A 72,089-nucleotide genomic window follows, 5' to 3' on the forward strand; every position below is an offset into this window, starting at 1 on the left:
AGCAAAACGGAGCAAAATAGAGCAAAAATAGAACAAGCAGCACTTTCTGATAGCACATGCTAGCAGGACTTGCTGCAGCATGTTGTGCATGCAGCACCTGCGAGTAGCACTTGCTGCAGCATGTTGTGCCTGCGAGTAGCACTTGCTGCAGCATGTGCTGCACGCAGGGCATTTTTGTCCACAATTTGTTCCCGTTTTGGAATGTTATAAATACTCTTTTAGGGTTTGTAAAACATTATCTTTGGCCATTTTCATACAAGCTTGGAGGCTAGGGTTTCATCTACACCATTGGAGGAGAAGATTGGAGCACTTTAATGAGATATTTCTTAAACCTTTCTTCAATTCCTTGTTTTGTATTGAATATTTAAGTGTGTAGTATTTTCTTCTTTCACTTCAATCTTGTTTATGATATTATTCATTATCAAGTGTTGGATTAAATCTCTTGTTATGCTTAGGTATTGAATGATTTTTATTTCTAATGAAGTGGGTCTTTGTTTCTTTAATTAATCTCATTTTGAATGATTCTTAAGGGATGTCACGACCCGGCTAGGGGCCATGACGGGTACCCGGGGCTAACCACCGAGCACCACTCATTCTATTACTTATCTTGCTCATTAAGCGTACATTCATTAATATGATGCTCAAATCATAGGAAAAACCATTTTTCATTTGGAAACATAATTACTTTTATATACATAAGTCTCTCGGCTATCAAAATAATAATATAGATACAATAGTAACATCGTGAGACCATACTACCCACACATACGTATCTACGAGCCTCTACTAGAGTACTAGACATATGGACGGGACAAGACCCCATCGTGCCCAAAATACATATACATATATATACACAAAAGGACAAACCAAATAGCACCTCCGGAATAATGGAGTGCTCCTGTAAATCTGCTGGTAGCTCCTATAGGTCTGCACTGTCTCCCTGTCTACCTGTGGGCATGAACACAGCATCCAAAGAAACGGACGTCAGTACGAACATTGTACTGAGTATGTAAGACATGAATGAAATGAACATGATAGAGAAATCATAAGTCATAAGGTGAAGGCAAAACCTGCGTGATTTTTAAGGATAGATACATTTCATACATATATCATATATACATAATCATCATAGCGCATGCATCATTGTGTCATATAATTCATCATCGTAGTACCGTATCTGCTCATACACATAAAGCATTATCCGTATTCGGCCACGTAGTGGCTCGACAATATCCATATTCGGCCACGTAGTGGCTCGACAATTTCACATACATGTCTTCCGTACCCGGCCATAACAAGGCTCGGTATATCTCATCATCACCATTGCCATCACATACATCTCATAAGCTTATGTAACCTTTCATTAAAGCATGCATTTGAATTTAAAGACAATCTATGAAAATCATATCATATTCGTAGCATGAACTTCGTAAAAATATCGTATGATAGACTTTATAATCTCTAGACTTAGGCTCATCATTACCATCCTCGCATCTATGGCATATCTCTTACCTTTTGTCTCATATGAAATCCTCTATGAAGATAGACTCGTAATTTTTCGGAACATTGGTCATAAGACATGCAGTAGAGCTTATAGACAATCATATAACAATATTGGGGTGACATAAGGTCGAGAACCCCCGATTACATTATGGAGCATTCATAAGCATTCTGCCCCACCTTAAAGGAATTAGCAAACAAGGTGAGTGTATACAACAAACAACATCAATAGATCATAGTTAACATCGTTAGCTTTGTAGAAACATTATACCATGAACTCTAGAATCTTTAGACTTAAGCTCATCATCTTCATTATCGTGCTCATAATGTGTCTCTTATCTTTATCTCATGTGGCTATTTATGAACATAGACTCTTAGTTCCGGAATATAAGAAAGTCATGGAGAGGTAGGGAAAATAATATCATAGAAATTACATAAGGATCATTAGCTTCATAAGAATGTCATATCCTGAGCTTTAGGACTTTTAGACTTATATTCATCATTGGTATCGTCATGCTCGTAACGTATCTCTTTTCTTTATCTCGTATGAAGCTCTTTATACTCGTAGATTCATAATTCTCGATATGTAGGAAGACCATGAAAAGATGGGAGGATTCATACCATAAGAGTCATGCCTTAAAGAAAAGACTAGCCTTACATACCTTTTCCTTTAGCTCTTTTACCGCTTAATCGTTCTCCTTCAATGCTCACGTCCTTACCTTCAAGGGAGTTCGTATTAACATTAGTTAGACGATTATAAGAACGTGCTTTCTAAAGCTAGAGAAAATTGGGCGGCATTTCCTTTGTTTCTACTACTTTCTCCATATCTTATATCAATTCTCAAACATCCATAACAACATTCACAATATTATAGGCAACAATCATCATTCATCTACATTATCCACATTTCATAATTTCACTTCAATTCCTCCATAATCATGGTCATGGTTCACTATTGCGTTTTCTCACATGTAATACTTATCCCATGTTATAAATGTCACTTATAGCATACTTATAATCACAACATATCAATATTCATAATTCACCCCAAACTACCACTCAACAATGACACTATTCCTACATTCATGACCCATTTTCTATATCCTTCTATAATCCAAGTGTTTTAACTTTTCGCACCTTAAACAATATGGAATGATCATAAAACTCACCTTAGATAATGGAAGAATAGGCCTTGAGTGGAAATTCTCTTCTTGCACCAAAACCCTAGCTCACTTCCCTTGGGATTTCTTAGCTTAGATGAACTTTGTTATGTTTCATACACTTGATTTTTGTGGGTTTGATGAAGTTGATCATGAATCTTTCTTGAGTTATTGTGGATGAAAAGTAGAGAGGGTTTTCTAGAGTGTTCTTAAAGTGAGAGGTGAAATTGAAATGAAATAAATGAACTTGGGTCCTCTTATATAAATCATACAATCAGTCCCGACACGAACATACGGACCAACATACGGTCCGTACATTTTATACGGGCCGTATGTCTGGCCGTATGTTTAGTCCAGTGAAGGTTGTCCATCTGGGCTAAATATACGGCCTAACATACGGCTAGTATAATTTATACGGCCAGTATGTTGGGCCGTATAATGCCCAGCTATTCCGATTTCGTTCTCGTCGACTCGTTTGATCTCCAATCCTTATGAAACCTTCTTGACACTTGTTTAACACCTCAATACCAATCTAAGGGACGTTATCACTCTTCTCCAAGACATCATTACGCCATCCTTAACTTGTCACTCGTAATTCTTACCCGACACACAACTTACCCCTTGCTTTCCTTGACAACCGTCTTCCCTCACCTCAAATGTCTTTAAAATTTCGATTAGGATCACCAAACGCTATTTTTTACTTATCAAAACATTGTATACGTCGTACCCTTCGTTAGTCTATTCACTGTACATTAACGGAAAATTTCCAAAGTGTAACAATAGCTAACCCTAAGACTAGCTCATTTACTTTGATTGAGCTCGGAAGAGAAAATCTAGGTTGGGAAAGATTAATTAACAAGAATTTGGGTCATTAAACCCATCTAATAACTTGAGCTAGGAATAGGAAGTTACTTGAGATTCAATTGGTTGTGCTTAATATCACACTCTAAAGCATGGAAAAGCTTAGAGTGAAATTCATTGATTTGGTTGGAAGACTTTCAATGAGATTTTAGAAACCATTATCTATTAACATAAACCCACTCTTAGTTGTAATATCATAAAATATATTGGATCGTTACTTGATAGTTCCTTGTATCCAAGCTTGTAGCCATTAATCATTTTACCCGCTTTCTAGTTAGTTTTATCTTTGTTAGTTTCAAAATCAAAAAACTAAATATTGAAAAAGTGTTTGGCTTAGCTTAGTTGGTGATAATTCCTTACTTGTTTAAATCGCCTAGTATATTGTTCCCTGTGGGATCGACTCCGACTCATAGTTGGGTAAATTATATTGCGACGACCATGTACACTTTCTCTTTGAGGAGTGGATTTGGACGTTATCAAACTCCAATCAAATAATTGTTCAAACGAAGAAGGGCCAAATATACCCCTGTACTATCGGAAAAGGGCCAAATATACCCCTCGTTATACCTTGGGTCAAAATTTACCCCAGCTGTTATACTTTGGGTTCAAATATACCCATGTTGTTATACTTTAGCACAAATATACCCCTCATTTTAACGGAATGACACGTGTCATCATCTTAGTGGTATATTTAAATTATCCCTAATTAATTAAAAATCCAACTCATAACCTGATATCTAATTAAAGGACCCATACACATACCCGATATCCATATCCATACCCATACTCATACCCATGCCCATACCCATACTTTGGCACAGATATAATTAAATACATACTTGAATTTCATTTACAAGTACAGACAAAAGTAGATGTTCATTTTTGTTGTTCAATTTTGACTATTTTCTCTCTTTTAATTTGCTCTTTTGAAATTTTCCTTTCGGTAATCTTGCAAGTTTAATACTACTTCGTCAACTAGTCATCTTTACACTACTATGTTAATGAACAGAATATAGTTTTCTATTTAAATTTGTTCTTTTCAACTCTTTACTGGGAATCAAAACTTGTATGTTAGATAAAATTGGTTATCAAAACTGAATTTTGCTTGCTATTTAGTGGGTCATAATGCAATATTATTGGGTTTTATGTTGTTCTCAGCAAATGAGGCACTGGAGAAGTTATGGGGTATTACCAAACATGACATAGTCTGATGAAAGACTACAGATTGGTTGGATTTTGATTAATTTGATATCCGGTTATAGGTTGGATTTTAATTAATTAGGAGATGGTTTAAAATAGACCAACATAATGATGACACGTGTCCTTCTGTTAAAATGAGGGGTATATTTGTTCCAAAGTATAACGACAGGGGTATATTTGAACCTAAAGTACAATAGCAGGGATATATTTGGACCCAAAATATAATGAGGGGTATATTTGACCCTTTTCCATTGTTCAAATGCCTAAAGATTTTTACCATACGTAGATTGCTCAACTATACACGGGTTGTTCAACCATACACGGATTGTTATTCCGTAATCAGTGGCAGCCTATAGGGTTACATTTCCTTTTAACCTTATAATCAATAATCAGTATGATTATGTAATTGTCTCCCTTCCACAAATCAAGTTACAGTTGATTCTAACCTTAAAAAATGACCTTCATCCTGTATATAAATGTCAAAATATGTATAATGTCATCTGTTATATTGCAATTAAATAATAGTTACATAACTATTGTGTCACAACAAACAAAGGCAAAAGAGTAGCTAGTCACAACGAGATGATTTCGAACAAAACCGTTGTATTGTTCATCGCCTTTGTAGTTGTATTTGCAACTTCAAACATTACAGTATTAGGAGATGTTGAATTTCAGACATGTTACAATAATGCTCTCAAAATTGGTCGTAAACATGAAATGGCTATAAGGGCATGTCACCATTTGGGCCAAGATGATCCAGAACAAATACAAATAACACCCCGTTATGGACCACCACCTAAACCATAATGTCATTTGGTTAATTTTGCATTTTTGCTAGATGCTAGCTAGCAAGAAAAAGATTTTGCATCATCAATTATATGTTTAGTTCGAGAACTAAAAGAGGTTTATTTCTTGTCCGGGAATTAAAGCAATTAAATATACCACTTTTGATTTGAGTGATGGTTTCTTTTTTTAGCTGTGTTTGGTCCTTATGATTTTATTATGAATTCAAGTTTTTCATTAGAGCTAATAATTTTACGTGTGCAAAATTTTGAATAATCATTAGCACATATGCTTACCGTATGACATATTGATGTCTATGATCCCAACTTTTCTTCTTTTGTAATCAATTATCTCTAAAAGAAGGTAGTTAGATGTGTTATCTGATACGTAACAACATTTCAACAGAATATATCTCCATATCAGTAATTTATATTTTTCCAAATTTAGCTCAATAGTATATAATGTCAATCTCGATCTCAATCTCCATTTGTGTAATAATATCTTTAATTTCGATTATCATGTAAACTTGTAATTTATTTATTTGGATGTTTATAATTTAGGGAATTTTACACTGTATATCAATTATGGAAAAATATTTACCCGTTTTAGCCCATCTTTTTTTAATTACCCGCCATAGCTTTTTTTTTTTTCCTCTTCAGTTTTTTACTAGTCTTATACATTATTATACACTTTTATACAAGGTTTATACATTGTCTACAGTAGATGTAGAAAGTTATCTATTGTTGTATAATATTGTCTACTAATCTTTTACATTATTATAAACTTTTATACAAGGTGTATATATTGTCTACAGTAGGTGTATAAAGTTGTATGTTGTTGTATAAATGTGAATATTCAAGTTGGGTCATGAAATGTTGGGTTGTAAGTTTATAATTTAAAATATGGACTATGAATATGAAATTTTGACCCATAAATTGTTTATAAGTAAAATTTTCCCTATAATTTATTTATCGACCCCTTCGTTTATTTATCGGTCCATGCAACTTGGATGTTTATAATTATTTTTCTTTTGTAAGATGAAGAATCCAAAAAAAAAAAAAAAAACTGCTCAATTTATAGGGCTTAAAATGAGAATTCAAAATAACCAAATCAGATTAATTTGAAGCTAAACTCTAAAAACTGAACCAAACCGAGCTTATTTGGTTTGAATTCAAAATTTAATTTCTTAAATTCAAAAATCAAAAATTCAGATCGAAGTTTTCATAATTCAAACCGAACTTTTGGACGCTCGCTCCTATTTATCAATCCCTTCATTTATTTACCGGTCCATGCAACTTGGATGTTTATAATTACTTTTCTTTTCTAAGATGAAAAATCAAAAAAAGAAGCTCAATTTATAGGGCTTAAAATGAAAATTCAAAATAACCAAATCAATTAATTCGAAACTAAACTCTAAAAACTGAATCAAACCGAGTTTATTTGGTTTGAAATTGAATTGTAATTTCTCGAATTCAAAAATCAAAAATTCAAATCGAAGTTTTCATAATTCAAACCGAACTCTTGGACGTTCACTCGTATTTATGAGAGAATGGGTCAGGGCTGTCTCAACGTCCAGGGTGGCCTAAAGCCAAATCTAGATAAGAGGCCTAACTTTTCTTTTAAAAGAACTTCTTATATTATGAAGTGTATTTTTTCTAACCGGTGCAATCAACACTGGTAACAAATATATTAGTTTTTCTTCCCCTTTCTAGTTAAAATCATACATAAATACCACTCCCTCCATCCCAATTTATGTGATACTTTTCACTTTTCGAGAGTCAACTTGACTAAACTTTGAAGCTAAATTTGATTAGATTAACTCAGTATTTTAAGATTAAAATTTATATATTTGAAAACTACGTGAAAAGTAATATAAGTTACAACTTTTTTCATATCAATTTGGTGAAAGATACATCTTAAAATGTTGGTAAAAGTTCCTGCAATTTGGATTTCGGGAGGAACAAGTATCACATACATTCGGACAAAGGGAGTAATTTTTTATTTTTTATTTTTTAAATAATTCATAAACCTATTACTAGTGAAAATAGGGAAAGTCATTGCTTTGGCTGCCTTGCCCTTCAGCCGGCACTGGTATGGGCCGGTAAATAAAAAACATTTTTTTGTGTGGAATTCCCTTCAAAGGCACTGGTCTTTAACTTTTGTCCCTCAAATTGGTGGTCTTTAATTTTTGCCCTTCGCTAAAAATCCCTTGGTTCTGGATTCAATCCCCGCTTAGTCACAAATTAAAAAAAAAAAATCGCAAGTTAGAATTTGGATTCATAAGGCGGAGTTTTGCTACCTTCAGGCAGATCTAGTTTGAGGCAAACTCTGCCTTAAGGTAGAGTTTTGCCTTCAGGCATGACAAAACTCTGCTCCTGAAGGCAAAACTCTACCTTAAGGTAGGGGTTTGCAATAAGGTAACTTTTTTTATTATTATTCAGATGAAGTTTTGCAAAACTCTACCTTGCGAAATCTTTTTTTTTTTTTTGATTGAGCCGAGGTTTGAAACCAGGACCTTGGGGTATTAGGCGAAGGTCAAAAATTAAAGACCACCAATTTGAGGGCCAAAAATTAAATACCAGTGCCTTTGAAGGACAATCGTGGAAATGACCCAATAAAAGAAGGGCTCGTTTGTTGTGTATGATCTAATGATAATTAGGATTTACAAAATATAATTGTTAGCTCTTGCTTGTTTTCATAATCCAATCAGGAGGGTCATGGTAAAGAAAGAATTTTTTTGAAAAGAGGAAGTGTAACCGAAAAATTCAAGTTTTCATTATTCTTGATTTACAATTTTTTTTTTCTTGTCAAACAACATATATAAAATGTAATGACAGAAGCATCGCCAAAATATTAGAAAGTGAAAAATATATGACTTCCTTATAGTTGTAGGTCATGATCCTTGACGATGTTTCTACATTCTCTTTTCACACTTTCTTCTGTCGCACCAAGTCTCATGCCATTATCGTAGCACTCCTTATACGCAATTTCTTCACCATCATCTGCCACAACAACGTTTGAAGCAGAAAACATTGTCACCATGACGATGAACATCACAGCAATGACCTTGCTGGATGCCATTTTTCTTACTATTTTTTGAATTTTTTTGTGCGACAGAATTAAGTGAAGATATTATTGTTTGAATGCAGTATAATGTATTAACGTAGATGACATTCGGATTTATAGATTTTTGTCACGGTTAGCTTTTGAGGCTTGAATTAGTTTTAGGTGGATTTGAGGAGAGGAGACAATTATGCTTTTGAGAAAGGGAAAATTCATAGGTTGTCCTTGATTACCATTTACCGGTATTGTCAAGACATTGTGTATTAACAAATGTATTTAGACCCTTCATGTTTTCTTTTTGGTAAAAGTTAAACCAAATTAATTTGTTGAAATAAATTCACATCATTTGTAGTACTGGGTTCGCATAGAATTAATCTCATGAAAGTAGTTAAAATACCAGGGTAATTTTAGATTATGAGAACTAAGATCACTATATTACTTTACTATATATAATAAGGGACAATGTAAACATTTTGTAGTCCTTAGATCTCAACCACTTAGGGTGTGTTCGGTAGGGAGGAAAACATTTTCCGAAAAATGTTTTTCAATTTTCTCATGTTCATTTGGTCAAAATTTTGAAAAACATTTTCTTTAGAAATATAAGTTCCTCAAAAATGGGGGAAATGACTTCCCTAATAAAAGAAGGGGAAAACAAGTTTACAAGTGCATTCCACCAACTACCCAACTCACCCCGAACCACCAAACCCCAACCACTCCCACCACCCCCACCTCACCCCACCCCCACTCCCTGCCCCCCACCCCTCCCTCAAAAAAAAATTGTTTTGACAAAAAAGTTTTGAGTTTTTTTTTTTTTTTTGGTTTTTTGCACGAGTCCGAAACCAAAATGCCCCCAAAAAAATCATGTGGAACCAAAATACCCCAATAAAACAAAGTGACAAAAGTACGTTTAGCGCAGTAATTTACTGCGCTAAAGCAGTTCACGGAGACAGAGTCGTTAACTGCTTTAGGGCAGTATTTTACTGCGTTATAGAAGCAGTTAAAAAAAAAAATCTATAACGCAGTAAAATACTGCGTTATAGAAACAGTACCAAAAAAAAAAAAAAAATGGCCAACTTTATTTTTTGCAACACTTAGTGTTTTTTTCCATACTTTGACCAATGATTAGTCGTGTGTCAAGACTCCGAAACGTCAATATTTTATATAGAACATGATATTTTTTTCTGCTTACAATAATGTAGGCTCAATACATCAAGGATACGCAAACGTTCGGATCGTTATTTTAGGGGTTGAAAAGGTGCCCGAAGTAAGTTTTTAGAGCTCGCTATTTTACTGCGCTATACAAAAAAAAAATCTTGCAGTTAAAAACCTTTTGGCAACGGCTTTATTTTCAATAAATCTAAACCCTAAAAATAAAAAACCTTAAGCTAATGACAACAAGTCTTCAAACAAAAATGGACGTCTATGTATATAGAACACTTAAACCTAAAGTTTACAAACAAAACTTACTTCGGACACCTTTTTCAACCCCTAAAATGACGATCTGAACGTTTACGTATCCTTGATGTATTGAGCCTACATTATTGTACGCAGAAAAAAATATCAGGTTCTATATAAAATATTGACGTTTCGGAGTCTTGACACATGACTAATCATTGGGCAAAGTATGGAAAAAAAACACTAAGTGTTGCAAAAAATAAAGTTGGCCAATTTTTGTTTTTGGTACTGTTTCTATAACGCAGTATTTTACTGCGTTATAGAAAAAAAGTTTTTTTTTTAACTGCTTCTATAACACAGTAAAATACTGCGCTAAAGCAGTTAACGGCTCCGTCTTCGTGAACTGCTTTAGCGCAGTAAATTACTGCGCTAAAGGTACTTTTGTCACTTTTTTTTTGTTGGGGTATTTTGGTTCCGGACTCTTTTTGCACCACCCACCCCCCACCTACCAAACCCCAACCACTTCCGCAACCATGCACCACCCCACCCCCCAACCACTCCCGCAACCCATGCACTACTCCCCCACGTGCACACCCTACCCTCACACTCACCCTCACCCCCTCCGTCCCACCCCCAAACCACCCCCTCCCCCCGCCACCTTCTAATTTTTATTTTTATTTTTAATTTTTCTTTTGGGTTTCTACACCACCACATCGCTCCCCCTCCCCCCCACCTAACCCACTCCCCCCACCCCCACTCCACCCCTAATATTTTTTTTCTTTTTTCTTAAAAAAAGTTTTAAAAGTTTCCTTTTTGTTTTTTACACCCACTCACCCCCCCCCCCCTTCTCCCCCCTCCAAAAAATTTATTTTTTAAAAAAGTTTTCTTTTTTTATTCTCTACACCTACCCCCGCACGCACCCCCTACCCCCTCCTGAATTTTCTACTTCTTATTTAATTTTACCTTTATTAAAAAATATAAAAATTGAAAGTTTGCGTGGTTATTGGAGGGGGTAGTGGGGTCGTGGGGGTGGGTGGTGTAAAAATCCGAAAAAAGTAACTTTTAAAACTTTTTTTAAAAATTGTTTTTTTTTTGGGGGGGGGGGGGGGGGGGGGTTCTGGTGGTATAGAAAACCAAGAAAAGAAAATTTAAAACTTCAAAAAAAAAAATTGAGGGGTGGGGGGTTGGGGATGTGCTGGTTTAGAAAATTCAAAAAAACAATTAAAAACTTCAAAAAAACAAAAATGGGGGTGGGGGTGAGGGGTTGGTGTGGTGGGGTTGGGGTGGAGTTGTGGGGCTTGAGTAGGTATTTTCCTGAAAATGTTTTCTACCAAACAAACGAACATGAGAAAATAACTAAGAAATTCACTTATTTTTCGCTACCCAAATGAACATGAGAAAATAAGTAGAAATTTACTTATTTTCCAAGAACACATTTTCCTCCATACCGAACACACCCTTAGTTGTGTGATTGCTAACTAAAAGGATTTTCTCTTCCAAATCTGTCGTTGTACTTGTTATTTATTGCATGACATACCAAAATATGTGTAACACCCCGTAAACTTGAACTAGGTGTGAATATGTAAAAATCTAGTGTTAAGATGATATTTTATCTATATGCATCCATTCTTGATGAATTCGGGTGGAGGATGGTTGTTTTGAAGTCAAACCAACTAGTGAAGTTCTTAAGGGCCCTTCAATTCGCCTAAGTTTTGGTAGGTCTGTCTCCTGGACGATTTTCGTGGAAATGTATTGAGAATTTGGAAAAACTTCCTCAATGGAAGTTGTAGATCTTTGAAATAGCTTTCCAACGGTAGGTCTCCCAGCCCGAGAAACGTTTTGTACAAAGAGTTATGACCGTTTTACTGAAGCCTGTCTTCGCTGGAAATTTGGTGACTTCGACGGATCAGATCGACGCTCCGTCGTTCTGATCGACGCTCCGTCCTTTGAACCGTCGATTGTGAGGAAAAGAAAGATTTCTCACTGGAAATTTGATGAATTCGACGGAGCAGATCGACGCTTCGTCCTTTGAACCGTCGATTGTGCCTGCCGGGCTGAAAATTTATAAGTTGCAAAATTTTAGTTTTTCTTCCATTCTTTTCATTCTCAAAAACCCTAAGGACGAAAATGTCTCTCTAGGGCTCCAACACTAAGGTAAGAACATCTTAATCATTGATTATCAATCCTAACAATAAACCCATGATTCTTAACGTGATTCTTGTGACAAAAACCTAGGGTTGCAACATAATTCTTTCCAAAGGGATTCAAGCTAGGGTTTGGGTGTTCTTCATTAGAAAAGTGAATTGTTAAAACTTGTTTAACAAATTAAGGTATGTCTCTCTTTTAAAAACTTATTTTTGGTTGAAAATAACTTTTTGAAGCTATTGTTGGAAGTATGAATTTTCTTCAAGATTCTTTAATGAATGGGAGAAAAAGTAATCTTTTCATGTTTCTTGAACCCTAATTCATGTCTAAATGGTGGTTAATGTGTGTGAGGGGACAAACCCACATTAAATCTATATTGTAACAAACCCTATATATATGTATGAGATATTATGAATGTTTTCTTCTACGAGAGATGCTTATGAATGCTAGTTAATAGTTGGTAACGACATTCTCATTGATAAATTGGGACATGAAAATCTTTGTAAAGAAGTTGTACGTTTTCAAAACATTGATTGGAATGGATTATTCTTTTGAAATGGCATAATGAACCTTAATGAAAATTGATGATGTGACAACATTACAAATGAATTATGAATTGGCTTCTATGCTATGAGAATTGGTTGTTGTGTTTTGCCTTGCTATTCGGGAGGAAGAGTGGTCACTATGGATCCTAGTGTATTAATTGCCTTGCCATTCGGGAGGAAGAGTGGCCACTTCCGGGTTCGATACCTGGGGTGTATTAATTGTCTTGCTATTCGGGAGGAAGAGTAGCCACCGTGAATCCATATTCCGGTGAATTGCGCAGTGTGCCTTGCTATTCGGGGGGAAGAGTAGTCACCGTGAATCCATATTCCGGTGTATTACGCAATGTTGTTGATATTGAGTTGGGCCCATATGGGCGATTGTGATATCCATCTTTATTATGGGACTGATATTTATGCCTGATCGATTTAAAGCATAATTGAAACCGGGATTTTTGGAGTGACTATATAAACTGTTCAACAAACGATATTAAGAATCATAAAGTGGAATGACAGTTGTTTTTATACTATCTTTTCAGAACTGATTTCTTTATGTATTATTATATTTTATTTTTATATTACTTATTTCCCCGAGGCACTCACTGAGTACGAAGTACTCAGGCATACCATTGTTGTTTTTGATGGTATGTTAGGTAACGGAGGAGAGCAGGTTCTTGATACTTCAGGCGCTTAGAAAGGACTTGTTGTTGCTGCTGATTTGGTGAGCCCACATGTTCATTCGTGAGACACCCTTTTATTTTGTTCATTTATTATTGGTTTTTGGGCTGCGTCCCGATGAGTCAAACTATTACCTCTTTATCCTAGAAGCTCCATAGTATACATTCATGTGGGTAGTTGTCGAGTTTTGTTAACTCTTGGGCGTTTGTCACGTTTTGATTAACTTTTATGATATTAAAGACTTCCGCTGATTTAATTCACGTATTCATGATTTGTTACATTTAATTTATAAATTGTTGGAGGCGAATGTTGAACCTGGCGGGTTCAAGTATTATTATTGTGTTGTTTAGGTTCTTTCGATGTTGTTCATGACGTCAGATGCCGGTCACGTCTAGGGTGGGTTTTGGGGCGTGACAAGCTTGGTATCAGAGCCTAGGTTTAAATACGTCCTAGGATTATTGTCGGTGTCTGTGGAGCTGTGTCTAGTGGAGTTTTCCTTGTGCAGCCTGATCACCTGCATGATCGAGAAACTCCCAGGACAGTTATAGGTGTTTCCTATTCTTCTTGATTCTAGATTGTGTTGTAGAGCTTAAAGTCCTTTTTAGGATCGTTCTAATTCGCTCGTTAATTCGTGCCTTGCATAAATGACTCTGACGCGATCCAAAAATGGTAAACGAGGACGTCCCGCGAAAGTTAACCGAAATCTTGGGGGCGCGAATGCTGGTAATGAAAATGATGCTGGAAATCAAGCACCACCCCCAGCACCGCATGCTCCTGCTGCTCCTATTGCGGGTGTGCCTGAGATTGGTACTATGCAAATGGCTATTCAAATGTTGACTGCTTTGGTTGCGGCTCAACATCAGCGTAGAGGTGTGGGACCTCATGGTGGAGGCAGATTTAAACAGTTCCTAGACTTAAAGCCACTAGAGTTCTTTGGGTCACGAGAGGTGGACGACCCCCAACACTTCTTAGATGAGACCTTTAAGGCATTGAGGGCAATGGATTCAGAAGCTGTGAGGCTTGCTTCGTATCAGTTAAAGGATGTTGCTCACGTATGGTTTGAGATGTGGGAATCTGAGAGAGGTGACGCTACTTTAGCTTCAACGTGGGATGAATTTGAGGAGGCGTTCATGGAAAGGTTCTTGTCTGATGAGGAAAGAATTGCTATGGCTACGAAGTTTGAAAAGCTGGAGCAGGGTAACAAGTCAGTTCGTGAGTATATTTTGGAGTTCACTCGTCTGTCAAAGTATGCTTTATACATGATTCCGACTAAAAAGCATAAGTTGACTCGTTTTGTGAAAGGCTTGGTACCACGTATCAAGTCTGCATGTGCAGCTGTTGCTATGTCTCCTACTTGCACTTTCTCATCTCTGGTTTGGGTTTGCTGAACAATAAGAAAGTTGGAAAAATAAAGAGAGGGTGGATCGAGATCAGCACAAGAAGGCCCGATCAGCGGGTGGTTTCAGTGATAGTAATTATAGGGGAGGGCAGAGTAAAGGGTATTCTGCACCTGCTCAGTCTGGCGCTTATTCCCATGCTAATGTGTCTTATGGTAGGCAAGGCCATAATAATAATAATAATAATAATAAGAAGAAGAAGAAGAAGAAGAAGAAGAAGAAGAAGAAGAAGAAGAAGAAGAAGAAGAAGAAGAAGAAGAAGAAGAAGAAGAAGAAGAAGAAGAAGAAGAAGAAGAAGAAGAATAAGAATAATAAGAATAAGAATAAGAATAAGAATAAGAATAAGAATAATAAGAATAATAATAATAATAATAATAATAATAATAATAATAATAATAATAATAATAATAATATAATGGTAAGTTTTCGCAGGGAAGTAGTCGTCCGCCAGCGTGGGAGGATCGTATCTGTCATCACTGTGGTATGAGGGGGCATCTTAAGAGGGACTGCAGAAAGTGGCTACGTGAGATGGCTGCTATGAATAACCAAAAGAATGATTTGCCTGCTTCTGCATCTGCTAAAAATCCGCCTGCTGGTAATGCTATCAATAATTATCAGAATGCTCGTAATAATGGCAAAGGAAAGGAAGTTGCTAATACTTCTGGTGGAGGGACAGCTCGACTTTATGGGTTGACTCGTAGGGAGGCAGCTAAGGCTTCTAACGCTGTGGTTACAGGTATCCTTACCATCTGTTCTCATGATGCTTACTCATTGATTGATCCGGGTTCAAATTTATCCTATGTGACTCCTTATTTTGCTCTTGATATGGGTATGAAACCCGAACCTTTGTTGGAACCCTTTGTTGTTGATACACCTTCGGGTGTTCCTGTTATTGCTTCTAGAGTGTATAGAAATTGTGTTGTTGTGATTAAAGGTTGTGAGACCGTGGCTGATTTGTATGAACTTGAGATGGTGGATTTTGATGTAATTATGGGGATGGACTGGTTGTCTGCGTGTTATGCTAATGTGGATTGTCGCCACAAGTTAGTTCGTTTCGCCTTTCCCGATGAGCCTGTTATTGTGTGGGAGGGTGAGATTGCTAAGCCAAAGGGTAGATTTATTTCCTATCTTAAGGCTCATAAGATGATTACTAAGGGGTGTATTTACCATTTGGTTTCTGTTAATGATACAAAAGCCGTAGTACCCGAATTTGCATCTGTTCTCATAGTCAGTGATTATCCCAAAGTATTTCCTGAAGATCTTCCTGGTACTCCTCCTGATAGAGTTATTGATTTTGGGATTGATGTTATCCCCGACACCCAACCTATTTCTATTCCACCTTATCGTATGGCTCTAGCGGAGCTAAGGGAATTGAAGGATCAATTGAAGGACTTGTTGGATAAGGGTTTCATCCGACCAAGTTCCTCACCTTGGGGTGCTCCAGTCTTGTTTGTTAGGAAGAAAGATGGTTCCCTGAGAATGTGTGTTGACTACCGTCAGCTTAATAAAGTGACCATTAAGAATAAGTATCCCTTGCCTAGAATAGATGATTTGTTTGATCAACTTCAGGGTGCTAAGTTCTTTTCAAAGATTGACCTGAGGTCTGGGTATCATTAGTTGAAGATAAAGGAGGAGGATATCCCGAAAACTGCTTTCCGTACGCGTTATGGGCACTTTGAGTTTCTAGTCATGTCCTTTGGGTTGACTAATGCGCCTGCTGCATTCATGGATTTAATGAACCATGAGTTTAAGCCGTATCTAGACCGCTTCATTATTGTGCTTATTGATGACATTTTGGTGTACTCTAAGAATCGTAAGGATCATGCTAATCATTTGAGGATAACTTTGACAACACTTGAGGAGAACGAGTTGTATGCAAAATTCTCTAAGTGTGAATTCTGGCGTGATTCTGTGGCTTTCTTGGGCCATGTGGTGACCGGGGACGACATTAAAGTAGACCCTCAGAAAATTGTAGCAGTGAAGGATTGGCCTAGACCCACTAGTGCGACTGAAATTCGTAGTTTCTTGGGTTTGGCAAATTATTACCGAAAGTTTGTGGAAGGTTTTTCGTCAATAGCCTCTCCACTGACTAAATTGACACAGAAGACTGCTAAGTTTCAGTGGTCTGAAGCTTGTGAAAGGAGTTTCCAAGAGCTTAAGGCAAGGTTGACTTCGGCTCCTATTTTGACGTTACCTTCGGGGTCTGGTGGATATGTGGTGTATTGTGATGCTTCTAGAATTGGTTTGGGTTGTGTGTTGATGCAGAACGGTAAGGTGATTGCTTATGCTTCGCGTCAGTTGAAGAAGCATGAGAAGAACTATCCGACTCATGACTTGGAGTTGGCTGCTGTGGTATTTGCTTTGAAAATTTGGCGTCATTACCTGTATGGTGAGCATTGTGATGTTTTTACTGATCACAAGAGTCTACAATATATCTTCAAGCAGCGAGAGTTGAACCTCAGGCAGAGGAGGTGGTTGGAGTTGTTAAAAGACTACGGCTTGAATCCTGGTAAGGCTAATGTGGTTGCTGATGCTTTGAGTAGAAAGTCTATAGGCACGTTGGCTTATTTGCGTGCTCATGACATGCCCATGGGTAGAGGTGTTCATGGTCCGGTTTGACTCGGTTTTTGGCTAAAATCAAACCAAACCAATCAAGGCGGTTTTTTTTAATATTCAGACCAAACCAAACCATTATAGTATAAATTCTATCGGTTTCGGTTTTATCGGTTTTGTCAGTTTTATCGGTTTGGTTTGGTTTTTCCGGGTTGTAATAATATATTTTATAATGCAAAAAAATTGACAAACTTATTTACAAACTTGCACTTTTGAGTAGTTGTAGTTTCCATCTGAAAAAAAGTATCCAAAAATCTAAATAAATAGAGAAATTCAAAATCATTAGATAAAAACTAAATCAACAGAAAAAATCTAAATCAGTGGAGAAAATCTAAAATAACAGAGAAATAAAATAAAAAACACATACAAGATGAAAGACTAGAGAAGCAATTCATTCAAGTAAAACTTCAAAGACACAAAAATAATTACACAAACAAAGAGTAGGGAACATACAAAAAGTAACCAAAAAATAAAAGGGAAGAAAAAGTTACAGACTTACAACAATGTCAAGAAATGGTTGAGTGAAATAGACCGATATGCAAGTGATAATGTGAACAAACTTCTTGTTGGAAATAAGTGTGATCTCACAGCACAGAAGGTAGTTTCCACAGAGACAGCTCAGGCTTTTGCTGATGAAATTGGCATACCTTTCATGGAAACAAGTGCAAAAAGTGTCACTAATGTAGAACAGGCTTTCATGGCTATGGCTGCTTCAATCAAGAACAGAATGGCAAGCCAACCGGCAAGAGCGGTTGTTGTTCATCTTGAAAGGACGAAGCTCTGTTGCCTTGATGATGATTCTGATGTGGAGCTGTGGTGAAGCTGGCACGCAACAACACAAAGTACCACTTAACAAGCCTAGCCACAACAGACAAGAATGAACATCATGAAAAAGAGAAAAAAGGAACAAAAGATAGTGCATGGTGCACTCACAAAACATAACTTCTTTTTAGAATATTTAGCATGTGTTTGTATTAAAAAAAAAAAAGATTACCAAAAAGTAGAATAAGAAAATTCAGCAGAGAAACCTCTTAACAGACAAATGTAATCATGGAGAGTTTATTTATGTTAACTATTCAGTAAGAGATTTTTATTTTACTTTAACTGTAAATGGGCTTGGGGAACATGGGCTAGACTTTTCTCTTGGAATGGTCCTAAATTATGAAGAAGTTAAAAAATAGATAAAGTTTAATTAACATATATAAATATTAACATATATAAATATATATAATATTTTAAATATGTACATATTTATCGGTTCGGTTCGGTTTAGTTCGGTTTTTTTTATGAGTAACACCAAACCAAACCAAATGTTATCGGTTTTTAAAAATCTAAAACCAAACCAAACCAAACCGAGCCGGTTTTCGGTTTATTAAATCGGTTTGACTTGGTTTATCGGTTCGGATCGGTTTTTCGGTCTCGTTTGAACACCCCTACCCATGGGGAAAGAGATTCGAAGGCCAGTCTTGGGGTTAGGCTTGATGAAACTGAAGATGGAGAGTTAGTGGGAATCACTCCATCACGATCTGATATTGTAGAAAGGATTAAATTCAAGCAATATGATAATGAACTTTTGGCAAAACTGAGAGATGGAGTGGAAAGGGGTGAGTACACTTCATTTACTGTTGGGACTGACGATAGTGTTCTGCGATTGCAAGGACGATTGCGTGTTCCCGATGTTGATGGTCTTCGACAAGAACTAATGATGAAAGCTCATAGTTCCAAGTATTCGGTTCATCCGGGATCCACCAAGATGTATAAGGATTTGAAACAACACTATTGGTGGAAGAGCATGAAGGTTGATATTTCTAACTTTGTGGCTAAGTGTTTGAACTGTCAACAGGTGAAAGCTGAACATCAAAGGCCTGGTGGCTTGGCTCAAAACATTGAAATTCCTCAATAGAAGTGGGAGATGATAAATATGGACTTTGTTGCAGGTTTACCTCGCACAAGGGCCAAGTATGATTCAATTTGGGTGATCGTGGATAGACTCACGAAGTCTGCCCACTTTCTTCCTGTAAAGACGTCATATGCCGCTGCAGAGTACGCCAAGTTATATTTGAAGGAGATTGTTAGGTTGCATGGTGTTCCGACATCTATCATATCTGACAGAGGTACGCAATTTACTGCTCATTTCTGGCAGACGTTTCAAGAAGGTTTGGGGACTAGAGTGAAACTGAGCACTGCCTTTCATCCTCAAACTGACGGGCAAGCAGAGAGGACTATTCAAACTTTGGAGGATATGTTGCGTGCTTGTGCAATCGATTTTGGAGGAAGTTGGGATGAACACCTACCTTTGGTGGAATTCGCTTACAATAATAGCTATCAAGCTAGCATTCAGATGGCTCCTTATGAGGCTCTTTATAGAAGGTGTTGTCGGTCTCCAATTGGTTGGTTTGAACCAACGGAAGTAGAGTTGTTGGGTCCTGATTCAATTCATGAGGCGATCGAAAAGGTAAATCTTATTGTTCAACGACTAAAGACCGCTCAGAGTAGACAAAAGTCTTATACGGACACGAGGCGTAGGGAATTGGAATTTGCTGTTGGTGACAAGGTTTTCTTGAAGGTGTCACCTATGAAGGGGGTAATGCGTTTTGGCAGAAAGGGCAAGCTTAGTCCTCGCTACATTGGTCCTTATGAGATTATTAGAAGAGTTGGGAAGGTAGCTTATGAGTTGAGGTTACCGGCTGAGATGTCCATGGTTCATCCTGTGTTTCACATTTCGATGTTGAGGTTGTATAAACCTGACCCTTCTCATGTGTTGAACTATGAAGAGGTTGAGATTGATGAATCCTTGTCTTATGAAGAAGAACCAGTTCAGATTTTGGATCGCCAAGTTAGAAGGTTGAGAACAAAGGACATTGCATCGGTTAAAGTGTTGTGGCGAAATCATAATTCTGAGGAAGCTACTTGGGAAGCGGAAGAGGACATGAAGAAGAGATATCCTCACTTGTTCCCTATTTCAGGTATGAGTTAAGTTTTGAGCTATTATTGCACAAGGTTATTGTGTGGTTAAATTCGTGTTAGTTAATTACCTTCCTAGAATACTATCCTCATTCGAGGACGAATGATCTTAAGGGGGGGATAATGTAACACCCCGTAAACTTGAACTAGGTGTGAATATATAAAAATCTAGTGTTAAGATGATATTTTATCTATATGCATCCATTCTTGATGAATTCGGGTGGAGGATGGTTGTTTTGAAGTCAAACCAACTAGTGAAGTTCTTAAGGGCCCTTAAATTCGCCTAAGTTTTGGTAGGTCTGTCTCCTGGACGATTTTCGTGGAAATGTGTTGAGAATTTGGAAAAACTTCCTCAATGGAAGTTGTAGATCTTTGAAATAGATTTCCAACGGTAGGTCTCCCAGCCCGAGCAACGTTTTGTACAAAGAGTTATGACCATTTTACTGAAGCCTGTCTTCGCTGGAAATTTGGTGACTTCGACGGATCAGATCGACGCTCCGTCGTTCTGATCGATGCTCCGTCCTTTGAACCGTCGATTGTGAGGAAAAGAAAGATTGCTCACTGGAAATTTGATGAATTCGACGGAGCAGATCGACGCTCCGTCGATCTGATCGACGCTTCGTCCTTTGAACCGTCGATTGTGCCTGCCGGGCTGAAAATTTATAAGTTGCAAAATTTTAGTTTTTCTTCCATTCTTTTCATTCTCAAAAACCCTAAGGACGAAAATATCTCTCTAGGGCTCCAACACTAAGGTAAGAACATCTTAATCATTGATTATCAATCCTAACAATAAACCCATGATTCTTAACGTGATTCTTGTGACAAAAACCTAGGGTTGCAACATAATTCTTTCCAAAGGGATTCAAGCTAGGGTTTTGGTGTTCTTCATTAGAAAAGTGAATTGTTAAACCTTGTTTAACAAATTAAGGTATGTCTCTCTTTTAAAAACTTATTTTTGGTTGAAAATAACTTTTTGAAGCTATTGGTGGAAGTATGAATTTTCTTCAAGATTCTTTAATGAATGGGAGAAAAAGTAATCTTTTCATGTTTCTTGAACCCTAATTCATGTCTAAATGGTGGTTAATGTGTGTGAGGGGACAAACCCACATTAAATCTATATTGTAACAAACCCTATATATATGTATGAGATATTATGAATGTTTTCTTCTACGAGAGATGCTTATGAATGCTAGTTAATAGTTGGTAACGACATTCTCATTGATAAATTGGGACATGAAAATCTTTGTAAAGAAGTTGTACGTTTTCAAAACATTGATTGGAATGGATTATTCTTTTGAAATGGCATAATGAACCTTAATGAAAATTGATGATGTGACAACATTACAAATGAATTATGAATTGGCTTCTATGCTATGAGAATTGGTTGTTGTGTTTTGCCTTGCTATTTGGGAGGAAGAGTGGTCACTATGGATCCTAGTGTATTAATTGCCTTGCCATTCGGGAGGAAGAGTGGCCACTTCCGGGTTCGCTACCTGGGGTGTATTAATTGCCTTGCTATTCGGGAGGAAGAATAGCCACTGTGAATCCATATTCCGGTGAATTGCGCAGTGTGCCTTGCTATTCGGGGGGAAGAGTAGCCACCGTGAATCCATATTCCGATGTATTACGCAATGTTGTTGATATTGAGTTGGGCCCATATGGGAGATTGTGATATCCATCTTTATTATGGGACTGATATTTATGCCTGATCGATTTAAAGCATAATTGAAACCGGGATTTTTGGAGTGACTTTATAAACTGTTCAACAAACGATATTAAGAGTCATAAAGTGGAATGACAGTTGTTTTTATACTATCTTTTCAGAACTGATTTCTTTATGTATTATTATATTTTATTTTTATATTACTTATTGTCCCCGAGGCACTCACTGAGTACGAAGTACTCAGGCATACCATTGTTGTTTTTGATGGTATGTTAGGTAACGGAGGAGAGCAGGTTCTTGATACTTCAGGCGCTTAGAAAGGACTTGTTGTTGCTGCTGATTTGGTGAGCCCACACGTTCATTCGTGAGACACCCTTTTATTTTGTTAATTTATTATTGGTTTTTGGGCTGCGTCCCGATGAGTCAAACTATTACCTCTTTATCCTAGAAGCTCCATAGTATACATTCATGTGGGTAGTTGTCGAGTTTTGTTAACTCTTGGGCGTTTGTCACGTTTTGATTAACTTTTATGATATTAAAGACTTCCGCTGATTTAATTCACGTATTCATGATTTGTTACATTTAATTTATAAATTGTTGGAGGCGAATGTTGAACCTGGCGGGTTCAAGTATTATTATTGTGTTGTTTAGGTTCTTTCGATGTTGTTCATGACGTCAGATGCCGGTCACGTCTAGGGTGGGTTTTGGGGCGTGACAATATGTTCCAAATAAATCAAGACACTTTCAAACCTTTTTTGGTAATATTGTACATGGCTCCTTAGTTCAATTTTTTGTAAGTGAAATATGTACTGCAATTTTTTTGTCATATATTTAGCCCTACTTTATTCCTTAATTACTTAGGGTTGCCACATTCAATTTGATAAATATAGTAAAGTTTGAGACCTTTTAAAATGCTTAAAAAGTTGTGAATAGTAATGATATCATCTAAGAAACAACTATCCAAAAAGATAAATAAATAATAGTACTCGCTCTGTCCCAATTTATGTGGTACCGTTTGACTAGACACGGAATTTAACACATTTGTGAGCACGGAGTTTGAGACTTTTGAAATTTGTGGTCCAAAACAAGTTTTAGATATTAGTGTGGTTGTAAATAATTTCATTAAATCAAATTGTTTTTAAATTTAAAAAGGTGACATTCTTTTTGGACAGACTAAAAAAGAAAGTCTGTCATATTGGACAGAGGGAATAGTAATTTTGAAGAGCTCATGATTTGGTATTGAGAAAGAACTCTATAACTGATATTTTCACTTTGTAAATTTTAGGATTATAGTTAGATTTATCCTGATCTTATCTCCTAATAATCTTTTTATTTTGAAAATATAAATTGGGTATGATCTTTTAACATAACTTTGAATAGTAAAAAAAATCAAAATCGATCCTTCGGAAAAATAATGCCAGAAAAAACAAAATTGTTAGGTACGTCGTAGTATTGACACATGATTTACTTATTAAAATTTAAATCCTTCTAGTAACCTTTTTTTTTTTTTTTTGGGATCTTGCATTGAATCTTATTTTGGGTGCAATAGCTTTTAGTATATTATGGTATCAAAACTTTTCAAGAATTAATATATTAGGATCTTTGAAAATAAAAGATTTTTTTTTACAGTTTATTCAATTTTCTTAATTAAGTTTGTTTTGATTGTTCCTAAAAATATTTTATGGTCTAGACATCGTAGAGAATTGAGAATTCAAAGTTTTTTTTTAATTCAGGTTGGAGGAGAGTAAAAAGGAAGGGGATGTAATTGTGCCTACTAAGTGATCGGCTCCTTAATCCCACCTTTATATTTATTTTTAATAACTTTTAACCTTTTTAATAATTTTGTAACTTTTGAAGTTTAATTTTGTTATTTATCCTTTCTAACTCTTAAACCATTTTAGTTTAGCTAAACATAGGCTTTTACGAATATCAACGTGTTGTATTTTTAAGAAAATGATGTAAGAATCTGTGATGAAGAAATAAAAGGATCCTTTTACTTATCTAAATCTTAGCTGAAAAATAATTCTAGATTTCTTTGAATCACTATGAAGAAGAAGCAAAACACAATGGTCGGCTACTCTTTTAATCAATTTGAAATAATTTTAAATACTTCCAACAATGATAGTTTACAATATATCAAATTATCTCTTTTCTAGTTATAATTAAACTATTATAAAATTTTCTACATTGATCTTGGGCTCGGACTCAGCACGAGCTTCACAAGACTAGTTTCTACTAATAGTTTCTGATGTATTTGTAATTGGTTTTCCAATATTTTGGATAAGTATTGCAACAACAAAGATGAGTTATTGTGGCCTCTACACATTGGCATTGTTAAACATTTTATTCTTCCTTACCAATTGTGGATCGAACAATCTCAATAAATACACATCGGACTATACAACAATAGGTTATTCAACAAATCACCCCTTGCCAATCAGCCCACCTGATAAATCATAAACGATCACTCAAGGCGTTAGTATTTGGCATAAACAAACTAATCTTTATTACGAGATCTTGGTTGACCCCTTAGTTTTAATTATTATAATTGGCGTCAACCAGACGACGAACACGAAGAAGTTAACCTCTGAGTAATTGAAAGACGGGATTTTCTCATTGATTAATTTCACTAAGTTCTTGGCTCAATTTAGAATACTCAAATGCTAATGCAGAAGGTCCGAAAACATGTTGATTTTAATTTTAATAGTGCTAAATTCAAAAATCAAAGGAAAAAAAATGCTTGTACACACATTAAAATTTGCTAACTCTATTGATTCTAGTGTGTCTAGATTAGGGCTCGCATTCAGAAAAAGCATGTTAGTTTGTGTCAATTCTGATTCACATGAGATTTCACGTGCCATGTGCTACTGGGGTCAGAGCCTAAGCTAGGATGCTTTTGGATGCTAGACTTTTACCATCTACGGTGCAACATTCAAGCGAACAAAATGCCACAAATATCTAGCAGATTCTAGGTACTTTCTTGCTTTCCCATTGCCAAAGTCTCAAGTCATCAATCATCAAACACTAGAAAACGCACTAAGTTTAGGTGGGTCTATGAGGACCACAAAACTGAACTTTATCTTAACCAAAGATAAAGTAGGAAAAATGTATATACATAATTAAAAAAATAAAAATAAAGCACACTAGAGTAAAAAATTTCAAAGACTCAGAAATGGTGATAACTTGCACTTCCTCTGTTACTAGTTCTACTACTTCCACTACTATTTTTGACATTGGAAATTATAAGACTAAGCTGGTGAAAATTGAGTCACAAACGTGTACTACCAAAAATCAATATTCTCCTCCAAAGGCTCTCTTAATTGGCAGCCCATCAGAAGCAGGAAGCTACCCAGTAGTGATATTTCTTCATGGCTATCTTCTTTACAATTCTTTCTATTCTCAGCTTATCCAACATGTTTCTTCTCATGGCTTCATTGTTGTTGCTCCTCAGGTTTCTTCCTTTTCCTTTTCACTTTTCTAGGTATAATGTTCATAGTGTGTGCTCCAAGAAATTGATTGTCCAATTGTTTTTTTAACAATCCTACAATTAAGTGTAGAATTTTGCTTTCTTATTTTTGATGTCCTCTTAAATAGCTGGAAATGTGGAAAAGGAAATATTGACAATATGAGGCTCCTGGCAAGCAGAATGTAATTAGTACTTACTAAGCAGCTTTTGGATTAGGAAATTAGTTGGTTCAAAGAACGAGGATATTGATTTATAAATCACCAACCATTACAGCATAGTATGTATACTGTTCTGCTAGTAAACAGTTAGTTTGTTTTCTCTGAGTTTAAGTTGTATGCATTGACAATATAAAAAATATTTACACAATCAAGTCACTTATAAGTTAATAACTGGTAAATCTCTATGATAAGCATTACTAATTGGTAACCTAGTTAAAATGGTAACTAACCTACTATCACAGGTTTGTTTTTCTTTTTTCAGATCAGATGGTAATGCATGTATTTGAATTCATCATTAAACTCTACATATAGGTGGACAATGCTATCGCAGGTTAAACTGTACTAATGGTGTAAACAACAATCTTTATATAGTCGTTGTACATAACTTGAATCCATTTTCATTTGTGGTTCTCATATGACATTTCATCTGGCTTGTACTAGTTATATTTAGTGGAAGGAGCAGATGCAACTGAGGATATCAAATCCACATCTGAAATCACAAACTGGTTGGCTGAAGGATTGCAGCATTACCTTCCACCTGAAGTTGAGCCAAACTTGAAGAAACTTGGACTAGCAGGCCACAGCCGTGGAGGAAAAGTAGCATTCGCGCTAGCTCTTGGAAAACTTGCAAATATCTCTACTAACCTGAAATTTTCAGCGTTGATTGGTGTTGATCCTGTTGATGGCATGGGCAAGGGAAAACAAACTCCACCATCAGTTCTCACCTACATTCCCCATTCCTTCAATAATCTTGATATGCCAGTGATGGTAATTGGCTCGGGTTTGGGAGAAGTTAAAAAGAATCCTCTCTTCCCAGCTTGTGCTCCAAAAGGGGTAAATCATCGCGATTTCTACAACGAATGTTGCAAGCCATCTTGTTACTTTGTGGCAAAAGATTATGGACACAATGATATGTTAGATGATGAAACGAAAGGGTTTCGAGGCAAGGCCACTTCCTGTTTATGCAAGAATGGGAAATCTAGAGAACCCATGAGGAGATTTGTTGGAGGGATTTTGGTTGCATTTTTGGAAGCTTATTTGGAAGGGAATTTGAGTGACTTGATAGCTATCAGAGATGGGCATGTCACGCTACCCGTAGAGCTCCAAGATACTGATTTTCTTGTCTAAGTTGTGGGATATGATTTAGAACTTTGGTTGTGGTTACAATTGGTAAGTTAGGTTATAGCTTGAAGGAAATTTTTAAGTGAATGTAAAAACACCACATATTAAGATGTCTCATGAAGAACTTACCTTTATGGAGTGACAGAATCTACAGAAAAACAACACATGATGCGAGCAAATACACTGTAGCCAAGTCTTTGCCAAATTTCAACTAGACTAATTGCTTTTTGATAACTACAATCTTGTTGGATTTCTAGTCTTTTTTTTTTTCCTTTAGGAAGAGTTTTCTGCATAAATCTTGTAAATAAACTTAGCAAACCCTCGTCTAATCACATCCACTCAACATCGTCATCCCATTGTTCGAGGACGATAGAAGCAAGTGCAAGTCTATATGCTGTGGACCTTAAATTTCTAACCAGGACATAGATCTCCTTCCTTCTCTTCCTAACACCTACATCCTTCCACTGTTCCTCCCTCAGGCGAGCAAGACAGACAGCCTCGCAAAGAGCCACCGCAACAGGCTTCTTACTGCAGGATAAATTCAGATAAACTCAGTACCAAAATCAAAGAACGAGCCATAACTGAAGTAAATACAATTTTTTCTTCTAATTTAATAAAATTTATCTGGACGACTATGCTGCAAGTTATTTCCAGAATTGCTATTTAATTTACCAACCTTCCCCGAACAAATCCTGTTGTAATAAAGCCAATGGGTAATCTATAAGATTCTTTGGCAGCAGGATCTTCAGGTACTTGAAATTCCCATTTACCAGTTGCTTGCTGAGAGAAGCACGATCTCACAAAGGACTCAGGTACTTGAAGTTCTCCTTTGGAAATCTCTGATCTGCATAATTCAAAACAGATGCATTTGAAAATAAGGAGCTATTTATAATAAGTTTCGGCAAACATCAATAAATTAGTCCAGTTAAACATCAAATTACAAACCTATTACTTGCATTCTGTCCATATAAAATTGCTAACTATAATGGTTACAGACGAGAACATGTTAAAAACCTTGAACAGAATTTTCAAGATGGCTTTTTTCCCTTTCCAGACTTTTTGGTTGAAGGGCAAAGCACAGGCCAAAATAACAGGAAGAGATCGTATGCAATCTACTTAGTATGCTTAACTACTACATTTATATATACACTCACTAGTAGCTAGCAAAGGTGATATAACTTTTTCCTTCCCTAGGTAAATGATTCCTCATGAACCTCTTATTCTGGAAAAAACAAAATGAAGAAAAATGACTTCCTCACAGGAGTAATCTACCAAAGATACTTGTTAACAAAGCATCATCATTTAGCAGTAGCTTAGTCATGCATATTGTAATGAAGAGGCAATTGTGTTGCAGATAAATTCTTAAAATGCTGGATAAGAGCTCCATTAGTAACAAACTAATATGTAAATGGATAGGGCAAGCAAATAACTGAATACAAAATGGATAATAATACTCACCTGGTTGTGAACAACATTACATCATCAATTTGAGGTGCACAAACAACTGCTCCTTCTTCGAAGGAACCTTCTTTGTATGCATGCAGAAGAACTCTGACTAAACACAGTTTTTGGTCCCGATTTATCTGGTAAATGACCCTATCGGTATCCACCTTGAGTATCCTTTCATCCTTCATAAATTTGGATATGCACTTCTTCCTGTGAAGCACTTTGGGAAATAAAAGTAGATGACTACCATTGATCTCATCCAAGAACTGAGTCAGAACACAAGACGTCCTAGCAACAAATCCCTCGAATGGAGCACTGCAACTACTCTCTGTGTCTGTTTTGCATCTTCCCGGGTATGGAGTATTCATTTTTAAATTTTTTATCATATCGTTTGGAGGAAGTTGTTCATGTTGTATCTGACCATGACCTGCCCCACTGAGTCCTTCTAGAGCAAGGCGGACACTGTCCCATGGAGATGACACTGGAACTTTCCAAGTCCTTGTTGGAGGAGAACGGAGCTCAGACTTTTGATCATAAGCTGCTTCCTCTAAGGCCATAAAACACGAGTATGCGTTGCAATCAGGGAATTCCCTTGGAAAGCATGGCAACCCAAGCTGTAAAGAGGATAAACATATATTTATTAGGATTTAAAACTGATGTCAAACACAAATTCAGAACGAAAAGTCGAAAGCAGAACATGCATACTAACATCACAAGCAATCCAGTGCTTCTCCCTCAAACCAATCGCTTGAGCACCATTGGTCACGAGAGAGATCCAGAAGACCTTGATCCAACATAGTGGAAGAATAATAGACCATCTGAAGAGAGATTTAAAAGAACTATGAGGTATTCTCTATATAAGAACACGATATCCATATCAAACCATGATGTGCAATTTTCTCATTTTCTTATGTAATTGGATTAAGGAAGAATCAAAGGTGAGTGCTATGAAGGCCAATTCTCCCAAGTAGTTAGACCAGCAAAAGAGATGTGACAAGATTGTTGCAGACGACCAATAAATAGGTATTCAAGAAATAAAAAGTAAACTTTACAGAAGTGTACTTTCGAAATAAAATTAAGGAAAATTATGAACATATATACTTACTGGTGAAATCTAATTTTTATGCAATTGTTATTGAAAAGTTTGAGAGAAAAATGGGTAACATGTTACCCAAATATAAAGTAACAGCACAGTGATAATTCATGTTATAACTAATATACAGCTTCTGAATTACTTACCATCAAGTCAATTAACTCACATACATAATCACTCAATTAATTGTTGTAACTTACAGTATATGATTGACTTTAGAGTCATACAACTGAGGTTGCTAGCAGCCCTATGACTGTAACAGTTATCTGTAGCCTCATTTTGTTTGTCTACCGTAAAAGGATTAACAATTCTCCAGTAATTGCAAATATACCATCTTCCAAAAGTTTAATTTATTATTTCATATTTGAAGTGATTTATACCCTTCTCAAATCTTATAATTATTGTTTTCACATAGTTTTTAACTCTATCATAACAAATATTTATTTTTCTTCTCATATGAAAAATCAACCAAGACAAACAACTGGGATAGAGGGACACACACACATACAGAGACATACGCATTCAGTTTATATATGTTTACACTTATTTTCTTATTCTTTATAAAATTACTATCACTTATTTCCTTATTGTTAAAATTAACAAAGATGTAAAATACACTTTTGAAATGTTTCTTTGGCTAGTAACCTTATGTGATACACCTGCAGAAACTAGCACAAACCAATAGGACAATTACCTATGCTATCAACTATAGAAGTGCAATTACCATCTTTTCTTTTGTAATTAGAGGGAGGAATCCTAAAGGTGGATGCATATAAATATGTATACTGCTCAAAGTTTAAGCTACAAACTGAACCAGAAAAAGATGTTAACAGCAGAGCAATACGTGATATGAGAATAATGACATCCACGTAGCCAAAAAGTTGAAAGGTTGGAGACATCAAAACTCGAGAACAGGTGTTTATGGCATGAGATTTCCAGCTTCAGCACATGCAATGTATATTCTAGTCATGTGAGTATATTGAACAAAGGTTGGAGACATCAAAACTCGAGAACAGGTGTTCATGGCATGAGATTTCCAGCTTCAGCACATGCAATGTGTATTCTAGTCATGTGAGTATATTGAACAACCACGTGTAAATATAAATCAGGCTTATTTTCATTTCCATAGCCTATGCAGGGAAACTCACCTTATAATTGAATTTTTCTGGTTATCACTTTTCATAAGAAATATAGGGCAGAATTTAGAAAACCGTCTCTCATTAGAAGGCTGTTGTCTGCCTGAATTCATATCACCAATGCGAAACAGCTCCATACGCTGATGGTGTTTCTCCATGCAAAGGATGCTTTCTTCTATTGGAGGATCAATGCCATTTTTAGCATCCCACAGATCGATACACTCAGATAAGCCATGACTTCCTTCACTTTCTAATGACGAGCAGGAGAGTAACTTCATATCCCTTTTTGGAGTTCCATTTCCTCTACTCTCATCTTTCTTATAAGAGAGTATATCTTGAGCCTTTGCTTTCAAAGCATTAGCATCTTCATTCAGAAATCGAGGATCATTGACAGAGAGAGAAAAGATTGCTGAAGACAGGATTTGGTCGTCATTCTCAATGTAGGACGCATACTTCACTAGGGAAGAATTTACTGAAGAACTGCATAGAAAACAACGGCGTTCAGTTATCATGTTCAAAAATCAGTTAAAATAGAAAGGTTGTACCTTCTAAGAATCACCTGGTTGCAGGATGTAAAATCTTTTTAAGAAGCTCAGATGCCCTTGATCCAATCACTTCCAACTTCCCGAGTTGATCCTCAAGGGAAACGCAAGTAACTCTGGAGCCAGCAGCATCTACCTGAAAACCAAGAAGCAATACTTCTGATTTACACTATAGCAACATGAACAGGCAAGTAAATTACATCTTCTGTGAACTGTAGTAACAATGAAAATAGTATATGAGCATTAGAAATAGACATCATATGATTCTTTACTCAACCTGCCTCTCACAAGCAATTTGCAAAGCATTATATCCTTCACCAAAAGCAGCAGCATGTATCCAAACCCATAGCCGTCTTAAAGAAACACAACCATCAACTTTCTGTCGTTCACCACATATATCTGCATTATCGACCTTTGTATCAGCACTCCTACACTGCTGTGGTTGCCACATATAGGTTACAGGAGCAATTGTCTGAGAAAAGGTGGCTCCTACATGATGGAGCTGCCAAACGAAACACAAGTATCAAACAAGCAAATTTTGGAGGACATTCCACTTTAAATGAAATACGAAGATGGACCACCCACCTCAGCACTACCATAGATAGAACCAGAGAGTATGTCATTGCGAGCATCTTCACAATGTGAACATGGAGAAGGCACAAGCACGGTTTCTAGGATTGATAGCAACAAATCCTGAAAGAATATGTGAATGACCATGTTATATAAGTTCAATCTCTAGCTAGCAGAAGTCCGTTTTTCCCTTGCTCATCCTTTTTCTGGGCCCATAATTGTCAAGTTCTCGGCCAATATATGACAGAAAATAAATATAATTGTTTATTTAAAATTTTTCTAAGACAAATATTTATGTAATTATATCATTGGTTTCTAAGTAATCCAGTGACCAAAAGGAAATAATTTCAAGAGGAAGAACAATTATCAACTAAAAGTTTAGCAGGAAAGAGTGAGTAAATGCCTGCCTCTGGACCCTCCAACTGCACAGCACTGCAGTAACTTGCGTCATGGACAAGAACTCCTCCTTTTAGTTTCTTCAAAAGAGCTCTTGAGCCCCTCCCACTGCATCATATATTCATAATCAATGAAATACACAGAGTCAAAGGCCTTCTTTCCCAAAACATAAAGCATACAATAGGCAAAATCACAACCTTGTACAATAAAAAATTGTATTTTTTCTTGTTTAAGCACAAGATAACAAACGCTTCTTTTCAATGCACTAGGATAAAGTTAAAATTTTGTAGCTGCACTTTGGACATATTGCCAAAGAGCAGCAAGTTATTATTACCTGCCGTGCACACCAAGGGGAAGGTGGAATCCCCAAAGTTTCGTCATTGTGAAACGCTTAGCATGCCACAAGTGGGTTCTGAGTCTCTTAGTCCCGTCTCCTGTTGTTGAGAAGCCGTTCAGAGAATTCTTCTTAAGCTCAACTCTCCTACGAACATGGCGTGGAAGCGTCTTTTTATCTTTCTTCAAACGGTCTGCGTTATTGACATTATCCTCTCCTGTTTTCTGCTTCTTTCTAGCTCTACGTTTTGCCACTCGATTGTCATGCCCAGTTGTTCGCCTTCTCTTGCTTCTTTGTGATCTAAAATCATTACTTAAACGTTCTTTTACAATTGAGTGGAGAGATTCAAGTTCAGAAGCTCGAGATTCAGCAAATTTGTGCACATTAACGGTGCGAGGCGGACCTGCTGCTGTTCGATGTTTGCCTCTATCTGAATTCATCGAGTGAGGACAAAAAACCAATGTTAACTCCTATCCATTCCTCACTGATTTCACTTCTTTATCATGCAGCCATCCATAAGCAATTTCACACAAAAATCAAACTTGGTCCAAATACCGTGTCAAAGTTGGGGATAAACGAAGAAAATACAACAACAGCAACTAGCTTTTCTAGCATGTAACAAGGTGTAAAAAGGTTTTAAGAGCTGCTGCAGTTTGACCAACATAAACATAAAATAATAAGCTGTTAAATACTGGGTCACCAAGAAAAAGAAGAAGAAAAAAGTATTACTCTCTAGCTGATTAAATAGAACCAAAATCAAGAAATATGGAATCAACATTAGAGAGTGCATTAGGAAAAGATAAAGAAGAAGAAGTAAGCCAACCTTGGTTCAAATCTTTACTCATTCTGTCACAAATTGAGAGCACTATTAAGCGTCTGCTCTGATTTCCTTAAACCCTTTATAACTCCCAATTTACGCTTTTTGGTTTAAGTCGTTTTCTGTTTGACCAGTAATTTACCCTTTTATCCCTTATAAGTTTTTTTCTAATTCCAAAATTACCCTCAGTAACGAAAGCCCTAGCTTTTTTTTTGTCTTCTTTCTCCTCCATTGCCCAGACTCTTTTATTATTATTCTCTTCCTTTACTCTAATTATCGACGGTACAGGTAAATTCTTTCTCCATATTTGCAATTTCAGATAGACGTGTCTCTCACCATTGATTTTTTTTTTTTCTTTTTGAATGAATGGTTGCTTTTGTTTCTGCTATTTGAATGGATTTTTGTATAAAAATATGATCTTGATGAATACTTTCATGCCTGTGTAGTTTTCTCAACTCTTCTTTCTGTTCTACTTATTTTCATGAATCTTTATGTTGTATTTGAGATAGAAGGAAGGTGTGATTGAGCTATGGGAATTTTGTTCTGCTTGTAAGTCTTTGACTGCTTAGTACCTATCCCAAAAACAAAAAAAAACAAAAAAACTTTGATTGCTTAATTCACCTAGAACTAAAGCAGAAGCTAGATTAATTAGGAGCTGTTTGGCCATGAGAATTATTCACTTTTTTCCTGAATAACTTTTCACTTTATTTCAAACTCAGTGTTTGGTTATAAAATTTTCAAATCCAACTTGGAAAAGTGGTCCAAACCTGTTTTCGTATTCCATTATTTCCATCTTCATAAATTCCAAATAAAGTGCTCTCCTCTCATTTTGCAGAAAGTATAACGAAATACAACTCTCTCTTCAACTACAACTTTATAAATTCCAAATAAAGTGAAAACATCTGGAATCTATGGCCAAACGCCCATCTTCCTCTGTTTCTTTATCCCTTGGGCACGAACGGAGCAAGTTTGAGTATCTTCTCTGTACGTGAAAATAATAATATGTGACATGGGTTATGACCTATGTGATCCTTTACATTGGAATTTTAAGAATTACATATGAGCTCGCAGTTTCTTATTGGAATCGCACTGTTACATTTAGCATTTCACAGAGAAATAACTTGATGATAGAGAAATGATACCAGTTTGGTTACTAAAAGACAAGTATCATGACAAAACTGAGCAGTCACATAACAATAAAAAGGATCACAAACTACTCTAAAGATAACTACGAATGTGACATTGGGTATCTTCTCTGTACATTAACATAAACTAAGGGTCATACTGAACATGTTGTGGTACTAACTTGAATAGCTTGAAAGAGAGACTGCTCTCTGTGAAAAGTAATAGTAGCATATTACAAATGATCTCTCACCCACCCGCGTTGCTAAAAACAAAAATGTGGCGAGAGTAGGAGAAACATGGAAGACTTTGTGATCTTTTACTTTGTGATCTTTTTTTCAAGTACTCTGGAGTCTAGCTAAACCAAGAACTCGTTTTGATTAGCCCTAGCCACTAAATTCTGAAGCTTTGTTACCCTACCATTGATACTTGGTCTAAATGTTGATTGACAATTATGTACTAAGGAAAAGAAATACTAAATAAAACATTTTTTTCCCAGGAAAAGCAAGGCTCACGCTTGTTCTTTTTCAAATTACAGATACATATCACTGCAAGCAACTTCTCGTGAGTGATTGAAGAGTAATAGTTTGAACACGAAGTTCTGGCTTCTGGTGATGAAGATGTATGAACTCTTTATAGTTGTTCCTGATTAAAGCCATTGCTTCATTGAGCTACTACGTTCATGGTTTTTTTTATTTATTTTTTGCAGCCTTGAAGCAAATGCAGGTGCTCTCACAAATTTTGAGGTGCTTGACTTTCTACGCTCTAGAGGTGCAGGAAAAGATCCTACGAGGGTCATAGTTCCTGTTGCGCCGTCAGAGTTCAAGGTTGGTAGTTACATTATACAACTTCTTGTTTGAGAGTATTTCGTTGTGCCTGGCAATGCCTTACGTTTCCCATCTTCTAGGTGTATGATTATTTAGAGCAAACTGCTGCTTGCAATCAGACAAGACAAGCGATTGATGAATTCTTGGGAAAATGTAAAAGTATCACCCTCGCAAAAGCTGAGATCCTTAACATCATCAATATCAGGCCATCTTCCCTCGTTGAGCTTTACCCGGTAATTTCGAAAAGATGATGCTCTTGGTATATTGACTATTTAAACTTGCAACATTGTAACTTGTTAGATATGTCAACTGTGGTATTATTGTTGCACACCACGGGTTTTTAATACTTATAAGGAATAGACAATGGAAATGGCCTTTCCCCAATGATAGGAAGTAGGAAATAGAAGATATGGTTTACTTCCTTGGTTCACTCATCTAATTTGAGCAAATAATAATGGTGCCTCGATCATGGTTTAGTCATTAATAATGGTAAGCCCCAAGAGGGTGACGTTGTTATTGAGTGATTGTTGAGATCCTTGGGTATGCTATGTGCTAAATAAAGTTGGGTTTCTTGATTAGAGCTTGGAAGGATAATGATAAGAACCATGTTTTTGATTGGTATAAGTGACTGGTGTACTGAGCGCATGGGATTGATGTGTTGCATCTGGAAAACTCCCTCCTTGAGGTATCATTGGATAGCCACTTACGGAGCTTGCTAATTAATATATTGAATTCACTCTGGTTAATTGTATGAATGTCTCGTCTTACTTCACAACTTAACTACAACTCTGGCAAACTTCATGTCATTGAAGTCACCCTTTCAGGCTTTCTTTAACGTGTTATGTTGATTTTGCTTGAAGTCTGATATAAATTTGGTTCTCTTGACGTTTGCAGATGATAGAGGAATACGACACCCGTTTTGGGGAAGCTGCAGAAACAATGGAAGAGTTTGTGGAAAATGTGGTGCAGCTGTTGCCGCCTCCTCCAAACCAAATGCAGTCTGAACAAGAAGCTGCTACAGACGAAACAGAAGCTCCAGATGGGGAAAAGACAGAGGTTGCTGAATAGACTACAAAGTGTAGGTCATACAAGAAATATTTCGGGGAAATTATTTTGTTGTACATAGTACTGAAATTTTCTAGTTTGACTTGAGCTTTAGTGATAGATGCTTGTTACATTTCTTGAGCAGAAATGGTCAGGAGTGCTGATTCCTTTCATTCGTGCTCATATCCACTACCCTACTTTGGCTATTGTTCTATATCCAGCGAGCACTAAGTTTTCAATCTTGATATTGGCTTCGCGTGGCTGGTACAGAAATAGAAAATGATAGACCAGTGAGAAAATGACTTGTAACTATGCGAAGTCATCGTTCCATCCACTCCTAAAAAAATTACTATTTCCTTCCATGGAAACTAACGTAATAGTTTTTTAGACTATTATTTTCATGTTGTTTATGCTTGTTGCTACTACTTAACTGACTTTCTTTTTCACTTTTCTTTGAGCCGAGGGTCTTTCAAAAACAGTCTCTCTACCTTCTCAAGGTAGTGGTAAGGTTTGTGTAAACTCTATCCTCCCCAAACCGCACTTATAGGATCCTACTGGGTTGTTGGTGGTGGTGGTGCTAGCGTAATACATAGGTGAAAATGATTATTTTATACTCTATATTCAACAAATATGTCATAAATTAAAATAAAATCGAAGGAGTGCCTTATTTTACTCAAGCTACTTGATAACAGTTTGTTTAGTTTCTGCTCCTAAGCTTCAGCTTTTAGGTAACGTGCTTCTTGAACTATTTATGCATACATAACTTGATCCAGTAACCACAAAATTTCCACAGACGTGTTGCACTTGCGCTTATTCATTCATTCCATTTACGAACGGAGTTTCATAATATTGTAAATAGTATCTCTTGATATAATAGATTATCAAGATATGATCCTATATGATGTTTTCTTGACTTCAAGAAAGGTCTGATTCCAAGCAACTGTTTATTCTTCTTTTTTTTTTTTTTTTCTTCCTCCAATTTAGTGTAAAAAAACAAAATTTTAAACTATATTATCTCCTATTCTAATATCCTCTAGAGTAACATGCAGTGATTACATACAGATATAGAGGAATCGAACATCACTTCAAGTCATTTCCCCCTCTTTTTCTTTTTGCTTTTTCTAAAAGTTACTAATTTCCGTATATTAAATTAATTCAACATCATTTCAGAAAAGATGCTGTATGGTCTGTGAAATGGGAATGGGCAGACTGACTTCACCTCTAATTTGCGTTTTTAATTAGAATTTGATGTCCCTAGCAATCTTTTTCTTATTTACTTATTTATTATTATAGTCACCTGATATTCAAACATTACCAGTACGATAAATTCAAATTTGTGGCGTGTAAGGTCCATAAAGAAGGTAATATTTCCTACCACGAGTTCCTCCATTCCCTCAGCAGCCAATGCTCTACGTGTTTCGCCAAATCTATCTTTCAAAAAAAGCTATTAAAACAATAGACAAAGATTACCAGAACAACTCTGATAAATAGAATATGTTTCATTTTTTAATGATGTTTACCTATCAATGTGGTTATAAGTTATTCAGGTACAACACCCTTATAAAGCAAAATTTATCATGAGAAGAAAGTTTGAGAAATATGTGCAATAATTATTCGATCACATTATTACAAAATGTCGAAAATCATACTTGGGGAGGCGCACTCAAGTCGTTGATAAATTGTACTCGCCCTTCCATATTTAAGTGTTTTACTTTTCTTTTTTATTTGTAGATTTATTTAATAAGTTTTTTAATCTCAAAGTAAATTTAAGATCACAAGATTTAAAAGGCTATACAAATCTTTTATTTAAGATTACAAAATTTAGAAAAATCTCTCTTTATTTTTTAAATTCAGTAGCTTTTAACTATTGGAATCCAATTTTTTCAAAAGTTGGTCTCTTTGAATCTGAAAAAAAAAAAAAAAAAAAAAAAACAAAGCAAGTACAGACAAACTTGGATCTCTCTCTCTGTCCATAATAATAATTCTCACAAAGGGTGACTATTCCCTGTTGGAGTGTTTGACTTGGACTGAAACCCACACACGCAACACTTCAAATAATAGACCTCGCAACAACCTTATTTTCCATACTTCTTCTCTATGCTTTTCATTATCTCGTTAATTTGCATTATATATTTTTGCAGTTCCAACTCGATCGGCGATGAGCATATTACGCCACCGCCATAAACTTTCCCTATCTAATTTTGCAACCATAGCCACTTTCACCAGCTTTCTTTTGTTTTCTTCACTACTTGTTTCAGCTCTAGCCTTATTGAACCCAACTCCCAAACTCAGTAAGTTCCATTTTTGCTTTCCTAATTGGGTTTCTGATGATATATATAACTAATTACTCCATCTATCTCAATTTATGTGATACATTTTTCTTTTTAATCTGTCCCGCAATATTTTTAACTTAAAAACTTTTCTTTTTATTCTTAATGAAATAGTTTACCGCCATAGAAATATCTATAGCTTGTTTTTAGACCGTAAATTTCAAAAGTCTTCCTTTCTTTCTTAAACTTCAAGTATAAGTTACTAACTCATTAACTATGTTTTTGTGAAGCAGAGTTGATTGAAAGAGTAGTCCTTAATCAGCAGAAACTAAGTGGACCGGGTTCATCACCACCAACCTGTAGATCCAAGTGTGGAACATGTTCACCATGTAAACCGGTTCGAGTATCCATTCAACCCGGTTTTACTTTTGCTTTAGAGTACTACCCTCAAGCTTGGAGGTGCAAGTGCGGCAAAAAACTCTTCATGCCTTAAGAGTACTCACTCGTGTTTCTTTCTTTCTTTCTTTCTTGCCTTCTTCTTGTTCAACTCTCCACTGTGTATAAAGCAGAAACGATCCAACAATACATGTTATCGACGTCACTTTTGGTTCAAATTAAATTATATTGGACGTTTTTTTAGTTAGACTTTACTGCACTTATTGTAATTTGTAAATTTCTAGCTTTTTTTCTCTTTTTCAAGAAAAAAAGAATTAATTGGGAAAAGAACAACTACGCTGGTGTCTGGTTGCACTACTGGAATTTTCTCTTTTTCATGCGAGGGACAGAACGTTGGAAACGTAATATTTTGGTGAGATTCTCTAGATGTGTTTCTTAATCTTTGCTCATCACTTCACATTGTAGAATCTTTAACAAAAATTGGCAAGAAATTAAGACTGAATAAAACATAAGGAGAATACTTATTGTGCTTATTGTTTTTAGAATTTAATTTATAGACACAAAGAGTAAAGAATTTTGAGCCTCTTTGGATTAGCTGAAAAAAAGTGGTTTTTAAATATAAGTGTTGTACTTTTTAAGTGTTGAAAGTTATTTTATAAATAAACAGTTACGTAAAAGTACTTAAAGGATTTTTAGAAGTAATGATAGTATTGGAATTAATAGAAAATATAAGGGATAAAATGGTAAAGTTGTTGGTCAAACCAAAAAGACTTTTAAGCCAAAAAAATAAGTTGGGTTGGACAACTTCTTGGTTTTGATTTATTTTAAGCACTTTTTAACTTAATTTAAATTGTTTTCTATTTTACCAAATACCCAACTAAATTAAAAATGATTTATAAGCTGGTTTGACCAACTTATCGGCCAATTCAAACGGGCTCTTTGTATACCGGAACAATGTACACTTTGCCTAATGTACAAGCGCTTTATTTTCCATATTACCAATTCTGCAAATCATGGATGATCACTTTTATGGTTATATTTTAGGTGGTGATTGTTAAAACATTTATGGTTGTCTCTGTATTGAAGTTAAATTCCTTTGTTATTTTCAAGTTCTTGTCTGTTTAGGGGTACGTCGTCGGTAGGAGCAGAGTTTCATTTTATATCACTCCATGTGGTGGAGTCAAAATTGTCGTCAAGGGCAGCCGCAAATTTAGGTATTAATTTTGGGTTACGTGAACACATGATCACTTGATTAAATTCGATATATTATGTGTATAATTCTGAAAATATATTTAATATTATCTGAAGGAACATATAGTCAAATTAGGTCGAGTGGAGCACTGTTTAGGAGCTTTGTTTATTTCATCAAGGTCTCGGGATCAAACCCGAGCTCCTGCACGTTCTAGTAAAAAAAGTGTTTCTTTTTTATGACATCTAATGAATTTTTTTTTTCCTTCCCAAAAGGGAAAGGAGATAAAAAAAATCCCATAAGCGCTAAGCTGCAACGAACCAAAGGCATAAGAAATCAAAAAATCCCATAGCTAACGTTGAACTCATCCTCTTGAAATCCTGAATTCGCCTCTGGTTAAGGGGATTTAAAAGAATTAAAATATAAAGGCCAAAAAATGTCACCATATGATATAATATGTATAGAGAAAATTGATATAATATGTATAGAGAAAATTGATTTATCTATACAGTTTAATTTTTCAACGAAGGGCTATCAATTGACTCCCTTTTGACAAGGATAGTTTTGCCCCCGAGATCACTCAGTAACAATGTACAATAGGTCTTCTTCTCTTTATTGTGATCGATAGAGATAATTAACCTATTACCAATCGTTTTATAAAAAAGTATTTAAGTTACATACACTTGTATGTGAAGAACTTTTTATAGTATTAGCGAATTTTAACCTATAATAGCAAGTTAGAAACTATTTTTACCAGATTTTTAATTACTAATATTTATTGAGTAATTTATTTATGATTACCTAATAAGTGATCTGAAAACATTTTTACACCGATCGGTCGTCTTAAACTCTTGAGAGGTTGGAGTTTTAGCCAATTTTATAAGCAATATTACCAATACAAAATACAAATGCTACTAATAAGGGACAGAGTACAGAACTTGACGGCTGAAAATTAAAAAAAAAAAAAAAAAAAAAAAAAAAAAGTGAGGTTGCTTCTTTTGTAGGTTCAACAGGATTCTGGAATTAGTAGTTCCATGTCTTCTTATTTTCTTTAACCTGCAGGACACTAGACTAGACGAGCTAGTCTTTAGGAATACGGGAGCCGGGGAATAAGAATAATTGTAGGGTCATTTCATTTGGAGTAAAATTCAAGGCATCGAGCTCTTTGATAAAGCTTTTAATAAGTCTTATCTTTGAATTTTTCCTATAGCAAAGAAAGGATTTAAAGAAAGAATTAAATGAGCAATTAAGCCACAAAAAAATCTTTCATGCAAATCTTCATTGAAGCAATCATAATCTCACTCGAATTACATTTTACGAGTACTTAGACATATCAGGTTATACAACATATTAAAAAATTCCTAAATATATTAACACCTGCCAGTTTTTCTGCATATAGCATTCAGGGCTACTAGTTAGAAGGGAGTTGATGCGTTACAAAGCATTTTTTATTTCTAAACGATGTCGATTTTTATCACAACGTACGAGCACACGTTCATTGATAAATTAAAATAGAAAGTTCTCGCAAAAACTTTTCGAAAGTTATGAATATTACTTAATCACAAATAATTATTCACGGATGCCAATGGCGGAGTCAGGAATTTCACTAAGGGGTTCAAATATAAAGAAGCACACACGCGAAAACTACAAGTGGGGCGGGAAAGGGAAAGACTAACCTCAACCCGCTAAATTTAACTTGCCTTATCATGCGTCATTTAGCATATTTTCCTACTTTTATCCTGCTCCATCGAGCCTTCTTAAATTTTCTTGTGTTTTTTTCACTTTTACTTTGCAATATTTTACTTTATTTTATTTTTTATTATGAATTAGCGGTCATTCAATCATATATTATTTTGAAAATCGCGAAGATTCTTTAAAAAGGTGTAGGGATTGAATTACTAATATTATAATACATATTCATAGGCTAACTAAATGGCATCGCCGATTTTTGAGTTCGTTTACTTCAGTTTACTAGGTTATTCATTTGAAGAAAAAAAAAGACAAATGACTAACAAATCAAAGAAGTTTAGTTTAGTTAAGTTTTCCTCTCTCAAGAATAGAATTAAAAAAAATAGGAAAGAAATACCATGAAACCAAAGAAAGTAACTTTAATTAATAAGTTTGATTAAAGGATCTTCACAATTTTTAAATTTCTTTATTCGATTAAAAATAATTAACCTTATTTTTTAAAATAATTCTATCTCAATTTCAAGTTTAATAACAATTCATCGTTTTCTTAAAGAGTTTCTTCGAGTTACCATACGAAAAAAGAGTTACGTAGAAACAAAATGAGCAATCAAGATAAGAAGAATAAAAGGCAAAAATAAAAAGGAATATGCCTAATAAATTTGAACAAAGGAAAATTGAGAAGAAGAAGAAGAGAATAACAACCTCCTACTCATTCTGAATGAAATGGAAAAAAAAAAAAAAAAAAAAAAAAGAGGAGAAATAGAATAGAAGAGAAAAATAACAAAAAAAGAAGTAGAAGAGTAAAGCTGCAAATTGAGCCCACAATTAATGAGACATTTCATTGCGTTAGGGGAATTTGAGCCCAAAAACTGAGCCATCTCCGTCTCTGCTGTGTGGAAAAGCCAAAGCAGGAAAAAAAAAAAAAAAAAAAAACGACAAAGTATTGCGTGTCGAGAGTCGAATCAGCGACCTGAGGGAAAGTTTGAACACCCTTAACCATCGAGCTAAGATTTTCATATGCATTAAGGGTGTTCATTATAACATATATATCCATAATTTTCAGATTTGACCTTACAATTACAATGGAATTTTCTGGCGAAGGGGGTTCGGATGAACACCCTGACCTCCACCTGGATCCGCCCCTGACTGACGCTTAACTATTAGATTAACAATTATTTCATACCCTAGAAAAGATACAATATTGAAAAAAATAAGATTTGAAGAGATACTATTGAATAATATTAAAGACGTATACTCTGTATGTTAAGACAAGACGTTTTTTCAGGTAAAAGGTTCCATCAAAACTCACTTTCATAGCGTTCTTAGTAGATAATATGCAGCAGTAAAATTCAATTATGAGATAATGAGTTGTAATATTCTCAACTTCATGATAGATGAAGAGGCTTCTAAAGAGCCACAAGTCAATAATGGAATTTTGAGGGTTTACAAGATTAATTACGCATAATTTGACAGATAATTGTCGAACAAGCTTCATGCATTGGGCGTTGGGTGCATCTAAGGTGTATTTACGTGCATAAGTCTGGTGAGACGGCACATAAGCCAAGGGTGTTTTGCGAGTGCCTCACCTAGGGCAGTCTTGGACGAGTCCCAATTTTACTTTTCAAAACATTGGTATGTATACTATATTATGCTCCAATCGGCCCATCTGTTTTGCTACGGTCCCATGTTCTGACTGCTTTAAATAAGTATGATTGAACTTTGGGGGTCGTTTGCTTACCGCTTACCAGGATGAGATAGATAAGGATATCTCATGGAATTAGTTATTCTACCTTTTATATGGGATAGTAAATTTCATCACTTTAGTACAAAATAGTTTTCGGATATGAATACTCATTAATCAAATACGTGATAAAATAATCCCGCATTTTATCCCAAAGTTGTTATACCTTATTGACCAACCAAACAACGAAGAAATTGCACGATTTGTCCTTCAAATGGGCTGGACTTTAATTTTTTTCCCTTCAAAATCTAACTTATGCTAGCGTAGCATAAGTTTTTTTAAGGACCGGGACATAACTTGTGAGATATTATAATGCGAAAATATTAACTTTTTCTCCGCCAAAAAAAATTATTTGCTTTGAGTCACAAAAATTAAAGATCAGCACAAAATAGGACCAAAAGTGCAAATAGCCCCTAAGACTGAACTCTTTGAGTCTCGAGCCCAATGACCCCCACAAGTACTGGTTGTAGGCCCGCACTCTCAGACTGATTGTGATTATGAGAGGCCCACAAATACAAGTTTTTTAAAAAAGTAATTTAAAAGAATTACAATTATAATTTACTTCAATTTATTTACATAGTTTACAATTGTTTAAATTCTGTAGTATCTTTGTAACACATATTTTTAGGAGTTACTATCATTAATGCATATGTTTTTTTTTAACTTTGTCTTTCATACAAATATGGAGAGGACATGAGAGAGAATTAATATAACTTTTCAAATAAAATAAGATTAGATGAATACTATTTTTTTAATAGACGTTTAACCGACATCTATCATTTTGAAAAAATTCTTTTCGTTTTCTTCTCTCTATTTCTATTCTTTTACTTTTCACTTGGTGCAATTATTCTTTATGACTAAAAAAATTATTTGAATATATTATTATTAAGAAAAATACATGAACATACGATAATTATTATTCGCGCTTCAGCATAAAAACTATTCTTATAACTTTTTTTATCGTACATATATGTGTGTGTTTATATATGTATTTTATATCATTAAAATAATTAATATACCGGTGTTATATGTTGTACATACTATACTTAATATTACACAATGTATACAATAGCACAATTTACTTAATATTATATACCGTCTATAATATTACATTATATTATAGGTGATATATTATTTTTTATGATATAAAAGTTACAAGAATAGTTTTCATGCTGAAGTGCTAATAATAGCTATGAATTAATATGAATATTCATGCACTTTTCCAAACAATTCAAAAAAAAAAAAAATTAGTCACAAAAAGATAATTGCATCAAAGTGAAAAGTAAAAGAATAAAAATCAAAAGGCGGGAAAAAAATAAATTCAAATCGAGCTAACAACCCTATGCATTTGACCTTCTTATTTTTATTTTTATTTTTTGTTGAGAAAACCATTTTTTCAAGTAGAGTTTATGTTATACTAGATATTCATTTGCAAATATTCCCTATGTGTCTACAGTTTTTAGTTTGAAGAGAATGTATTTATAATAAAGGTCATTTCCAAATTAGAAAATATATATTAATAAAAATTTGGCTTTTCTTTCCTATACAATCTGACCTCGCGATAGCCTAGGAGTGATAAAGAGATTTTGGAAAGGAGCAATTATATTTAATACGTTACCATTTATTAGTTCAAAGATTTGAGAAATAGTCATAATTGAGGGAGTATTGATAGCTTTTAAGGTATACCATATAAGTTAATTTGATGGTACAATATGTAATATTGAAAGTGGTTGTAGTTTGTATAATTTACTTTTAAAAAAGTTGTACTTGTGAACAAATGTCCCTATATGGGGTGGTATTTAACTTTTGCCCCTCAAATCGCTGGTCTTTAATTTTTGTCCATTGGCACTTTAAGTATTACAAAAGTGCCCGAAAATATCCTTGACATCGAAAAAAAAAATTCACTTACCCTTATCTATGACCTAATTTCACAAGGCAATAGTGTATAGAAATTTTGCCTTGTCCGACACAAGTTTTATACGAATTAAGTTATCCGGCATAAGTTGTGTAGTGCTTAATTCGGCTTGCATAAGTTTATATTTTCACATCATAATAAAACGCAAGTTATGCCTTACAAGACATAACTTAGCTCCTACATAAAATTTCTCAAAACTTATGCCGAGCAAGTTACTATACAACTCATGTCGGATATCTTCTTTCTACAAAATTTATGTCAGACAAGGCAAAAGTTCTCTAAACTTATGCCTTGCGATTTATTTTTTTGGGTAAGAAAATAACAAATTCATTGACTCAGCTGGGGATAGAACCCAGAATCTCTAGTTTCCTAGACCAGCGCCTTATCATAAATAAGGATGCTTGGACCCACAAATTTTTATTAAATGAAAAGTAGGAGCAAAGATTAAAGATCAGCGATTTGAGGGACAAAAATTAAAGACCGATGCGTTTGGAAGACAATGCGCGCAAAAAAAGGGGCAATTCGCAGGAATGCCCTTATTTGGGGTGGTCTTTAATTTTTGCCCATTAAATTGGTGGTCTTTAATTTTTGCCCTTCGTTAGAACCCCTTGATTTCGGGTTCGAACCCCCGCTCAGTTAAAAATTAAAAAAAAAAATAGCAAGGCAAAGTTTTGCATGATTCAGGTAGAGTTTTGGGCAAAATTCTACCCTGCCTAAATGACTTTCATGTTGTTTTGCATATTCTTAGCATGGAAAGTTGGCAACTCATCCATGCCACTGCTTGATTTTTCAATCGACCCATTTACGTTATCATGCACAGCCATCACTGCTTACAATTTACAAACATCAAGCATTTAGAAAACAGAAATTCAAAATGCAGCACAAGCGGCTTGAAAGTTCTGCCTTAAAACAGAGTTTTGAAGGCAAAATTTTGCCTTAAGACAGAGTTTTGAAGGCAAAATTCTGCCTTGCAAAATTCCTTCTTTATTTTACTGAGCTGAGCGTTCGAACCCAAAATCTTAAAGTATTAGGCCAAGGCCAAAAATTAAAAACCACCAATTTGAGGGACAAAAATTAAAGACCATCCCAAAAGAAGGATAATCCGTGCAAAAAAAACAAAACGAAAAAAGAAAGATTTCACTTATGATTCACCAAGCCCGACCCACCTCCTTTTATTACTTGTTCTCCCCACATTAAGCCTGTTAGCTGGTTCAACCGGAACCGGATCGGTAACGGGTTATAAAACCGGCCGTTTTCCGGTCTAAAAACCGGAACCGATGGCCGGTTCCGGTTTAACCAGTTCCGGTTTACCGGTTCAAAACATGGAAATCAGAACCGGACCGGTCCAAAACATTAGAAAACCTTTTTTTTTTTAATTTTTTGTATAGTATGTATATATTATAGTATTTATTAGTGTATTGTAGGTATATTTATATATGTTATATAAGTTTAAAAGTAAAGTTTATATATTTACTAACTAACAGCATATACGTATATATATATATATATATATATATTAAGTTATATGCTTAAGTTATACTACATATACCTAAAATATACTAAGAATATACTTATATATATCAATATATAACATATACATATATATGTTTAAGTTATATGTACACAATATATATATATATATATATATATATATATGTTTAAGTTATATGTATTATAACTTAAGTTATTTATAATTTTTCTAAGTTTATAAATTCCTATTTATAAATTAAGTATATTTATATTATAAGTATATTCTTAGTATATTTTAGTTATTTTTCAAGTATATAACTTTCTAGTTTTTAATTTAAGTAGATGTATATTATTAGTATATTTTAGGTATATTTCTAATTTTTTTTGGTAATTAGCATCTTTATTAATCACCAAGTATAGTATTTACAAATCCAGTCAGACCACATCACAGTTTGCTGTATCTCAGAAAATGTGACCCACACTCCTCTTTGCCTTTCAAAAATTCCTAGATTACAAGGAACCTAGTATAGGCCTATGTAAATTTGAACTGCTGTAGATATAAAGTAAGCACTGCATCCGCTCTAATATGACAAATACAGGCTATTTCTCTTGCTAAGGCTTCCCAAGTTCTCTCTTTTTGCTTAAAAATTCTGGAATTTCTCTCAGTCCAGATTGTGTGGATAAACTTAGCATATATCATCCTTATAACTTTGGCTTGGCTTGATCTTCCTTGACTGTGTTTGAGCACTAGAGTTAGTGTCTGATCCCAAGCTAGTGCATTTGGCCATTGTATATGCAGCCACCTAGTCAACTTCCCCCATAGCATCCTAGTAAAATCTCACTCAGTAAATATGTGATTCCTGGTCTCATCAGCTGTTTTGCATAGCACACATTCTTTGTCCACCTGCATTCCCCATTTGCTCAACTGATCCACTGTTAGCAGTCTATTTTGTAGTTGCAGCCACATGACAAAAACTGCTTTAGGCCTGGTAAGGTTAATGCTCATCAATCCCTTCCATTGCACCTTGGGGAAGTCTCCCATCATCTGAATATAAAAATTTCTAATCAAGCTTTTCCTGCCTTGAGCAATGTTTTGTATATTTCCCCAGTTGAGTTCTTGCATTTAATATCTTCCTAACCATCCAGCTGGCTTGTTGAGGCAGTGGCATGGCATCGAAGCTCTGGTTCTTCACATAGTAGGAGTGAATCTATTTTATCCACAAAGTATCTTTTTTGCCAGCGAGATCCCAACAAGTCTTTGTGATGGCTGCCTTGTTCCAGTTCTTCATATTAGTGATGTTGAGTCCGCCTGCTGATTTAGGAAGGCATAGTTTACTCCAAGATACTAATGCTTTCCTTGTGATTTCATTTGCCCCTGACCAAATATAACTCCTACAATATGCTTCTATAGCTTTCATCACCTTTGCTGGTAAAATAAACATTTGTGCCCAGTAGGATTGGATGCAAAAAAACACTGATTTCACCAACTGCACTCTGCCTGCATAAGATAACTTCTTGGTAGTCCAAGAAGAGACCTTGGTTATAATCCTGTTGATAAGAGGTTGCCATTCCAAGAATTTCAGCTTTCTAGTTGATAGGGGTACTCCCAAGTAAGTAAATGGAAGTTCACCCTCAGTATAGCTTAGTAACTGTTGAATCTCCTGCTTATCTGTCTCTGCTACTCCTCCATAATAGACTGCACTCTTATTTAAATTTTCTTGTAAACCTGAAGCATCTGAGAAAGTGCTGAATTTTTTATGAAGCAACTCTACAGACTTTGCACCACCCCTGGCAAATAATAAAAGGTCATCTGCAAAACATAAATGAGTAATGTTAAGTTTGGCACATTTGGGGTGATGTTTGAACTGTTTTGACTCCTTGAGTGTGCTGAGGAGTCTGCTAAGATATTCCATGACAATGGCAAAGAGGAAGAGAGACATAGGGCCTTCTTGCCTCAGCCCTCTTGCTGCATCAAAGGGTGGTGAAGGTTCTCCATTAATTATGATTGAGTAATTAACTGTTGTGACACATTCAATCACCCACTTTATGAATCTCTGTGGAAAACCTAATCCTTCCATGACTTGCTGCAGATATCTCCAGTCTACAGTATCATAAGCCTTCTGAATATCCACATTGATCATGCATCTTGGTGAAATATTTTTTCTTGTATAGGATTTTACTAACTCATGTGCAAGAATAATGTTGTCTACTACCTTCCTTCCTGGTATGAAACCAGCCTGTGCATCAGTGATAATGGTAGCAATGACCTGTTGAATCCTTCTTGCCAGAATCTTACCAATGAGTTTGTATAGTATTGTACAGCAGGCTATAGGCCAATACTCTTTAATTGTAGCTGGATTAGCTACTTTGGGGATAAGAGACATATATTTTATTCATTCATGGATAACATTTATTAGCAAGTTGTAGCTTTTTTTTAACTTGCAAATAATACATGAGTTGCAAAGAAATAGTAGAATAATAAAATCAAAAAGTGTCAATCATTTAGCTAATATCCGCCATATCATATTCAGTCATAGAGATATCTTCAAAGTCTTCCATTTGGTCCACTCCACTTGCTATCAAATCTTCAATCTCTTCCTCTTTGCCTTCCACCGCTTCTAAGTTTTGGTTGCGTCGCTCCGATCTAATCCAGTCGCTAATGCACACTAGTACTTGCAAGCTAAATCCGGATAATAAGTGTCTATGGTCTCCAATTTGTTGTCTTCCTTAGCTAAATGCGCTCTCTGAAGCCACGGTTGATATTTGAACCGTAAGAATATCTCGAGTCATTCTTGAAAGTATCGGATGACTCGCCTTGTATTTCTTTCACCATGCTAAGACATCCAAATCATCTAGTTGGTTGATATCCACATTTGGCTGCATCAAATAAAAGTGATATTCATCAAAGTTTGCATTATGAGAAGGAGTTGGATGTGAATGTAAAGCTTTAAATGCGACAAACCTGACAAGCCCTTTTTGCTACTTTGAGAAGTAGTAGGGAGTGGAGCAACAGGTGTAGCATTTTCTTCCAAATTACAATAATGACTAAAAACTTTTCTAAACTCGGCATCAATCGCGAGCTCGGCTTCAATTAAAGATGGTTCAACTTCCTCTTCAATTTCTAAAAAGGTATAAATTTGACCAACCAATGCACTAGTATAAGACATTTTTAAACACGGATTTAAAAGAGAACCCAATATAAATAAAGTTGGGATGGAAAAAAAATACTTCTTAAATTTTATTGTCATATTAAAAATATCCGCTTGATAACCGAATTTATTTTTATACTCTTGTAAAACTCTAGCTATTTCCGCTAAATAGGCTAAAATTCCGGTTACCGTGGGATAGAATTGTCTAGAAAAAGCAAGAGTTGCATTATAAAATTTTTATAAAAGTTCAACACATTCCTTAACATCTTCTCAATCGGTAATATTTAACTAATCATCACTATCCGTATTAAAATGGTTGTGAACTTGTGGTATGGGAATCCTATAATCATGTGCTTGTTATAACATAATGTAAGTGTAGTTCCACCTAGTGTCAACTTCTACTTGAATTTTCCTAGGTCTAAGCCCATTTTCCACGCAAGAATTCTTATAATCTCTCAGTTTTTCCCTATTAGCATTACAAAAAAGAAACGCAACCGCATTTCTAACTTTTTGAATAGAATCTTCAAAACACTTAAGACCATCTTTAACAATCAAGTTTAAAATGTGACAACTACATCTCACATGAAAAATATTTTTTAGCGGAGGGTTTAATTCCCTTTTTAAAAGACCAATCGCCTTTGTATTATTAGAAGCATTATCTAATGTAATACAAAGTGTTTTTCTATAAATGTTAAAAAATCTCATAATAGTAAACATTGAATCCGCTAAAAGTTTTCCATCGTGACGATCTTTCCTTTCATCATATAAAAAAGCTATAATTCTTTTTTGCATCACCCAATTATCATCTACCCAATGACATGTAATAGCAAAAAAATCTAACTTGTTAAGACTAAGACCCAAATCGGCGGTAAGAGAAACACTACAATTTAAAGAATTAAATACATGACGAATCTATATTTTTTTATACAAATCTATAACATCTGCTCTACAAGTACTTTTAGGAATACCCTCAAATAACGGATTATAACAACGCTGAATATAAGTAACAAACCCCAAACCCCAAGAAAAGGAAAATGGTAGAGCATCAAAAACAACCATTTTAGCTATTTCTACACGCTCTTTTTTTCTTGTCATAGCAAAAAATTTTACCGGTTCGTGGGTTTCTCTCCCCAAACATCCTTATGTTTAGCTTTCATATGACCCCTTAGTTTACCCGTTCCACCATCCTTACTAGTTTTTGCCTAAAAGCAAATTCTTGTTTACATAAATTACATTTAGCTATTTGTCTTTCCTTATTCTTAGTCATAAATTTTCAAATTTTAGCGGTTGGCTTACGAGTTCTTGGCGGTTTGTCTTGTGTATGTGATTGTGCAGGACCTGTATCTCCTATGGGATTTTCGGCGGGGGGGGGGGGGGGGGGGGGGGCTTGTGTTCTATCATCAATTTCATTAAAAGTGTCGGTATATTGTTGTTGCATCACCTCATGATCTAAAAGTGGATTATTTTCACCAATATCAATACCTAAATTAGGTGTTTCGTTCACAAATGTTTCCTCATTAAACCCACCCCTAACAATACCACTACTACCGGCACCACGTCTAAATCTCTTCGCCATTATTAAATATAATTAATTTAAATCACACTCAAATAAATCACAAAAAAACAATTACAAAAAATTAAATTGCGTAAATTAAATAGCGGAAAATAAAGATAGAGTTGGAATGAAGGTACCAAATTGCCGGACTAATTTCCAACAAAGTGAAGGCGGCTAGAATTGCAAATCCACCAAAGCTTTGGAGCTACTTCGGATTAATAATTGAAACTAGAATAAAACTTTATAATATTTAATTGAGATAAATTTAAAGTGGATAATTGTTGCAAAGTAGCTATAATTGAGAAAAATTGAGAGAAAGAGAAGAGTGAATTGGTGTAGATTAAAATTGAAAATGGAGAGTGGTTTATATAGGGGTAGGGGATGGGTTAAAGTGTAAATAAGAAGTTGTGGGGGGGGGGGGGGGGGGGGAAGGGGACTTTGGAGTCGTTGGCAACGGCCATTTTTGCAAAATGGACCGTTGCCCAACGGTCTAGCCCACTAAATAACGACTACTATTTAAAAAAAAAAAAAAAATCTTTTTTGACCGGTTTAACCGGTCCGCTTATCCGGTCCCAAAAATACAAAACCGGACCAGTAATATTTTTACGGTTAACCGTAACCGGTAAATCGATTCCATCGGTTCCGGTTTAACGAGTCCGGTTACCGGTTTGAATCGGTAAAACCGGACCGATTGTCAGGCTTACCCCATACAGATGTTTTAAAGTATAGAATTAAATCGCATAAATATGTACGATGCTTACTTACTGGGTAATTTAATAGCCGCCAAATCTTTTAAAGCGACTGCAATTTTTTATTTTTGGTTTTTCCAACCATTTTTAGCAGCAAATAAATACTCCCTCTGTTCACTTTTATTTGTCCAATATTCTAAAAATAGATTTTCATCTTTACTTGTCAACTTTAGCATATTAAGAAAAAATAATTTATTTTTTCCAATTTTACCCATGATATTAATTACTCACTTCAAAATCATTTTTCAAATCTAATAAAAATATGCACTAATTAATATGGACACATTGGTAAATTATGCACTTCATTTATTATTTTTTAAACAGCATAAAAAGTTCAAAGCGGACAAGTAAAAGTGAACGGAGGGAGTACCAGTATTCTCCATTTGACGCGAACCAATCATAAATATACAAGAAGTTTTCAGCAGAGTCCACAGTAAATCATGACAATTTAGTTGAAAAAAAGTCAATTTATTAAGGGTATAAATATATTTTTAAATTATAAAATGCATCAACATTCTAAAATAGAAATAGAAAGATGAAATCGCTGCTAAGAAGAAGAATAGGAAGCGTCCGACAACTCCCTCTCCCCCACTTCAACACCCAATCTAGGTGTATTGACACCGCCGCTCATTGGGACTATAACAGGGGAAGGGGCAAGTACTAGTACAAATGTCCGGTCGGGTACTACAGTGGCGATTGGGAAGGACGCGATGACTGCAATGCAAACTGACGCTTTAAAAATACCGGCTACTGAGGGGAAACCAGCGAGACCAGCAGCGATGAACTCTGGGAATACAGAGCCTAAAGGGGAGAAAGTTAAGTGGTCAGGTCTTTTCGCTCAAAATCGAGTAGCATCTAATGGGATGCCGTTGTCTTTCTATCCTCCAGTGGTGGTAAATGGTAAGTTAGCAGTTCAATTGGATTATGAAGAAATAGAGGCACAAACTCAGGAATGGAAAAATGCTCTAATTCTCTATACTATGGGGGAAATTCCGAACTATAAGTATATGAGCAATTATATAGCTAGAAACTAGAACTTTGTTGCTTGTCCTGAGTTATATTATCATGATGAGGGGTTCTTTATTGTGAAATTCCAATCCAGTCAAGACAGAGATGAAGTGGTATACTCGGGTCCATATACATTGAATAGTGTTCCTCTGATTCTGAAATTATGGACTCCTGATTTTGACTTCGAACAGGAGTACCCTAGCACGATCCCGCTGTGGGTTAGATTTCCAAAGCTTTCTTTGAACCATTGGGGACCGGTTACCCTGGGAAAACTTGCTAGCAGATTGGGTGAGCCTATGTTTGCTGATGAATGTACCAAGAACAAGACCAGAATCTCCTATGCACGGGTCCTAGTTGACGTGGATGTTACACAGGAACTGCCATTGGCGATTGACATTATCGAACCTTCTGGTAATATTGTGGCTCAGGCAGTGGAGTATGATTGGAAGCCATTGTTTTGTAAGAAATGTGTCAAGTATGGGCGTGTCTGTAGAATGGAACAGAAGAAGGAGCCTCCACCTCCTAAAACTAATCAGACCAACCAGACTAAACCAGCTCCAATTAAAGCAGATCAAAGGGGAAGGAAAATGGTTCGACAATGGCATAGTAAGGGGCCAATTGGTAATGAAAGAGCAGATGCTTCTCAGCCTGAGGTGATACCAACTACTGATAAACCCACACTGCCTACACAAGCTGGTGACACTGGTAAAGAGCAGGTTCATTTGGACCCTAAACCCTCTGAAATATATGGTACAACTCCAAAGCAAAATATGGTTAGCAGGTTGTCACCTATCAGTGGAGGAATGGGGCGTATGTCCTATTCAGCTCTTATTCAACAAAACCTTGCCCCAGTACAACCAACAAAGGTGATACAAAATCTGAACAAGTTTTCTATACTCTTAAGGGAGAACGGTGGTACATTAAGGCTAGGAAGACCTCCTGAAGGAGGAACTCCGATAGGTGCTCAATGAATTGGCTCGTTTGGAACGTAAGGGGGATGAACATGCCCTCTAAACAAGGGGAAATGGGGAGATATCTGAGGAAGCATAAAACTTGGGTAGCTGGACTGTTGGAGACCAAAGTCAAAGAAAATAAATTTAATACTAGTTTGAATAAAATAGCTAAGGGGTGGAGTTATGCCAACAACTACTCCCATGCAGTAAATGGTAGAATCTGTCTCTTATGGAAGCTTTCTGATGTGTATGTCAACGTTATGGAGATTCAGAGCCAATATATCCATTGTTACATCACTGATAGACAATCAAACTTCCATAGTGCAGTGACTGTGGTTTATAGAAGTACATGCAGAGTGGAAAGACAAAAATTATGGGATGGATTGACTACCATAGGTAGTACCATGAACGATCCATGGTGCATTTGTGGTGATTTCAGTATTCCATTGTTGCCTGAGGATAGAATTGGGGGAAAACCTATTGTAGACTTTGAGATTAAAGAGTTTCAGCAGTTGATTGACAACGTAAACTTAACTGACATGAAGTCTAGTGGGAGATTCTTCACCTGGACTGATAGGCATGTGTGGAGCAGGATTGACAGAGCCCTATGCAATGATAAATGGGTAGTGGCATATGGAAATGTTACAGCTCATTTTAAGGACAATTACTTCTCTGATCATTCACCAATTTACATGGAAATTGAGCTATCTACTTGTCTGAATAGGAAGCCATTCAGGTTTCTGAATGTCCTTGCTGATGATCCTAAATTTCTGCACCTTGTAACTCGAGGTGTCAAAATGGGCTGGCCCACCCCAACCCAACCTAGTCCTAAAGGGCCAAAAAATTAAATTGGCTAGGACGGGCTAGCCCTTTTAGTTGAAGGGCCTACAAAATGGCAGCCCAACCCAACCCTAAGCGGGCCGCGGGCTAGGACGGGCCAGCCCTTTAAGTTTTTTCGTCTTCCGAAATAACATTTTCTAAGTGATTTTTGGTACAATTTGAACATGAAACTTTTGCAAATTAAAATAGAAGAAACTTTTGCAATATGAAATGGAATCTTCTACCACCCATTCTTCCGCAAACCATATCATAGAAGAAAAAAATCAAGAGAACAAATATAAATTATTATTTTAAATCACTAATTCAGATCACGTTAAAAAAAAATTAAACATAATATAAATTCTAAAACTAAAAAATATTACTCCAGTTTCTAATTACTACTTAGTAGTAAGTACATTCTTTTTTCTCATTACTTTTTATCTTTTCATTTAATTTACTTATATTTTTTTTAAAATTAATTAATTTATTATTCTTTTTTGGCCTCAAGGGCTGGCCTCAAGGGCTGGCCTTGAGGCCGGTGGCCCAAAAGAGGCTGGGCTTTTGAGCCTCACTTCTATATGGACTAAAGAAATCTTAGCCCAACCATACTAAAATAAAGGGTTGGGTTGGTTTGGGTTGGGCTGGCCTCGCGGGCCAATCCCATATTGACAGTTCTACTTGTAACACAATGCTGAGCCAACCCATTCAGGGAACCTATATGTTCAAACTATGGAGTAAGATGAAGTTATGTAAGCAACCCCTTAAGCAACTCAAACATGAGGGACTGGGCAGTGTAGACAGTAGAGTGGAGTCATCGAGAGGAAAATTGGAGGAGATTCAAACTTTGATAACTCTGCAACCTACTACTGAACTACTGGATATGGAGAGAGAAACTCAAATCACCATGAACAAATGGCTAACTGTTCAGGAAAGAGTACTTAGACAAAAATCGAAAGTGCACTGGATACTAGCTGCAGATGGAAATAATAAATATTTCTTCAACTGTATGAAGGCAAGGGCAAGTTCCAACAACATAGCTTTGATCAAGGATGATAATGGTGTTCTCCTACGAAAAAAAGAGGACATAGAGAAGGAATTTCTAAAATTCTATAGGGGGCTAATGGGTTCAGCTGCTGATAGAATCTCAAGTAATGACCTGAGTATAACGAGATAATGGGCTAGAATCACTCAACAACAACAAAGGGAAATGTGTATGCCTGTCACCAAGAAGGAGGTAAAAGCTGTTTTATTTGCAATTGATGATAATAAGGCTCCAGGAATTGATGGCTTCAATTCCTATTTCTTCAAGAAGTCATGGGATATTATTCAGGATGATCTATTTAGGGCTGTACAAGATTTTTTTATGCATAACAGATTATTGAGGGCTGCGAACAATACTGTTGTCACCCTTGTACCCAAAACCTCTCACCCTGAAACTGTAAGAGATTTTAGACCAATTGCATGTTGCACGACAGTATATAAAGTGATATCTAAGACCATTTCTAATAGGATCCAAGGGGTGCTGGATGGGATTATTGGTCAGAGCCAGTCAGCCTTCATCCCAGGTAGACTAATCTCTGATAACATTATACTGAGCCATGAACTGGTCAAGGGGTATACAAGGAAACAACTCTCTCCCCGATGCATTATAAAAGTGGACCTACAGAAAGCATATGATTCTATTGAATGGGTGTTTATTGAGCAAATGTTAAAGGAAATTGGATTCCCTAGTTTGATGGTTCAATGGATCATGATATGTATCAGGACAGTGAGTTACACATTCTTAATCAATGGTGCTTTATCAGATACTGTCCCAGCTAAAAAGGGGTTGAGACAAGGAGACCCAATATCTCCATACATCTTTGTGATAGTGATTGAATATCTCAACAGATGCTTGGGAACACTGCAACAGGACCATGACTTCAATTTCCACCCAAGATGTCAGAAACTGGGGATTACGCATTTATGCTTTGCCGACGACCTATTGATATTTGCCAGAGGTGATGAACTGTCTGTGAAGATCCTGAGGGATAAATTTAATCTTTTCTCTGCAGCCTCGGGACTTAAAGCTAACTTGAGCAAGAGCCAGGTATATTTTGGAGGTGTGGATTCTCTAACTCGACAAAGCATTCTGAATGTATTGGGGTATGAATTAGGAGAATTACCTTTCAAGTACCTTGGGGTTCCCTTGTCTACAAAGAGACTAACAATAGCACAATGTAAACCGTTGGTAGCGAAGATCACTGCCAAAATAACAACTTGGATGGCAAAAGCTCTATCATATGCGGGAAAAGTCCAATTGAAGGCTGTTTTGTTTGGAGTCTAAGCTACTGGGCCCAGTTGTTTCTCCTCCCTAAAAAGGTCATGAAAATGATTGAGGTTGTTTGTCGAAGTTACTTATGGACAGGGGAGGCTACAATATCTAAAAGGGCTTTAATAGCTTGGGAAAAAGTTTGTCTGCCTAGAGGAGCTGGTGGGTTGAACCTATTGAACTTGCAGATTTGGAACCAAGCAGCTATATGCAAATTACTATGGGCTTTAAGCTTAAAAAAGGATAAGCTTTGGATAACTTGGGTCCACGCTTACTATATCAAGAAGCAATCTGTTGAAACTGTGCCTTTACCTGCTCAGGTTTCATGGATGGTAAGGAAAATTCTGAACATGAGGAAATTTTGGCACACTCTAGGGGATACCAACAAGATAATTCAAAGTGGTAAGTTCCTCATCTCGAAAGTCTATACAATGTTGAGGGGAGATTTACCATATGTGGAGTGGAAACACCTTGTCTGTCATAACTGTGTTGAGCCTAAACATACTTTCATCCTCTGGCTACAATTGCAAGGACGACTACGAACCAAAAATCTACTCTTAAAATGGGGCATGACTGTGCCTGCTTCGTGTATGTTCTGTTCTCTGAGTCCGGAAACTGCTGATCATTTATATTTTGAATGCCCCTACACTCAAAAACTGTGGAGGGAAATGCTACAATGGCAGAAATGGCAACGGCGGATACAACACTGGGAAGAGGAATGGCGATGGGTGAAACGAAACACTAAAGGTAGAGGAGCAAGAGGAGTTATCTTGAAGGCGAGTTTTGCTGCTATTGTCTGCTATATTTGGATTGAAAGAAATGAAAGAGTGTTCAAGAGCAAGGCTAGGCCCTGTGATGTTGTGCTTCACCAAGTTAAGCTAGGACTATGCATCAGAGTTAGGGGGAATAGAAGACTGGAGGACTATATTAGCACTTTGTAGAATTACTTTTCAGTCCTACTATGTTTGGATAGATGTCGTTTAGTTTACTGGTAGTATATAGGATAGTAGTTCTGCTGAGAAGGGAGGATTAGGGAGGATTAGTGTTATCCCCCTTGGTTATGTAATGAGCTCACTTGGTAATTAATAAAAATCCTTTAATTGCCAAAAAAAAAAAAAAGAGCACTAAACAAATTGAATTTCGTATTGGAATTTGAATTTAAAACTTTGGATTTTCGGATATTTGAAAATCTCAAATTTTATACCTTATTTAACTTTATTTATTAGACATTAGCCTATTATTCATATGTCCAATACTAACAAGTACAATACCCTATTCATTATATATTAGTATATATTCAAAGTTCAAACCATTAATCCGAGTTGAACTTAAGAAATCGGGACCAATTCGATTTGAATTATAATTTTGACAATTTTGAAAATTTAAATGGAAATTTTCATATCCAATCTGAATTACATGAACGCTAACTCCTAACTCAGACAACTGCAACAACAACAACATATCCAGTGTAATTTCACAAATGGGGAACTCATACAACTCCATAACACAATATTTTAAAGGGCAAAGGTGCAAATATACCCCTCAACTTTGCGATTTAGAGCAGATATACCCCTCGTTACAAAAGTGGTGTGTATATACCCCTGCCGTTACAAAACGGTGCAAATATACCCCTATAGCTACAAAATAGTGCAAATATACCCTTTTCGCTGACGGACTTTTAAAAAAAAAAAAAAATCATTTAGGTTATTTTTTAATTTAAAAAAATGTCACGTGACTTTAAAAAAAAAATGTTTACCCATTTTTTTAGTAGACCTACTTTTCTAAAGCCACATAGTATTTGTTTTTTATGGGTCTGGTCTAGTTTGTTTAAAAAAATATCTCCGTGACTTTAAAAAAAATAAGTCTACCCATTTTTTTAAACGAATCAGACCCGACCATCAGAAAAAAAAAATTACTATGTGGCTTTAGAAAAGTATGTCTACTCAAAAAAATTGGGTAGACTTTTTTTTAAAGTCACGTGACATTTTTTTTTAATCAAAAAATAACCTAAATGGTTTTTTTTAAAAAAAAAAAACCTTGTCAGCGAAAAGGGTATATTTACACCATTTTGTAACGGCAGGGGTATATATATACACTACTTTTATAACGAGAGTATATTTGCTCTAAATCTCAAAGTTGAGAGGTATATTTGCATCTTTGTCCTATTTTAAAAGCAGGGATGAAGAACAACTTACAGTTAATTAGTTTAGTGCACAATATATCCTTTAAAGGATAATTGAACTAATTTGAAAACATTGGTGCAGAGAGATATTGTAGGAACATGGAGGCACAAACGGTTTGGCTAATTAGAATAAAACATCAATCAAGTAGTAAATGTTATCTGGACAACAAAAAAAAAATGACGTATGTAAATATCTCGTACCTACTGTATTTAAAGGAGAAGTGCTAATAATTTGATCCAGGAAGTAAATAGCAGTGATATGCAATTTATGCGGTAACCTTTCTTTCATCAAATTTACTCTTCTTCCCACGTCTTTGTTATAAGATCAAAAATACAAGAAATTGTATCTCAAAAAATTGTACCAGGCAAAAGAAATAGAAAAACCTCTAAAATCGCACCTCCAAATGTGTGGTTCCGTTAATTTAACAATCATAGTTTGTTAAATATCTGACGAAAATCAGAAGTGTCACCAGAAATATATTTAAAGAACTAATTAAGATGTTGTATGTAATAAAAAAAAAAGAGGGTATTTTTGTGATTTTCTTACTTTCCAAGCGGCATCTTTTTGTGTAGGTTACCGAAAGTGAATACATCAAAATGAGGGAGCCCATGAGATCGACTCAACACAACCCATCAAGGGCAATTTGCACGATTGCCCTTATTCAGGGGTGATCTTTAATTTTTGCCCTTTGCATAAAATTCCTGAGTTTCGGGTTCAAACTCTCTCTCAGTCAATTTTTTTTAAAAAAATTGCAAGACAGAGTTTGAGTTTCGCAAGGCATAGTTTGACTGCAAACTCTACTTAAGGTAGAGTTTTGTCTTCAGGCATAAGACAAACTTTACCTTAAGACATAGTTTTGTCTTCAGACATAAGGCAAACTCTTCCTTAAGACAGAGTTTTGCCTTCAGGCAAAAGGCAATACTCTACCTTAAGGCATAGTTTTGCCTTCAGGCAAAAGACAAAACTCTATCTTAAGGTTGCACTAAGGTAATTTTTTTTTTTACTCAGCTGGAATTTTGCAAAAGTCTACCTTAAGGCATAACTTTTGCCCGAATAAGCCTAATTTTGCTATGAAACTCTGCCTTGCAATTTTTTTTGACTGAGTCGGGGTTCAAACCCCAAACCTCGAGGTATTAGGAGAAGGACAAAAATTAATGACCAACAATTTGAGGGGCAAAAATTAAAAAAAAATTTACTTGTCATAGTTACTCTTAAGACTTAATTATGAATAATAACTACTTTATTTAATATTTAATTTTCACAGCTATATTATTCTAAAATTACATTTCATAGCTACCCAACTATATTTCAGTTACTATGTTTCCTCATCTCCTAAATACACGGTCCATTAGCTACTCATCTCCTTACCACAGGTCTGTGAGATCTCACCCCTCTTTTATCTCTCTCACCCCTCTCTTTCTTCTTCTGTGACAATCTTATTGTCACACCCCAACCTTGGTAAGACGTGACTAGCACTCGGCACCTTACGGGAACCGAGCGAACCAACTTATAACCCACGTTTTCTGTACCTCGAAAGGCAACATAAGACCAAGGTACCATAAACCATAGGGGCACAAACCCAAAAGATAACATACTTACGTCTTCAAACTAATCTCGAGTGCATATGCCAGAAAGGCTATCCATAATAATGATACAACATAGTATAAGTCGAGATGATCACAAAACATCTAACTGTGCATAACTGTCTACGAGCCTCTATAAGAGTACATGACATAAAGTGTCCTGAACATGGCCCCGCCATACCTATGCAAATGCATATGCAGCCATGCTGACTCACAGGGAAACTCCGAAGCAAGTGGAGTGCCACGACTCTGCCTGTTGAGTTGGTATCCTTACTGAAAGGTCTGTCAAGCTGCATCTCAAGACCTGCGGGCATGAAACATAGCGTCCACAAGAAGGGACGTCAGTACGAACAATGTACTGAGTATGCAAGGCGGAAAGTGCAACAAAATAGCCATATACTAAAGATGAGAAGAATAAGAATCAGCCTCGCATTTCTGAACTACCGATGGAAATCTAGCATATGTATACATACCTTTTCATCTTTGTAATCTTTACTATGTTTGTAAACCCTACCATGGCCTTGGTTAACTATTATCACACATTATCCGAACATATGTTGCGGCGTGCAACTCGATCCATATATATATATATATATATATATATATATATATATATATATATATAAGTATACATATATATACATGTCTCTCTATACTCTCGCATGCTTAACCATATCTATGTACAGTACTGTGACTTTATCTTACTAATCATCCTATACTAACTGCGCAACTGATCAGTGATAACTGCCCGACCGGCTGCAGTCCGGTGGTAATAACCGCCCGTCCGATTATCGCCCGACGGTAGAGCGCAACTGCCCGACTAATCAGCGATAACTGCCCGACCGACCGTAGAACGGTGGTAACTGCCCGACTGGCTGCAGTCCAGTGGTAAATATATACATCTGCCTAACTGGTCGTAGACCAGTGATAAATACATATATACATACATACATACATACATCTGCCCAACCGACCGTAGCACGGTGGTAATAACTGCCCAACTGGTCATAGACTAGTGGTAACTATGATCGACATCATAATCAAACTTCTACAAGTAATCTATATGCACTTCTCATGGTCTTCGCTTAACCCGTAGTGTCTACATAATCATATAAGCCTTATAAGCACATCTCTGGCTATTGGTACTTCGTTCCACTTGACTAGACTATAACCAAATCCTAAGATACAGCATGAACCTCTCTTCGAACATTAAATACCTCATTAGAGATCCTCTGCTAGCACTCTACTCATGTCCTATAAGACATTCCTTAAGAACTTGTTCCTCAACTCATTGGATTATGATTATGGAACCGTCATCATGAACACGCCTCGCCTTGAAGGAACAAAGTTATAAGATGAGATCAACATCAATGAATAACATCAATAGCCATGAAACAAGCTCAAGGATATCACAAGAACATCGGGAACTGTAAGCTTTGGTACTTTTAAAAACAAGTTTATTGAAGATGTCATATATAGGTTCACAACAAAGGAATCATGCCTTAAGAAAGAAAGGTTTAGCGTTAACATACCTGGAATCTTTCTCCTTGACCTTCCCACTTATCTCCTGACTTGTAATATACATGTAAAATCATTCATACTATTATTAGGATCACCATCATACACTTGTCTTAAGTCTTTAATTAAAATCCCTTTAGAATCTGCCGAAATTCGGGCAGCATCTCCCCTGTTTATATGTCTAACCCGAAATCATAATCCAACAACCAACAACAATAACAACGATACCAACATCAATCACAATATTATCAATACCAATGTCTTCCATAAAATATCCCACACGACATTTGTTCAATTTTTTCCACCAACAAATGCACTATACAATTATTCAACAACTCTACTTCCGTAAATAAACTTATATCCTTATCAATAAGGAGAGATTCATACCTTATTCTCGCTAGTACCATGATATCTCCAATATTTTCCTTGAATTCCAACTAAGATTCACCGCAATACGATAGTATGATCGCAACTACGCGCTGTCCGAACTTAAATTCGGAGATTATACTTAATTCGCGTTAAAATTTTGTGGAAGAAAGGTTAGGAGAACTCTCTAGAAAGTTTGGAGATTTTGAGAGGTGTTTTTGGATGAAAAATGAGGGGCAAAACCCCTTTTATAAGGTCCCAAAGTCGGTTAGGCACTGTAGCAGCGCGACTACTGTAGCACGTCGGTTACTGTAGCACGCATTTTTGCTTTGTCAGCCTAACTTGCAACGTCCATAATTCTCTACTCCGATGTTGTATCGATGAGCGGTTTGTTATGTTGGAAACTAGACTCGACGAACTTCTTTTTAGGCTTTTGCTTTGCTTCAAAACTTCTCATATACTAAAAGATATTCTTTCTCAAAGTTGGACAAAAAATTGCCCCTCATATTTTTCATAAAATCCAAGGTCTCAATAGCTTATTTTCTTCAACTCTATTTGGTCGTGAGACTTCTCGGTACTCCTCATATATCACCTTATCCATAAGTATACCTAATAATTATACCATTCCTTAAACCCAAAAGACGGCTCCTCTTGATCATAATTCCACGTACTTGTACTTAAACTTAGCGAACGTTCATCTAGAAGTACGGGGTTTGACACTTCTTTCGCTAAAAATCCCCATCTTCTCTCTCCAAAAAACACGCACAAATAATTCTTCCGTTTTTTTTTCAATTTTTTGCACTTTCGGTAACCGCTCCACTGGAAAACGGCTAGAAGAGTTGTTGAAAATAGAGAATCAACAGATCCAAAAGGGGCTCATCAGCAGATCTAGTAGAATTAAGGGGAAAAGGTTGCCAAGCTTTAGTTGCAGAGAAATACATCGCCAATGATGATGAATTAGAGAAAATAGAGAGTAATTGGGTTGCTGTGTAATGTGAGCAACAGATGAATGTAATGAAGGAACTATATAATTGAAGGAAAGAGGTGGAGATGGAGAAGGAAAAAGGGGCGGAGGAAACAAGAAAGAGAGAAAACCAAAGTGTGGGAATAACCGTCAGGAGCGTTAGTTGCTCTTTGCTGGGCTTACTCGTCTTCCTAAATTTTGGTGGTGCCGCCTGCATTTTTGGTTACGAGAAATTTTCTGAGGTTACGAGGTGGTTTTTTCCGGTTGTTGTGGTGGTTGTCTTTTTTTTTTTTTTGGATATAGTGTATTTTTTTGTATTCCCTTGTATTTCAAATGAGAAAATGTGTATTCGTCATTTTTTTAGTGTATTTGTTTTTTGTATTTCACCGAAGATTTGAATGGAATCCACGGTTTCTTCTATCTATCTCAGAATTTGAGTGTATTTCGTCCTTTTTTGAGTGTAAATATAAGTTTAATATATTTGGCTGATTGTATTTTTGAGAAAATTAGATGTATTTGACTGTATGAGTTGTTTGAATGATCTATATACAACTGAACAATGTATCCAAATACATTGAAATGTAGTTATTTACGTGTATTTCCGTGTATTTAAAAAATTGAAATACAACCGAATCCAGCAAAACGATGTATTCTGGGAGACTTTTGTACTTTTGGAAAATTATCGTGATGAGTTTTTTGAATTCAAAAAGTTTGGAATGGAGTAATTTAGAGAGAAGCTGCTATGAAACTTCAGCCGTTATGCGTGATACATGGTTGATTTAATTTGACTTACCATTAAACATGAAAGAAGAGAATCTATTCCATAAATATAGACTATTTTTACTCTTCCGGATTTTGTATTTCCGTGTATTTCAAAAACGCAAACTCTGCCCGCTTTTGTATTTCCGTGTATTTCAAAAACGCGAAATACAACCGAATACAACAAAAACTAGCTACGGTTTGTAAATATAGAAAAAGTAGCTATAAATTGTTAGAAGCTTTTAAAAGGTAGTTATTTATGTAAGTTTCCCAAAATTAAAGACCCAGTGCCTTTGAAGGGTCGAAATCCACGCAAAAACAAAAAAGGGAAAAGTACATGGTGTGACCATCAGGGGAAAAAAAAAGACTTAAAAAGGCCCCATTTTGAACAAATGTCCCGAGTTGGCCATTCAGCCAAACTAATGCTATGCGCTGGCCAAAAAAAAAAAAAGGATCAGACTTTTTAGTCGCCACTAAAAGTTCGCTGCAAACAAAAAGATCAGACTTTTTGTGGCGACTTTTAAAGTCGCCACTAAAGGTTCGCTGCAAACTTCCGTTTATTTTCTATCTTCTACTAGGGATTAAAAAAGAATAACTAAATAAATAAACTAAAGTAACTATCATCGAAAACTTAACAAACTAAAATATATCAACTACAAGCTAATAAAATTAGTAAGTATACTTTAATTATATATTTATTAAACATTAATTATACGTTAATCATACATTTATTATACATAAATTACACGTTAATTACACATTTATTATACAGATATTATACAATAATGATACAGTTTCTATACGTATGATACATTTTCTATACATATACAGTAGTGAGACATATTCTATACAATAATGATACGATTTCTATACATATATGTATGATATATTTTTATATGTATGACACACTTTCTATATAAGAATGATACAGTTTATATACATATGCTGGAATTATATATACACTTTCTATACAAGAATGATACAGTTTATATATTGTATATGTATGATACATTGTCTAGACGTATGATACACTTTCTATACAAGAATGATACAATTTATATATTGTATATGTATGATGCATCGTCTAGACGTATGATACACTTTCTATACAAGAATGATACAGTTTATACATAAATATACAACAATGATACATTTTCTCTACTTATGTATGGAATATGCATAATATGTGAATAATTAGTGTATAATCAATGTATAACTAATGTATAATATATATATATGATTAGTGAGTATACGTTGATGATACATTTGTTATACACAAATTACACAACAATGATACAAACCTATGATACATTTTCTATAGATATAAGGTAGGGATACATATTCTATACAACAATGATACTTTTTTATACGTATGATACATTTTCTATACATAATTGATCTTAGAATAGTCCTTTTCTTTGCAACGAACTTAGTGACGACTTTAGTGGCGACTAAAGTCGCCACCAAATGTATTTTTGTTTTCTTTGTAGTAAATGGGCTGGCGGGCTACAAAATTGGTTTGGAGAAACTTGGGCCATCCGGTGGGATTAGTTTGGGCCGGATGGCCATTTATGTCCTTTTGCCCTAAAAAAAGACCCATCAATGGCCCATAAAGCCGCTAAAGTATGCTAGTCGATTACATAAGATCTCATAAGTTTATAGAATTAAAGGGCCTAAAGGAAGCAAGCTAACTAGCCCATAAAACCGGGGAATGCACACCGGATTGTGCTGGTCTTTAATTTTTGTCCTTCAAAAGGGCTGATCTTTAGTTTTTGGCCTTCAAAATCAAACTTATGCCTATAGAGGCATAATCACGCATTATAATATCCATAATTTATGCCAACGTCCTTAAAGAACTTATATCCCTATAGGCATTGAAGGGCTAAGAATTAAAGACCAGTCCATTTGAAGGCCAAACCGTGCAATTACTTGAATGCACACCATTATCCGCTTTCTACAATGCTCTTTCAAATATAGTCAGTTTTTCGAAGTATTCAAGTTTTAGTGGACGTTTGGACAAAAAACATTGTGAAATTAGAAAAAAAAAAAGTAATAAGTATTTGTTTTCAAGTTGAAAATGGTATTTGAAAATTGAAGTTGTGTTTGAAAATGAATATGAATTCAAGTTGTTTTTGGATTTTTGTGAGTGATTTGGAGTGAAAATTGCGAAACAACTTTTTGGAGTTTTTCGAATTACGAAAAGATTCAGAATTCAACCTGAAGTTGAATTCCGAAAAATTGTAATGATTCTATGTCCAAATAGTTCCAAAATAATATGAGAAAATAGTTAGATGCCCCCTTAACGTTTGGCCGGTTTAATTATGACGCACCCAACCTTTGCGGGCGTCCTATTACCCCCTGATCATTTTAAAAGTGGAATAATTTGCCCACTGAAACGCTATGCCCAGATTTGAAGTATGTTGTGAAATACACGCGCCAACTCACATTGAACACGTGTATTTTTCATTTAAATCCATTTTTTTTTACTAATTTTTCCCTAATTGTTCTTCTTTCTAACATACTTCCACCATTTTTTTCACCATTAAACAATTTTAGAGCTCCAAATTGAAGAAAAATCGAAACCCATTTCCCCTAATTGTTCTTCTTTCTAACATACTTCCACTATTGTTTCACCATTAAACAATTTTAGAGCTCCAAATTGAAGAAAAATAGAAACCCATTTTCCCTAATTGTTCTTCTTTCTAACATACTTCCACCATTTTGCCACCATTAAACAATTTTAGAGCTCCAAATTGAAGAAAAATAGAAACCCATTTTTCCACCATTAAATCAATAGACAAAGTATTGGTTCATTGAGAAAACTTTGCACTAGCTTCAATTAAAAAAAGAAAAAAGAAAGTCGTCAGAGTTGAAGAAGGAGATGGCGGAGGTCGCCGGATTATTCCATCTTTTTTAATTTCTTTTTCATGTCACAATTTCCTTCCTTACTTCAAGATCTAATCTGTTTTATAGCAATTAGTGTAGAGATTCGTCTAGTTTTACTCAAATTTGCAGGTTTGTTATGGGTGTTCATGATATGAAGTTTCTTATCTAGCTAAATTCTTGATTTGATTCTTATTTTATTTAATGTTGGCATTTAGCTTGATGGGTCGTTTTGATCTTATCTGTTGTTATGAGAAAAAATGGAGTTTGCCGGTGGAAATTTTTCCGGTAACCAAAATCCGGTGATCTGTTGAAGAGAAGAAGAAAGAAGAGAAAGAAAATGAAAAAGAAAGAGAAAGATATAAACAAATCAGAAAATTAAATAAAAATACAGTTTTTATAAACTATTTTTGTGTCTCACTCTTTTTGAGAGAGTAAAATGCACTCTCTTTGCCACCTCAACATTCAGGGGCAAATTATTCCACTTTTAAAATGTTCAGGGGGGTAATAGGACGCCCGCAAAGGTTGGGTGCGTCATAATTAAACCGACCAAACGTTGGGGGGACATATGACTATTTTCTCAAATAATATTCCTGAAAAATTAAAAACTATCCATGGCCAAACGGCCCTTAGTCTAAAGAGGGAAAGTTTAGACCAACATACGGGTGTTGGTTGAGAAATTTCTTACCAATTTTTCCAAAGTGCACTATGATGAGAAAGAACACTGTATTATTGTTTACGCTCTAGCACAAAGACTTCTAAGATGAGCTTGATATAGAAAACTAAACCATGTTTTGTTCCTGGTACATTTTGAAAGTAGAATTCTTGATATTGAATTTTGTGCTTGGAAGGATTTCTCACACTAGTGTTGCTGGGTTAGGGGTCCCTTTTATAGCTAAATTAGAAATTATAAATTTATGAATATTTGAAATTGAAGTATGACATTGTGAAATGACAAAGACTAACTTCACATTTGAAGATATAAAGTTCGAACTGCCAATCAAACTTTAGACCTAAGAACTCAAATCAGACTTTGGTAGTTTTCAATTTCAGACATGAAGGATTGAAGTTTGAAATTTCAAACGTGAAATTGAAGTTTGATGTCCAGGTGGCTAAAATATAAAGATTTATAAATTTTGACTATATTTAAAATAGTGGTCCTTTTGTCTTCCCTGCTGGAACTTATCACCGGCTATTTGTTGGATGTCTAGAATTTTAAGAAGTGGTCCTTGCTGATATAAACCTGTCCTTGCTGATACCATGTAACTTACTAATTTTATAATCAAATTTTAATTAATATTTTAAAAATTATTTTTCATTCAACCAAAACTATCGATACATTTATCAAAAAAATGAAAAATATTATTTATAGCAAATATCTTCCGTCATATCAAACACAAACCTCTGAATGTTGATAATCATACTCCAATTATACACTTCCAATATGCGACGACCCTAATGCTAGTTATAGTTGGATTTCTAAAAAATCGACTTGAACTTTATTGGATGCATCATGTAAAGCAAAGTTTTACCTGATAATGAAACAACTGACACTCTACTTAAGTTAGTCACCAAATGTTGATTGAGAATTTGCTGGAGTCCGAGTTTGATTTAATATACAAATTCTCAAATTCAAGCTTGCCTTGGCACAACAATATAATGCACGCGAGTTCATACGTTAAGCTGGATTTCTACCACTAGAAAGTACTACTAAATTGTTTTTAGAAAATTAACTAGCTATATGCTAAATTGTATTCATATTAATTACTAACTAAATGGGTTAAGAGTGTGTTATATTTTTAAGAGAAAAGTTGCAAATATATCTCTCAACTTTGCGATAGACATATCCCTAGTTCAAAAATGGTGTATATGTCCTTGCCGTTAAATAAATATCGTAGATATACCCTTTTCGTTGACGAAATTTTCTTTTAAAATCATTTAGCTTGTGTTTTAATTGAAAAAATGTCACGTGGCTTTAAAAAAAATAAGTTTATTCATTTTTTCAGTAGACTTATTTTTTAACGCCACATGGTAATTTTATTTCTGGTTCGTTTAAAAAAATGATTAAACTTATTTTTTTAAAAGCGCCGAAGATATTCTTTTAATCAAACCAGACAATCCACTAAAAAAATTGCTCCTTTAAAAAATAGATATACTAAAAAATGAGTAGTTGTTTTGTTTTAAAGCAACGCGACATTTTTTTCTAATTAAATAATAATTTAAATAATTGTAAAAAAAAACCGTTCATGAAAAGGATATATTTGCATCATTTGTGTAACAGAACTATACATACACTATTTTTTATCGAGATTATATTTGCTTAAAGTCGCAAAGTTAAGGAATACATTTGCACTTTTGTCCTATTGTTTCATCTCATAATTTTAAACAATAATTTTAAATTGCATGTTCAAACGCCTGCTTAATTTGAAATTTGGATGAGTAAAGTGAAGTTTATGTAAAATAAGGGTCTTGATAAAAGACAAAAAAAGATTTATATGAATGGAACCTGGTAGTTATAGACAATGATTCGTGGGGAAATGTCCAATCGACAACGCAACATTTCAAGCTCTAATGCCACCTTTTCTTGAATACTCGTTGGATTTAATAATACTAGTGTTTTCTAGTGGGATTTCCTTTACCGACATCACGAATCTGGATTTAATAATACTAGTGTTTTCTCAGTCTTTCCCATATTTTGATATTTTTTCTCTAAACTTCTATTATTTGAATTTACTAGCCTGACTAATTCAAATTTATGTCAAATGACTAATTAACATGGTAAGATATACTTTTTTTTTTTAAAATATACTTTTTATTTTTTAAAATCAAATTCAACACCTTTAATTAAAAGTGAGGGGAGGGATCTCAATCTTACCAGCAAACTTCTTGTGGTGGATAGTTTCTACTAATATGTTATCAGTTATCACCAGTACTTGCTGGTTCAATTAATTAATTCTTAGGCTTTTGATCATCATTTGTTTGACCTGCCCCATAGGCTTTTATTGTTTGTGGAATATAATTAATCAATCCTGCCTTTTTCCAATTTTGTATAATGCAAGAAAGAAATATGGATAGTTCCATAATCATGCCGCTATGGATTTGGTTCACACTGCCACATGATATACTCTTAGATTTTTCCTGTCTTTGTATTGTCTCTAATTTTTAATTTGTAAGATAAATAGAACGACCAACTAATATTAGTCTAGGGGTGGGCATAAATACCGAAAACCGAAAAGTCGGACCGAACCGAATTAATTTGGTTTTTCGGTATTTCGGTTCGGTTTCGGTTTTTTTTAATAACAAATTCGGTGTTCGATTCCGGTTCACCGATTCTTCGGTTTTTTGGTTAAACCAAAATTTACTAAATATTTTTTACACCCCTCAGATCACTCACTGTGTTGTTGCCTTGCTGCTGCTCTGCCTGCTCACTATATTTTTTAAGGCTGTGTATGGTGCTTCTAGCCTGCTCTACTGCTGCTGCTCTGCCTATTGCTATTCCCCTATTTTTTGGTAGTCTAGAATTTATTTTTTGGTATGGTGCTTCTGGCCTTATTTCTGATTATAAGCCACTTTAGGGAGTATGGTGCTTCTGGCCTTATTTCTAATTAGAATTTAATGTAAGGCTCCCGTGCACCAGTAGGTGCTGTCCTTGTCATTGTCTTTACAAGCAATTCCAGCTTATGATAATTTGCTTCATCTTCCTTAGATTATCTACTATTAAGGTCACATCCCGTATTGCACCTACCAAGTGAAAAAAGCTGCTCTCTGTGGTGGTATCCAAATATATTTAGCAGCTGCTAGCAAACCGTAGTATATTTTCATGAAAGTCTAGTATGATTGAGAGTAGTATGATTAAGAGACAGAAATTTAATGGTCACTTTGAATTGAACTTATCTGTCTCTGTTTTTATAAGGATTTATCAATCTATATACTTTTGATTTGTAAAGTGTAAACACGTTGTGGTCTGGCAGTTTTGCAGAAAACCGAATTAGAAAAACCTAAACCGAACCGAACCAAACTTCAAAAAATCGAACCGAATCGAATTAATTCGGTGCGGTGTTTGGTGTCTACTTTTAAAAAAATCGAAACTGAAAAAACCGAACCGAAGAACCGAACGCCCACCCCTATTATTAGATGAACTGTGTCACCTATAGTTTAAAATATTTTTTCTTAACAATTTTGTTTTGTGCTCTCTGCTGATATTATAACAATTCTCAAGATCAACTTTCCTTTTTTTCCCAAATATAAAAAAATATTGCTCTTGTCTTGACTTGCCAACTTTGTTTACTTTTATTGGAAGTGTCTCTATTCTTGACACAAAAGGGGAAACTTTATAATCATGTGGCTAATGGAGTGATTTGATGTCAGCACTAATTAATTAATACTCCCGTCAAACAAGAGCTAAATGATTTTGTAGACTTTCAAAATTCTTTACTTTTCTGTTGCTGCTAATTCGAATACAAATGGTCCACCTGTTCCCATAAAAAGATGTTCGGAACTCTCTTGACGTGGACGAATGTTT

At 35.4% G+C, this 72,089-nt stretch overlaps 3 protein-coding genes across 8 annotated transcripts; 2 read left to right on the forward strand and 1 right to left on the reverse strand.

Annotated features, from left to right (window-relative positions):
• The first annotated feature begins 25,136 nt into the window (after positions 1–25,136).
• LOC132642467 (chlorophyllase-2-like) lies at positions 25,137–26,908 on the forward strand. Its single transcript, XM_060359645.1, has 2 exons — positions 25,137–25,415; positions 26,090–26,908. The coding sequence occupies exons 1-2, from the start codon at positions 25,137–25,139 to the stop codon at positions 26,774–26,776; spliced, it is 966 nt and encodes a 321-aa protein (XP_060215628.1). The 3' UTR covers positions 26,777–26,908.
• Positions 26,909–26,954: 46 nt separating this feature from the next.
• Positions 26,955–33,261, reverse strand: LOC132642435 (ribonucleases P/MRP protein subunit POP1). 4 transcript variants are annotated; one of them, XM_060359636.1, is made up of 11 exons: positions 33,111–33,261; positions 32,288–32,717; positions 31,965–32,061; positions 31,573–31,680; positions 31,265–31,489; positions 31,005–31,123; positions 30,458–30,925; positions 28,926–29,034; positions 28,229–28,830; positions 27,447–27,614; positions 26,955–27,298 (listed from the first exon to the last, which is right to left on the reverse strand). In XM_060359636.1, the coding sequence occupies exons 1-11, from the start codon at positions 33,130–33,132 to the stop codon at positions 27,100–27,102; spliced, it is 2,547 nt and encodes an 848-aa protein (XP_060215619.1). In that variant the 5' UTR covers positions 33,133–33,261; the 3' UTR covers positions 26,955–27,099. The 4 variants fall into 4 exon arrangements, with proteins under 4 accessions (XP_060215619.1, XP_060215622.1, XP_060215625.1 ...); XM_060359639.1 differs by having other exon boundaries at positions 32,288–32,933; positions 33,111–33,209; XM_060359642.1 differs by having other exon boundaries at positions 32,288–32,930; positions 33,111–33,204.
• A 64-nt stretch (positions 33,262–33,325) lies between these two features.
• On the forward strand, positions 33,326–36,342 carry LOC132642480 (uncharacterized). 3 transcript variants are annotated; one of them, XM_060359661.1, is made up of 5 exons: positions 33,326–33,392; positions 34,765–34,848; positions 34,936–35,053; positions 35,134–35,286; positions 35,948–36,342. In XM_060359661.1, the coding sequence occupies exons 2-5, from the start codon at positions 34,841–34,843 to the stop codon at positions 36,119–36,121; spliced, it is 453 nt and encodes a 150-aa protein (XP_060215644.1). In that variant the 5' UTR covers positions 33,326–33,392; positions 34,765–34,840; the 3' UTR covers positions 36,122–36,342. The 3 variants fall into 3 exon arrangements, with proteins under 3 accessions (XP_060215644.1, XP_060215638.1, XP_060215633.1); XM_060359655.1 differs by having other exon boundaries at positions 33,375–33,392; positions 34,726–34,848; XM_060359650.1 differs by lacking the exon at positions 33,326–33,392 and having other exon boundaries at positions 34,141–34,848.
• Positions 36,343–72,089: the final 35,747 nt, after the last annotated feature.

The sequence above is a fragment of the Lycium barbarum genome, chromosome 1 (assembly GCF_019175385.1).
Source record: "Lycium barbarum isolate Lr01 chromosome 1, ASM1917538v2, whole genome shotgun sequence".
Lineage (NCBI taxonomy): Eukaryota > Viridiplantae > Streptophyta > Magnoliopsida > Solanales > Solanaceae > Lycium > Lycium barbarum.

Excerpts from the sequence above, each read along its gene's own strand:
- LOC132642480 (XM_060359661.1), top strand. Across the intron at positions 35,054-35,133 it reads TTGCGCCGTCAGAGTTCAAG|GTGTATGATTATTTAGAGCA; the intron begins GTTGGTAGTTAC and ends CCCATCTTCTAG. Across the intron at positions 35,287-35,947 it reads CCCTCGTTGAGCTTTACCCG|ATGATAGAGGAATACGACAC; the intron begins GTAATTTCGAAA and ends TGACGTTTGCAG.
- LOC132642467 (XM_060359645.1), top strand. The coding sequence starts at position 25,137 with ATGGTGATAACTTGCACTTCCTCTGTTACTAGTTCTACTACTTCCACT. Across the intron at positions 25,416-26,089 it reads TCATTGTTGTTGCTCCTCAG|TTATATTTAGTGGAAGGAGC; the intron begins GTTTCTTCCTTT and ends GGCTTGTACTAG.
- LOC132642435 (XM_060359636.1), bottom strand. The coding sequence starts at position 33,132 with ATGAGTAAAGATTTGAACCAAG. Across the intron at positions 30,926-31,004 it reads ATTTTACATCCTGCAACCAG|TTCTTCAGTAAATTCTTCCC; the intron begins GTGATTCTTAGA and ends TTTTCTATGCAG. Across the intron at positions 28,831-28,925 it reads AGCACTGGATTGCTTGTGAT|CTTGGGTTGCCATGCTTTCC; the intron begins GTTAGTATGCAT and ends TCCTCTTTACAG.